Below are 64943 nucleotides of genomic sequence, written 5' to 3'. Positions count from 1 at the left end.
AGAAAACAATTTGTCCAGCTAAACTACATCACTGACAGTAACTGCATAGGGTAATTAAATATGATTCTGATATCAGAGAGATAAAATTTGATGTGCCCCATGGATCAATTCTGGGGTGGCTTTTGTTTCTTTGCTATCTCGTATGAATCATCCTCCGCATTACGTCTCTATGCCAATGATGCCAGTTTGAAAATATCCGGTCGCTCATCACAAGACATAGAAATTTGAAGTCTAAAAGAACTTGCTAGTTTGGATCAGCATTTGAACAATCACAACTTAAGTCAACCCAAATTTGGAAGTAAATGAAAAAAGTATTGAAATAGAATCAGTTGAGATTTTTAGGTCTTGTGGTCAATAACAAGCTAAAATGGGATTGTACAAAAAAATAACAGGATGTAACTTACGAGCCATTTATCAATTTTGTTATGTTAACACTCTTTGCCTACACATTGCATGCATAATTTCAATTCTATATAGTTGCCTTCATGTATATATTACAAAACCCTTAGAATGTACCATAATCCCCACGTAAGGTTTTTTTTTCAAATAGCTGCAATTCCCAAAGTAATAGAGATAGAAAAATAAAAGTTGTGACAAATTGTCCCACATAGCCCCAGCTATCAAAAGTATGTTTTAAAGCAGCCCCAAGCCTAACATCTTGGAGTTATTTGGAAATGTAATAACTGTTACAAAGTAGCACCGACCCTGGGGCTACTTTGTACACTCAAAAATTTATTTTTGTTAGGTATGAACACTGAATTTTTGTCCTAAACATAGTTTGATAGCCTATACAAATACGGACAATTTGTTCCAATAAAATATCTTCATAAATAAAAAAGTTATTAAGAAAATTAAAAAAATCCTTACAAAGTAGCCCCGTTTTACGGTAATGAAATTAACTTGGTTTGATGTAGCTGTAACTTTCAATAAAAAAACAAATTCCCAATAACAATTAATAACCAAAACTCAATATTTCATATTAATACTTCTATACCATCAGCAAAAATGTGTGCACTTACTGATTACTTTGAACTAACTAAGCTAAAGATAATTTTTTTAAACACAAATCACAACCATTGAGTTAAATATTCAGTTTGGCTTTAAACCTTCTAATGTGAGTTTACTAAATCTCGGTATATGCAGGCCCACAGGGGCGCCGAAGGTTTGGGGGCGCCCACCGGGTACCCCTCAACCACCGCCTGCCCGCACTAGGAAAAAATGGGGGCACTGCTTTTGGATTTGCTTGGGGCTTTAAACTGACCCTAAAAGCAGCCCTGGGTATATGGACCTAATATTTTAAGATACTTATTCAGTTAGTTTATTAGCTTATCAACTAAAAGTTCCTCAATTGTATCATACTCAGTAATTTGTAGAATTATAGATTTTGGAAATGAAACCATAAGGCTAGGGTCACACAACGAGGTTTTGCTTGGTGGTCGAGCCGCGAGTTCCAACAACTGACTCAATCAATGGTTGGGCACTCATGACATGCGAGCTAGGGGCCTGGCGGCCATGTTGCAATGCATCAAACTAAACTGCGTTGGAGGGATGACACAAGCAGTCTTATGAGACACACCAGATGTCACGGTTTGACTACATGGGGTGAGCTCTTCTTCTGCCATTTGTAGTGATTTATTAATTATAATAGAGTAAAGAGCATCTTACCTGTCACGCCAGATGCTCTTTGGCACTAATTGAATATCTCATGACTGTATTTTTCCTGATTATATGAGAACGGATAAATTCAAGTAGCTCGTCCATCAAAGCTATTGACATACACAGTAATTACCAAGAAAACTCCACACTACGGTTTTGCATGAGCTTGTAAAAAGCATGAAACACAAATGGTTTATCTGTTATGAAGGAAGACCCAGTGTTTTATGTTAATCTTTGGTTCCACGTCACCACACGCTTCTAACGCACAAGTTAACATCAGTTTGTTAAGCTACCATGACTACTGTGAGTGAAATGAACCTAGACGTAGGGTAGGAAACCCAAAAGGAAATGGTTCAATCGCGCGGTGATTACTAACACCACCAAACCACGATGTGTGGCCCCAGCCTTACAGGAGTTCCGTCACTCCAAAAACATTACTTTGTAGGAACATAAAGCAACCAAACAGCTGTAAAACAAAACGCAGTATTATTTATTTAGAAGTCTTCCTTTAAAATTGTTTAAAATTTGAATGTACATTTCCTTAAGAGTTGTCCAAGAGTGTTGTTCCAACGTGTTCGTCCTCAAATTGAGCCCTTAGCATTTATCAGATACCATCGCAAACCAAGTACCAAACAAAGCTTCAAACATTCCAAATGGGTATTTGTGATTTGGTTATTTGTAACAAGAACTTGGTTATTGTATGTTTAATTTATATTCACATTTTGATATTCAAATTTTAGAGCCTTCTGATAATGCTAAATTTGTTATGAAACGATTTTGAAGCCTTGCACACTTAAAATTAGTCATAGGCCCAGCATTATTAGTATATGCAGCATATTACCTCAGATAGAAAGGTTTGAGCAGCTTTTTGCGCTCCAACGTGCAAGAGATACTCATATACATATAGCGCCAATCTGTAACAACAACAAAAATCAATGATTATCAACATTCCCAGAGTACCATCTAAATTGGCCAGAAAGAAAAAGTTCTCTAAGGAACAACTATTTAAAAGTTGATCTTGGTAATGAGGCTTAATTCAAAGCACTATTCAAAAACTGTACTCTAAAGTTACTTTAGTGTTTATCACAAAGTAAAAATTACATTTAAAAATAAGAATAGCCAACTCCTTTCATATAGGACAGTATAGTTTAATTTCAAGTTGTTGGATTGATCACGGCAAATTAATAAACTATACTTTTTAGTCGCGTTTACACCAAAGTTGACAACCAAAAGTTGACAACCAAAAGTTTACAACCAAAACTTTACAACTAAAAGTTTACAACTAAATGTTGCTCCTCATTAATTTAGAGCAACTAGTGGAAAACTTGTTGCCAAATTATTGGCACGAAATGATCACTACAGTTATACACAGTAGTGTCAAGGATATCGTCGGACGAAGAAGACGCAATCTATGCCGCGGCTGCTTGTGTAATTATAGCCAGCCTCTATACAAGAGGTCTGCGAAGATATTGGGTGAGACCTTGTTGATGGCTAGGGATAGGTACAATGGCAGTGACATGCTGGATGATCTCCGAGAAGATGACGTCGATCCGTTGAATGGTGAGCTGAGGTGCAACGGGAGCGTAAAAAGCTTGCTGAGAATGACAAGTATTGATTTTGAATATTCAATTTCTATGATCGGACATAAAGTCAAGAAAAATGATACTAACTTCAGGAAAGTCATAAAGGCCTCACACGCGGGGTACGTGGAGGGGGGGGAATAGTTCTCCACTAGTTTTCCACAAGTTGCTTGCGCAAAGCGTGTAGCAGCTAGTCTCCCACTTTTTGTTGTAAACGTTCTTTGATCTTTACCGACTCTCCGCGGGAAACCAAAATTTAGTGGACAACTTTTCCCTCCACTAGTGGACAACAGAAAGTCATCGCATTTTGTAGAAAAAGTAACAAGTGTCCGCAACTAGTGGAAAACTTAGTGGAAGACTTTGGTGTAAACGCGGCTTTAAACACTATACTACTAGCCTATTTGCAGCTGGACATAAGGATTTCTTTTGAGATATTTTTAATAACCTGTAAGTTAATATTATTAACACTAAATTTTGTTAATCGGAAAAGATTTATAACTCATTTTGAACTCTGTGTAATTTTTTACAAATTTATCATCTGGTAATTTTTTAGATTTATGGTCGATTGGTAATTTTTTTGAGATTTTGAGAAGTAAAGCACACCTAGCCTTTAGCTACATAGATGCTATTAGTTAGGCCTACGTTATACCCATGCTGCCTATGGGTATAAAGGGTAGAAGCTTGAGTTAATAACACAGTTTTTATCTCATTCAATATGACTATTAATTTAATTGAGTATCTCTGATGTTATTTATAAAGTTACCATACAATTAAAATCTATCAAGACTTTACTCAGGCTTTTTAAGTGGTAAAAACATACAAAAAACATGTAAAAGTGAAGAGTAGAATCGTCCATAGTAAGTGTACGACATTTTCTGTTACCGTCAATTTAACTTTCGTTTACTCCAATATGCTATCATCATCGTTGTTCTCTATTACTGTGTCCACCTTATCTTCTTGGATGGCTTATTGCTAGGTTCTGCTTTATTTCTTTTCTTTTAGACTTTTAATTCCATTACTTTCTATTAGTGTGTTCAAAGTTCCATTTCTTTTAGCACAGATCTTTAAATTTTTTTAAATATGATGTATATTGGCATTAGAATATACTGTCTACAGTGCCCTTGCAGGAAGACTAAATGTGTACCACATTTTTACATCCAATTGCCTTTTTTTATCTCTTTACTATAGCATGCAGTAGTGTAGCCAGGAATAGGCATATGTACGGGGAGGGGGTTCATATTGCTATAGGCTTATATATGTATGTAGGGGGGAGCGAGCTTGCGTAGTGGTTAGAGCACGGGACTTCAGTCTCTGAGGTCCCGTGTTCGATCCTCGCCAAGTCAACAATGGATTTTATCGAAGTGATAATGCCGCAACCCCTAGGTCTAATACCCCCTGAATATAACAGGGGGTTTAATTTTTTCAGTACGTTCGGTATTGTATATTAATATTGTAGGCCTACTAGGTTTCAAAATTTAAGACCCCATATTTTCGTATTTGAGATCTTAAATTTCCTATTAAATTATTTTGTTACCTTACAATATCCTGTTTAGTGTTGGTAGATAACTACATGTTTCGTGGCGACTGCCACATCCTCAGGTTTATCCTCTTCTCAGATTCGTCATCAATTTAAAACATAAAACACAGAACACACGTAAAAAAACACATTACATTCATTTTGGTACCGTCACGATGTGTGCACGCGTTTGGTCGGGCCGGCGGCGACTTGAGCAACGGTACCAAAATAAACGTGTTTTTACGTGTGTTCTGTGTTTTATGCTTTAAATTGATGACGAATCTGAGAAGAGGATAAACCTGAGGATGTGGCAGTCGCCACGAAACATGTAGGTAGTTATCTACCAACACTAAACAAGATATTGTAAGGTAACAAAATAATTAAATTAATATAAAGCAATATCCAGAATAAACTTTAAATAATAATAATAACTTTTTAAAACTGATTTTAATAAGTGTAGATTCACGCACAGCAAGACAATTCAACAAAGAACACAGAGTCAACTGTTCAACCAGTGTTGCCAGGTCTGAGATAATTATCGTATTTGTAGGCCTACGATACTTTTGCTACTTCCCCATAAAAAATAATTTTGCAAAATTGTACGATAATTTTGATGTTGTGTAAGATTTTTTGTCATAAAGTACGATTATTTTTCGGTGTTAAGAAAATAATCTATTTCATATTGATAAATATACATTTAAAAAATGTTTCCCATTGTAATATATGGAAAAACAGTAACATCACTTTACTATAATATAATTGTACAATTACCTCGTCACAGCTCCGTAGTTTCCGTATATATTACGGCCGTTTCGGCATCAAAATGTCATCCTCAGATACATACATCCACCGGATTTGGCGTCGTCAAACTTGATACACACACGTAACACGATAACAAACATTTAAAACATAAAAAACGAAAGACAGGCCTGTCGCGCACATGATGAGTACGTGTACGGAAGCTGACTGGACAACTGCTAGTTCGTTCCAGCCGTTGCGGTATTATCTCTTGGACTTTGATCCCTTGGCTTGCTTTGTTTGATGATGTTATTGAAAATAGTGTGAGATTTAAATTGTAGTTGGTAATTTAGTATGGATTCATTGTTGTATTTTATTTTATGGGCTTTATAAATCTCATATTCCTCAAGGGTGTCTAGTCTATTTCCATTAATACAGGCGTGCAGAATTTCTAAGACATTGTCCAAATCAAGTAAGTCGTGATTATTGTCAACCAGGTGTTGTGCGAAAGTGGATTTTTGTTTGTCAGTTTTTCCGTTAGGGCGATGTTCTTTGTATCTAATGCTAAAGGAACGTCCTGTTTTTCCAATGTACGTACTCAGAAAACTAGCGCATTTTATTTTATATACACCTGATTGGTCAGCTTTATTTTTATTAATCTTAGGTTTTAACTTATTTATAACTTTATTGCTGGTTCTGAAAGCAAGTTTAATTCCATGCTTTTTCAACTCATTCTTTAGGCAGAAACTTGAATATATATTAAGCAAACAAATAGTTCTACATAATAATTACAGCCTAATCAACACCTATGATTTCATCAACAAAGCCAAAAATGTACAAGTAAACCCTCATGATTTACTAGTTTCATTCGACATAGTCAATCTCTTTACTAATGTCCCTGTCGACCAAACTCTAGACATAGTCAAAGACCACCTCAACAAAGATTCGAGTTTACTACCTGAAGCGATTACTGAATTACTAACTTTGTTAAAAGAAATACTCAGACAAAATTATTTCAAATTCAATGATAAATATTACAATCAACCAACTGGCCTAGCAATGGGCTCTCCTTTATCAAGTTTACTCGCCAACGTATATCTGAACCATATTGAAAATAAGTATATATTCTCTGACCTAAACAAACAGAAAAACAAGATAATGGAATATCACCGTTATGTTGATGATACCATTCTTATTTTCAAGGGTAACACAAGACAGCTCGACCTTTTGCACAAGTTCCTCAACAATATAGCGCCTAATTTGAAGTTTACTATGGAAACTGAGCAATCAAGTAAAATAAATTTCCTGGACATCACAATAGCAAAGATTGATAACAGATTAGATTTCAGAACCAGCAATAAAGTTATAAATAAGTTAAAACCTAAGATTAATAAAAATAAAGCTGACCAATCAGGTGTATATAAAATAAAATGCGCTAGTTGTCCGAGTACGTACATCGGAAAAACAGGACGTTCCTTTAGCATTAGATACAAAGAACATCGCCCTAACGGAAAAACTGACAAACAAAAATCCACTTTCGCACAACACCTGGTTGACAATAATCACGACTTACTTGATTTGGACAATGGCTTAGAAATTCTGCACGCCTGTATGAATGGAAATAGACTAGACACCCTTGAGGAATATGAGATTTATAAAGCCCATAAAATAAAATACAACAATGAATCCATACTAAATTACCAACTACAATTTAAATCTCACACTATTTTCAATAACATCATCAAACGAAGCAAGCCAAGGGATCAAAGTCCAAGAGATAATACCGCAACGGCTGGAACGAACTAGCAGTTGTCCAGTCAGCTTCCGTACACGTACTCATCATGTGCGCGACAGGCCTGTCTTTCGTTTTTTATGTTTTAAATGTTTGTTATCGTGTTACGTGTGTGTATCAAGTTTGACGACGCCAAATCCGGTGGATGTATGTATCTGAGGATGGCATTTTGATGCCGAAACGGCCGTAATATATATATAGGTGGGTGACAGAGACAAATAGAGTTAAATTTCGGTGATTTCATCATCGACTTGCTCGTTTTACATCATAATATCAAAAAAATTGTGTGTTCAATCATTTTGCCCCAAATACAATAATTTTGGACTGCTTGTACGATAATTTACGCCGGTCAATCTGGCAACACTGTGTTCAACTAAACCATTGAGTGTCGAGTGAGTGGGCCTGCTATAAAGTCAGAGCTAAACTCAATACTGACTCATTTAGCGACCACAGAATAAAAAAAATTTAAATTTAATTCTGTGGTCACTGGACTCACTTGACAGCAGTAAACAGATGTTTTGTGGGCAAATTGAGGTGGTGGGGGTAGTTAAAAATAGCTTAACCACTTCTATAGTTTGAAAATTGCCATACTGCACGCAGACTCAGCCTAACAGTCACCGATGGGATTCAATCTAAGTATCTCTTGAACATCAGCCGAGTACTCTATCCGCTACACTACGAACAACCAACGGCAGTACATCGTATGTGGTAATGGTGTTCCAGGCCTCCACAACCCGGTGACGTCACAGCCGGACGCCTAATACACGTTCGGTTACGAGACGTGTGTTCTTTGTTTTGTTAGATAATATATGTATCGATTGTTTAAACTTTGATATTTTCAATCGATAGTATGGTAGCTGCACCCTAATTGAAGAACAGAAGAGCAAGTTAACATGAATACAGTTTTTTTAGTAAAATTTTATTGAGGCCTACGGTACTTCAAAAGATCTTAACAATGAAAAAATACATCGGGTAACAAATAAGCGTTTTTCCTGTTTTGTTAAATTTTACATTTTCTCCTCTGCATGCTAACTTATAGGCTACAGTTTCATTTATTGTATTTTTGCATGGTGTGCTCTTTGGACTTTTTGTTTGCAAGGCAAGAGGAATGCATTGCATAGGTTATTTCTTTTTTTGTACAGTACTTAGTTTTAGTGTCTTGTCCAATATTTAGTCAATGACCGAACGGCTCAATAACTTAAATCTTAAATTTAAACGGCAATTCTGAGCAATTACTTGGTCAACCCCAATTTTTTTCATACGGTATTTTACTACAGTCATCAGGATGTTCTCAGAAAGCAAGAAACATATAATTCAAGCCCCGCAAGGCCATCGTACAGGTTGCCGAGCGATAAGAAGGTTCAAAGTCCAAGCGATAACAGTGGCTTGCGGGAGACGTGCGGAAGGCCAGTTGTGACAGCACGTTATGGCTATGGCTAGTGGTTCGTCCGATAATCCTTTTCTATGTGACGGATGTGAGAACACGATACTTAGTTTCACGGTTGTAAGTGAAGATCAGGAAAAGTTAACACGTTTCTTTACAAACACAGCGTTTTGCAACGTAGCAAAGTGTGTCCTTAATGTGGTGGGTCGATGGGGTTAAATGAAGAAAAACACACGTTTAACTGTTGGAATAGAATTATGTTTTTTTATTTTCACACATCTCTAAGGCCAATTGTGACAGTACCGTATGTTAGGTTAGGTTAATTAAACCTAACCTAACTTAACCTTGCAGGGCTTGAATTATATGTTTCTTGCTTTCGGAGAACATCCTGATGACCGTAGTAAAATATGAAAAAAATTTGGTTGACCAAGTAAGTTAAATGTTCAGAATTACCATTTAAAGAACTTACATGATCAGGCTAACTCGAGGAAGTAAGTTAAAATAAATTCTGGGGTCATGCTAAAACAACCATTTTAAATAATATAAAAAGTTAGGCTGGTATTAAGTTCACAAACTTTGACGTTAGGGAATTGTTTACAATCTCCTGGCACACAAAGGGGCCATGGTCCTTTTATATTGTCAGTGGGATCCTTTGAAAGCTATTTCCTATCAAACTTTGCATAAATATTTTCAAGTATTATAAGTGACTGCACTTCATCATTCCCAATTGAAAACGTGAAGTCCAGAACATTTATTCTAAAACACCGTTATGGGCTTCAATAAACTTGTTTATGGTGCAAGGGCACAATTGTTTTAAGCAGTTTTAAAAGGAATGTAATTATGAGATGAGACGTAAACAGATATTTAATATTACTAGCTTCTAACTTATTAGTTAGTTTAGACAAAATGTTGGTAAAAAGACTATTAACATGTAAGTAAACTAAACATAACCTTAACAAAACAAGAATGACGTGATTCATTTCCTTACTTTTCTCGAGCTTGAGCATCCGAAGGTACTGTTGTCGTTTTTCCTTTAGCGTACATATTTTGTAAAAAAGTGTATTTACTAATTAGATATTAAAATGGTAGAATTCGTTCAGTTTACACTGAAAATGCATATTGCATTAGATATAACTACAGAACGTTCAACAACTGACTGACATCGACATGCTATGCTTGCTTACATAAACGTAAGCGTGGAACACTCGACCGACCAAAACTAAAACGTCTGTTCTGAATCTGAAACCAAAACGTCCAAAACAAAAGAGGTACAGTATAGTAATGGGAATTGGAATGGGATTGGATATTAGCAATATTTAGGAATTTAGGATTTGAATTGGGAAAAGTATTAGAAAAATAGTCTGCTTGCTACGGTTACACGATGCTATGGTTAATAGATAAAACATAGGCTTAAGCCTACTCCTTTTAGAAGACTTTTAATCAGTATAGAACAGCTGAAGCCAACTTTATTGTTAGTTGTATTGCTGTACATGAAACAATTAAAGAAGTTTTGAATTTGAATTCTGTCCGGTGTAGCCTACTGTAGAGGTCGTGTTTTTGCCAACAATTTGTTTATTGTTATTTCAGTAATTTAATACCTTATTTGACCAAAATAAAACGATAATCATAAACAATAACTCCATTAATAGTTATATAACCAAACAGTAAAGCACAAATCATTAAATTAACCCCAAAATAATAGGAACAAAATATTGTGGACACTAGCGATCGGTGTCACCGGACATAAACTAGACACGAAAAACGAGCTATCATATCGTGATTGACAGGAAGCTGAACCCCCGTCAGGGCTATGTTAGGACCAGGTCCTTTCTTTTCCTTTTTAGCCGTAAATTAGTTGCGTATCATAGCGCATGCATAATCCCATGTATATTGTGTATAGTATTATATCCCACCTCCTTTCATATACTATACTCTGTGAAAAACTCGATGACATCAAAACAAAATATTGTAGATGATGATTGGATGAAAATGAAATTAACATTTTTAGTCAGTTTACTAGCTTTGCTCTTTTTCCCATTTGGTGTTTGTCAATGTCAAAGTCAGTCAGACTTGTAGACGAAGGCGACGGACTTTTGACACTTCACTGACACTGACGCCGAAGACTTGAGCCTTCACAAGACTGAATTTTTGTGTCATTTACTAGTCCTAACAACAACTGATGAACAACTAGTTAGCTACTTACTCTCTGTCTGTTAGGTGGACAGATATTAATTTAATAATAATAAAATTAAAAAGTGAAGTAACCGAGCTTAAAGTGAAGGCCTAGTTTATTTATAAATTTAGTGAAAGTGAACAGTGTTTAAAGTCCTTGAATCACGGAACTGTTGGTGAATACTGAATACAAAAAAGTTAAGTTCTAGTAGTCATTTTTTAATTGTATTTATTTTCATCATGGACTATATAAGTTAAATTAACCCAATCTAGAACGCAAAGTGTATTTTTTGCTACATTAATTTGAACTCTCAATAGTTCTGAGGACTATTACACACTTTAAAGGTATTGGATTGCCTGAATAAGTTACTGTACTTAACTAAGAGATGACTATGTCAAATCCCAACACTTTCAAAGGCCCTTATCTCAGACCATGGATGAGAGAATATGGTGCTGCAGCTCCAGCCTCAGGAACAGGATTTAAAGGAATCATCGCTGGTAAGGGTTAGGCCTAAATAAACTTATTTGTCTCGTAATAAGTCAAACCATTGATCTTTGTTCATATTTTTCCCCCAATAAAGTTTATGGCGTTAGGACCTTTGCTACATGGCCTTCACATCATTATCAAAACAAATGTTCCGTCTTGGCTAAGCTTCTAACCATTATGCTGATGCTCAGCTAGAGTGTAAGTTACTTTTGTAAAGAACATATGAAGTAGGTAGCCTACAAAGTTAGTTGCAGTAAGTTATCTCTCAACCCAACCAGACCAAATTACCTACTTCAAGCGGATCCTGTCCCTTAGGTGCAGTTCGGTCGCCAACTCTTCCCACGGTCACAGCGCCAGTGCAAACATCTCCCGCGAATACGGAAGCATTGTCTACATGTCCAACGCTCACGGCGCGATCGTCAACATCTCCCGCGATCAAGGCACCATCTTCAACATGTCCAACGTTTGCGGAGTGATCGCTAACTCATCCCGCAATAACAACTCCAGCACGAACGTGGTTTTTTTCATTTTCCGTGTTATCCGACCTTGCCGTGGCCGGTTTAGGTCAATCAAGATTCTACTGTAGATTGCTTGTTTATGGATATATTTTGTTCAAACTTGGAAAATTTATTTATCTTGTACTAAGCTATTGATATTTTACTAAAAAAAACACACTTTATTAGTTTCCTTGTTGCAGCAACCATAGGTACTCTCGTTATAAACCTAATGTTATTTAAATAGGCCTAGATTTAAATGAAAATCAATTCAGACAAATGGTAATTCGCTTAGTCGGCAGGTTTGCTGCGGCGGGAGTATTTACACATTACTTCATGCTAGGCCTAGATGGTTGAACATTATCACTTAGAAGATCGTTTTGTTGGTTATTGGTGGGATTTGAATCCAGGACCTCGGGGGACTTAAGTCTTGTCGTTGGCCACAATACCAGCTTGCTAGGCCCACTATAGAAGATGTTACAAAAAGAATACATTAGGCCTACAACTTTCTTAATACATCAAAGAATTTTTTTCTAATCAAAAGGACAGTAGTATTTCCGTCTTGGAAGTTTGTATAGCCTACATTTTAAATAGCCATACAGCCCTACAAGATTATATAGGCGTATACCAATTATGACACATCTTATCCATTATGATATGGTCTCAAGCAGAGGAGGAGGAAATAACAAGTGGTTACGCTACATTTCTGCAAGTCTGTGTAATTATTAGGAACTAAATGTCAACATGTTTAAACTATTTAGATTTGAATTGTAATTTGTTGTTTCAGGGGGTATTACAGGTGGTATTGAAATCTGCATTACCTTCCCTACAGAATATGTAAAAACACAGCTGCAGCTAGATGAGAAAGGAGGTGCCAAACGTTACTCGGGAATTGTTGACTGTATCAAGAAGACTGTACAAAGCCATGGGTTCTTTGGTCTATACCGAGGACTCAGTGTGCTGCTGTATGGCTCCATCCCCAAGTCTGCTGTCAGGTGCGTTATATTTTACATTTTTAAAATATTTTTGATTTTAAAGGTTTTATTACTTTGTAGTCTCAAATTTCCCTAAAAACTTTACTTGGCTCGTAATTTGTTCACTTCTTGTACAATTCCAGACCATTTGTTTTATATGGTTTTTACATTTGATATTTTGTTGTGCAAGGAGGTTAAAAACTATTTGGAAAACCATTTTTCATTATGGTGAATAACTCTTTTTTTATTGTAGTTTTTCGTTTGTAGGAATGTTTTTATATTTTTTTTTAACTTTAAGGGCTCATTAACCCTTTGAGTGCCAACGTCCGGGGAACCGGACGTTTTTAAAACGAGCCAAAAGTGCCGACGTCCGGCCGACCGGACGTTTTTGGGCCGAGCCAAAAGTGCCAACGTCCGGCTGACCGGACGTTTCGTAATGATCGAACAGTTGTCATAACAACCGAATGGATACTCGGATTCTTTTAGGCCTAACCCATATATTAACATTGAGTCGAAAGTTACTAGATGCGATACATCGATTTTCGTTGGTCGAAATATCGAAAATTCGATTTTTACGAAATTTTAACCTAAAAATCGCCAGATCGCGCTCGGCATTTTTAGCGCGACCTTCGGGAAAAATCATCGGCATTTTTTTAGCGTTACTTTTATTTCTCGCCTGGCACTCTAAGGGTTAATATTACCTGAGGCATGAGTACTGAGTAGTGCCTACTGCAGGTAAAAACAGTATCCAGGAAAGTAAAAGCTCTAGGTAACGCAGTAGTTTGTGTATTTGACAGGAAAAACTCAGTTTGATTCAGAAATATTATAGGCAAAAAAATTCTAACAACTAACTTACCGTACAAAGAAAAAAATATATACATAAGGTAGAACCCCGCTATTCCGAACTAACTATGAAATGTTTGTGATCACAGTTGACGTTTCGCCACTTTTTGTTGAGATATTGCTGGCTTTTTCGACGTTCGCGACATCATATTTTGATACCAGGAAATTTCAGGCAACACCATTAACATCGCCTACTTTTGTGTCAACATCAATATTCTTACTAAGCTCGCAATGTCATCGCTAGAATCTTCAACATTTTCAAGCTTTTCCGAAAATCGCTAGCTTTGATGACGTTCGTAGTGAAATAATTAGCTTCGTACTAACCTCTTCAAAATTAATTATTTTCCAAACTTAAGTTCGGAATAGGCCTAGATAGACTATTGAAATAGTGGAGTCCAGAATATCGGTATTCTACTGTATAGCATTTCTTGAGGTGAGCACTTTGTTAAATTTGTCTAATAATCAATGATTTTTAGATTTAAACTTTATTGAAAACTTAGTGTGACAAGTTTATAATAGATTTGAGTTATTAGTACTGCCAGGTTCCCCATAGGTTTGATAAAAAATAATACATTTGACCCTCAACTAGACCCATTATCTCCGTTGTCTTTTCACTCCCTACTCATTAAGCATTGTCAAGTAGTACAATTACTTACTCACACAGTAATACAAGTACAGCCCCTCTTGGCTGGACTTATGATCTGGCGATGTTATGTGCGTAAATAACTATAGGCCAATACATAATTTTCAAAGACTTATCAAAATGGTTCTATTGTGGTACCCTTAATGCATATATGTTAAGTCAAGCATGTATGTTATCTTATGCATAGGGTTCACAGAAAATAGGCACTTAAGGAATAAAGCTCAAGTGAGACACTACATTAGGCTACTTGAAAATTTAAGCTGAATTGGTGGCCAGCCATTAACACTACTTTTACCGATGTTTAACTCTCGACATAAGCCTACTACCGGGTTTTCCATATCTAGTTTTCAGTCTCTGTTGACTCTTAATGAATGTAAGTTTTACCCATCTAGGGAAACATTTTTAATAGTAAATGTTTAACCTTTCGCACTCGAATGGCCAGCACTACGGCTGTTTCTGCGTCAGCTCGTCATTCTCCACGCAGCGTCATGTTTCTCAGGTTGTACGGCCAAGACTGCTGGCCACTGTGGTTTCTCTGTTAGATTGCCCACCATTCTGGGAACCATGCTTCACCAGCTAGTATAAATAATTTATGTTTTTGTTTAATTATAGTAAGGGCTAAGGTTTTACTCATTTAAACCAAATATAAATTCAATAAGTCTAATATTATTATATTTTATTGAAAGCTAATGAAATGAGAAATACAATCAAAAATTTATGTTAGCTGTTTATAATCACTCATAAAAAATTATTGAATTTTAAAAGTTAACAAAATACTGTTGCAATGAAAATGATGTACAATTGTCTTTCCCTATGAACCTAAACCTTGAACTAGTTAATTTTTTATACTATCAGATTTATCCAAAAACCCTGCCTAACAGGGAAATCAGTAGTGGCCAGTATAGCTGGCCGTACGACCTGAGAGGCACTGCGCTGCGTAAACAATGACAAGCTAAGAACGTATCCATGTCTAGAAGGGTTGGCCATTCGAGTTGAGGGGAACTTTCCTTAAATGGCTTTGAGACCGCTAAGGGTTAATATAATGTAAAATAATGCATTCAATAATAGGCCTAATATTTTTACAATGCAAGGATATTTAAAACATGTATTCAGAACAAAATATCAGGTTCACATACTAATGAATAACTTTAATGAATTATAATTACATACAAATTACATACGTACCGTAGGCTATCATAAAATTAAAATGGTTCAGTTTGTAAACTTTGCACTTACAGCATTAATCAATTTGATCTGTTGTGGATATTTTCTTCTACCGTACAATTCAAACAAAGCAGAAAGCATGTTACTTGATTTAACAATTTGTTTAACATGGTACTAATGTACAACTTATGTAAAGGGAACTAACAGACCTGATTTCTTATGGCATAGAATTCTGCTCAACACTATATTAGCTATGAGTGTATATAAATACCATTTACTCTTTTCATAACTGTAATATAACTGTGTTTGTGGATATCATAATAATAAGCCCACAAATGATTGCTTCAATAATATGTTTACCTGATAGACCTTTTACTGTTTGACAATTATGATGTTAATATTTTACTTCTATTGAACTTTATCACGATTTCCATTGTTAATTGTAATGACATTAAATCCAAAAATCAGTGTTAAAATTGTCAGTTTTAACAAGTGATAAGTTAGGATGTTCAAATTGATTCAAGGCTGTTGTCTAGGCTTACAGATAAGATGCCAAGCTATCAGTGAAAAGGTCGTAGACTCTGGACATAGTTATCTTATGTACCCTTGACAAGTGTATTAAATAATATAACTACAAATTTAGTCATAAATTTAAATAACTAATTACTTGTTTACCATGAGTTTGCTAAATACATAATACACACCAATCAATCCTAGAAAGATCCATTCCCGTTGATTGACTGTAATACTTGAATGTTTTATATTTAAAAATAAGTATTATCCACTTTTCTGAATAAAAGAGGAAGATAATGTATTTCAACTCTCTTTAATTGTCTTGATTTTGTGTTCAATGTAGTCTTAAATAGATTAATTATACGTTAAAAGTGTCAATGGGTGATATACTTGTAGAGCTCCCAGTCAAGTTTAATTATCATCCACAACTTACCATTTTAAGTTCCATTGTGATGTTATGAAAGTGTACATAATGCACTTGACATAAACTCTCAAACCTATTCCAGCCATTTAGTTGCATATTCAAGTTTTTACTGTTACAAGTGTTGAACTACAGTATTCACATACAATGAGGTTACTAACCTGTTGTCAATCAGTCCTATATTGTCGTAGATTAGTTTCGGGGTTAAAACCCCATTTTCAAATCTTCTCTTCTATCGTCATATGTCAAACATATTCTCTTGCACTAGCCGTCGTCAAAATTACTTCACAAAAAACACATACAGAAACATTTAAAGTTACAAAATCATGTACATGAGTGCGAGGCCGGCCAAGGACAAACAAGACTAAGACAAACCAGCAATCCATCTAAAACGGCAGCCATTAGGCCTATTTTCACACCAGTTGAATGGTACAGTCATCTCCCAAAGACAAAAATTTTACTTTCAAATACTTGTGTCAACTACTGTAATTAAAAGTTGTATCCCACTGAGCAATATGTGTAGTAGTTACCTTACAACAACTGATAATCAAATATGAACTGTATATACACTTCTCTTAAGTCAACTCCCAGTAAGGCCAAGGAGCGAGAATTGCTGTTGTATCAGGCACCACGAAGTCTAAGCACAGTTGTCGAACATTTTCTACAAATCTATGTAAATGTCAACCAACTACTTCACCTATACAACATAGTTCTAGGTATAACTATCATTTGTAGATTTGGTGCGTTTGAAGCCCTCAAGACTAGATCGATGGATGAGCGAGGTAATCTGTCTCCGCAGATGAGGGTATTGTGTGGGCTGGGAGCTGGAATCTGCGAGGCTGTGTTTGCCGTAACCCCCATGGAAACAGTTAAGGTCAAGTTTATCAATGACCAGCGTTCTGCAAATCCTCGATTCAAAGGCTTCTTCCATGGTGTTAGCCTGATAGTGAAAGAACAAGGTAAAACTATATACTTTAGGATTATATACTTTTTTCTGAAACTAAGTATATAAGTGATTAATGGACGTTGAATTTTAGTATTAGTTGTATGAATTACAATTATTTATATTAATTTATACAGGGTGTCCATAAAAAACGTTTCAGGACTTTGGGAAATGGATCCCCATACTAAAGGGAAGAAAAAAGTTTATGGGAAGGTATGTCCGAAAATGCATATTTACCCAGATATCCGCCATTTTGTTTTTTATACAAAAATATTTTTATCTGTGAAGTTTTTTATTCGATGATTATGAAACTTGGTAAACATGTTACCATACACAAGACCTATTATAGAAAAAATAATAAAGTTGTTCCGATTGTTAATTTCAAAATGGCGGCCGTTTGAATTTTTCTAACTTAAATAACTCGAAAACGGCTAATTCTATGAAAAAATGCCAAGAATACTTTTTTTTAGCATTTTTAATTGCCTATCAAACAATACCAAGATCAAAAAGATCGGACAAAAGATAACTGAAATATTACATTTTCTGTAAAAATAAGGCAAAAATTGAGGGGTTCCCCGACTATCATTAACTATGATATTTCAGTTATCTTTTGTCCGATCTTTTTGATCTTGGTATTGTTTGATAGGCAATTAAAAATGCTAAAAAAAAGTATCCTAGACATTTTTCATAGAATTAGCCGTTTTCGAGTTATTTAAGTTAGAAAAATTCAAACGGCCGCCATTTTGAAATTTACAATCGGAACAACTTTATTATTTTTTCTATAATAGGTCTTGTGTATGGTAACATGTTTACCAAGTTTCATAATCATCGAATCAAAAACTTCACAGATAAAAATATTTTTGTATAAAAAACAAAATGGCGGATATCTGGGTAAATATTTATTTTCGGACATACCTTCCCATAAACTTTTTTCTTCCTTCTAGTATGGGGATCCATTTCCCAAAGTCCTGAAACGTTTTTTATGGACACCCTGTATAATATACAGTAGTAAATTTTCTGTTCAAAGACAATGATAGAAATTAACTTTTCCTTTATAAATTTACTTAAAATTCCCTAAATTTTATTATTTTTTTAAATATTTTCCAAAACATGAATGTTTCAAAAGGTTCAGACTTTACATCCAGTGTGATGTAGTTGTAGTTTTAGACTGGTTTCAATGGGTAGCACAACAGTAGCACTTAAAATCTACTTTTTACTTTTTCCCTCCTTACATATATGGGGTATTCATGTTTTTATTTTATAGTAATTTTCCTATAATAACCCATAAAATAATGGAAAAATCATAAAAATGAAATCTTCACAAAAAATGCTCAAACCAATTTGATCAAAATTAATGTGTTAAGGTCCTTATAATTCTAAACAAAATAGTTAGTTTGTTTCTCTGTCCCCATTGCTGAAAAATCGTGTTTCAAAAGTTATTACAACTTTTGTGATTCCCCCTGTAAAATTTCATAGTCCTACATAGTTGCTCCCACCGCTTATTCATTATAAGGTTTTTTTACATTAACATACCCTACTATGCTAAGGATTTAATATAAAATGGCTTTAATTGATTAGGCAGCAAAAGTCTGTTTTTTTAGGGTGTTTCAATTTTCTTTGGGGTAACTTACAACTTAAATAGTAAATGTATTCAAATTAATTCAAATAACCTCAATATGAATTGGTCTAGCTTGGCAATGATAACTGCTGTAATTTGTCCATCACTGTTTAGTGTTCCTCAATGAAATTGTCTGTTAAAGAGCATGATGCCATGGAAATTTGTCACTAAGTTTTCTAATACATTCGTTAAATAATATTTTTATTTCAATATAAAATCAGTGAAACTTAAATCCATCCTAACCTTCGATTCAAAATGTATGTTAAATTATTCTATAATGTTTACAGAATCGGTTACGCCATTGAGAAGTGAGCAGATAAATAAAATAAAAATTTTGCAAGTCCATTACATGATTTACAGGTTTGCTAGTAAACTGTGACAATTGTTTTGATATGAAACTAACACATGCACTCCTTTAATCGTTTTGATTTTCACAAACCTTACCCAAGTGCTCTCAAGACAAGCACCTAAACAAACAATATTAATCAAACAGCTATTTATAGGCCTACTGGATGATCAAATTGCAACAGAAATTTTCAAAGACTTACTTTCCTGCTTTTATATTTGATAGTTGGGTGTGTTGCTAGCCTATTGGTTAGTATCTCAGATTATTGTGCGAAAAAGACAAGGTTTAATTCACTACATATCCGCAAAAATTTGATAAGTTTAGTTTGCATAATCTTCTCTCAAGACCCTTTAATATTCTCTTTAGAAAAACTCCACTGGCAGAAACTGGAAAAAGCTGTTTCCTATTTAACTTTCAAGTATGTCAAGTATTTAACTTTTATTTCATTTTAGTGAACTTTCCCTAAAGGTGAGAAGCTATTACTGTATATGGCACGGAAAGACCTAGTTCCTTATCTTGTGATCAAATAAAAAAGTAAATTACTTTTTATTTGATCCCAAGAGGCCAAAAACATTAACTTATTCATTAACATTTTTATATATTCAATTAAATTCAAACCTTTTATTTAATACAACATCGTGCTAAATATTACAAATCCTGATGTGCACAAGGAAACATTTAGGTACATTTGGGTGAAAAAACCTATTAGGGACAGTTATAATTTATAACACTTTTTTACTGTTTTTCTTTTATGGAATTGTAATTGATGTAGAAAAAAGACTTTGTGGTAGTACATGATTAACTCTAAGTTATATAAGATTTATAGATGTATTAAATTTATTGTATGACCGGCACTACTACCTTCACATCAGTTATAAAAGTAGCGCCGGTCGCTTGTTTACTTGACCGACGCTAAGTCATGATGACAAACTATTATTTACTAGACAACCCAAATTTCCAGGATCACCATATTGGTTCCTATGAAACCTGTCCACCAGCATATTTTATCGAAGCAATATCAACATTTGACTGTTAATCATTGTGGCTTTACTTTTCCTGACCGATGCTACAGTATAAAAACATGAAACACCTGTTTATTAAAGTATTTTATAAATAATTACTTAACGGTAAATATTTAAATTTTGAAATCACGTACAATGGACCTCACTGACATCCCATTCACAACTGACAAGGAACTGGCGCTCTACCTGCCATGTAACGGGTAGAAACTTAAATTACAAATCTGGCAACCGGCACTACTTAACAGTGTGAAGACTAAGTTTTAAAGCGTTATATATCATTTTACAGATTATCTATGGTGTAATACTCATGTTTAGACGTTAGGATACGTTGTTTCGATAAATAAGATACCCAGTTGAAAAGTGTATTCTGCCTAGTTTACAATTAAAAACAACTTGGCATAATATATATATATAACTTAATTTAACTATAATAGCCTCAACTTATAAACATGGGAGTTTATGTTTAGCGAGACCTTAAGGACTGACTTAAGGTATGCGCAATTAAGTGTACATAATTGTTTTATTTTGGACATAATAATTTTGGCCGTATAGCCTTTAACAAAATGTGATTTATTCAGTATAGCTTTTTTTTGCTTTTTTCATAACAGATTCCCTTTTTGGCGGTTTGTAAATTCAACTATTATCGTATGAACAACATTTTGTTTATTAGATGGTATGGTATTCTATGAACAACTTGAACACCAAAATTTAAAACTATTGGTTCATCAATAGCAATTGCTAATTTTATTAACAATTTCAAGGATGTTTTCTTCTTCCATCTCTGGAACACCATTAATTTGAATATTATCCAGCTTACTTTATTGCTCCAAGTTTTCACACTGCTTCTTAATTAATGATACCTCTTTCTCAAATTTATCACATTTATCTTTTAAGTACGTTATTTTCACTAATAACTTCTTTCATTGTAACTGACATTTCTTATATGTCTAAACATATATATATATGTTCTATACATTTCTCTATATATGTTTATACATCTATATTAATATGTGTGTGTCTGTGTCTCTTTGTGTGTGTGTCCATAAAACAGATAACTCGAGTATTTTTCTAATTTTGATCCAATTTTTATGATATTTTGCATTAATGTGTAGGGCTGGATACACTTGAATCAATTGACGAACTAGCAATATCGAGTCATGATAAGGGGGTTTCACATTAAAAAAAATGTTTCTCTAATTTTACCCATAAAACATTAAAATGCCAAATTAAATATTAAATATATACAGCTCAAAAAAACAAATAATTTTGTGTTGCAGCCTTGTTGTAGTATTAAAGGTTACGGGGTAAAATCCAAACAAATGTACATTTAGGCTTAATATTCCCATGTTATTCTTATAGAGATAAAGAAAATTGCTTTGTTAGCTCTAGCTGACAAATCAAATCCTATGATCCTAGCTGTAGATCCTAGCTGACAAATGAGATCCTATCGTTAAATTGTGGAGTTATCGCCCTATAAATTAAGATACATGAAAATATTTTCAATTTTTAAATAGAAGAAATAGAGTTCCAGAAATTTATTATACACAACATATGACATGTGAAGGTTTTACATGGAAGAACCATTTCACAAATGGTGAAAATGTGTTACAAAGATAACATACTTTTATCTCAGGTGATAGAGATAATTTACTGTTTCATTTAGGTACCATTCATCTTGTATACTTTTGTACTCAAACTACTGTTCATCTTATGGAAACAAATTAATATCAACTAAAACACTCATAAAAATTGAAACTTTGGTGTGCTATAATTAATTCACTTTTTCATATTTTTTACAAAAATTTTCTTATTGTTTTGTTAATTCTTCTGCCATGAAGCAAATGTTCAACTATTTTTGCTTGGTCGGTATCAAAGCCTCTACTATTAGCCAATGACCAACCTTGACTCTTACTAACCCCAACCTTCTAATGATAACAAGTTCAAATGTATAATCGTGTTACTCAAGGTCTGGTACATCACTTATATTTAGATATTCCTCAAGTTTATTACTGCACAGGTGTCAAAATCAGATTTTTAATTGCACGAGTCAAGTTTTGATGATCATTTTCCCATGATGTAAATTTGTTCAGTTACAATCCTAATTTTAAGATAAATAATTTTGGCTTTTATGCTTTTTTTTATAAAGTAAAGCAAGATCACATTTTAAGCTATAAAACGGACCATATCAGTTTTAGTTTTCCACTGCAGTTACTAACAAGTAATGGCATGTAATTACACTGAGAATCGATTTAGCTCTGTATAAATATCTAAATAACAAAAATTATCCAATCTCTTACTCATTTTGATTTGAATAAAAATCAACACAAGAAGTATTTACCATTTACTGAATTTATGAATTATTTAACCAAACATTAAAATTTTCTTACCTTTAAGAAATCTTGGTTGGTTTCCCTATTACTTTGAAAAAGTTAGTTACAAATGGAAATTTGTCTAAAAAAAAGAGTAAGGATAGTTTACTTTCATTAGATTTAAAATAATGAGACATGTGACTTAACTTATGGGATTACTAAAGTAAATTAACTTTACAGCATAAAGTTCAGTGCATCACCTAAAAATAGCTCAAGGCCAGTTGTTGTGATTGGGAAACCGTTTAACCTTTAAATAAATTAAACATAAATTAATAAGTTTCATACCACATTTTGTTTTTTGCCCGTATGAACTAATTGACAATAATGGCATGAAATATTATAAATTATTTGTTGAGTACATGCTCTTCGAGTGTATACTTTGGCAGTGGCCTGGTGGATGCTGAAGGATTAGGCGACCCGCACACTCTCACGTGTCAGGGTCCAGCCTTTTTACCTGGCTTGACTCAGCCCTCTAGTACGCTCTAAAGATTTTTTAATTTGGTTCTGGAAGTTTATGGTTTTGTGATTTTTTAAAATCTCCTAATTAAGACATTAAAAATGAGTCTAAACACGATACAATTATATTGTGTTAAAAAGAATTACTGTTAATCTTAAAACTTCAATAACTGTGAACGTTTTATTTCGGACATAATAATTCAATTTGATGTATTACACTAACATTTTTATTTATTTTATATGATGGTATTAGGTTTGTTTTAGCGAATTTCCCTACAGGGAATCAGCTATTACCGTAGGTGGCACGGTAAGACCTGGGATATTGGAAGTGTTTTTTTTAGGGTTATTGGTTACAGAAAAAATATTTTTTTTAATATGCATGTTATTTTTATGGAAGATAAGTAATCTGTTGTAGTTTGCTTGTTCTTTTTTATGATGATTCAATTAATTATTTTGTACATACTGTACACGTATTATACTGTACATATTGATGTTTTGTTTTGTACAGGATATTAATTTTATTATTTATTTGTATAAGTAAAATTTTAGTAATTTTTTTAAAATTGTATCTTTTTAATTTTCTCATAACAGTAAATAGTGTCAGCACTTCTCTACCGTACAAAATGTATAACTTTGCTGAATATTTTCAACTCAACTGCAAGATAGTTTCAGTTTTTCCCTCCTAAAACCTTTATAATTATATCGTGTTTGTACTCTATTTCCTGCAAATTTTCATTTACATCGATATTTATACATGATACTGATACACTTCATAAACAAGAAATATTAAAATGTACAATATTTGGATACAGAGGCATTATATGAGTCATGCGCCACCGACCGACGATATGGCAGGTTCCTTTGTGCCTGTGCTGGTGAGTGCACGTGTGTTGGCGAAAGGTCGCGTAATCCTTTAGCGTCCACGAAGCCCCTGCCAAAGTATAAGTATTCAATCATTTTGGACAAAAAGGCACTTCATCAGTGCTTGCCTTTATTTTCTAACTATTTTGGCATTTAAAAATATTTTAATAGCCAATAGATGTTATTAATTCACCAAATATTATGTAGACATAAGTAATTTTAGTCCAAATTTTAAATAACTGGAACTAATTGAAGTTTAATTAAACTGGCTTGAGTAGGATGATAAATTAACTACAGTTGATTATTGATAATTCACTTGTTTTAAACCTTGGTAATTTTATTAGTTTTTCATTTATCATTTGATGATTTATCATTTGATGATTTTGTTATACATTGTAACCCTTGGTTGGAATATATAATTGATAGAATAGAAGAAATACCTTATCCAACCACAGTTGCTGGTATAACAACTAGTTTCATTGCTTAGAACATCGTCAGGTCATTGTATGCAACCACATCATCAATGTATTAATACATTGTGGCATGTCAAAAGATTCTTTAAAACACTGTCAGAATCACAATAGTAAAAACTAGTCATGTTGATCAAATTATTAAAATTGAATAAAAAGTGATAAAACTGGTTAAAACTGTAAAGGCTGGCCAGCACTGTCTTATCACTGTCACTGACTGAACTGTCATAACTGAACTGTATATATAAATTTGAACGAAGAGTGTTTTTGGCATCTGGAGTCATCAAAATGAAAAAGTAAATCGGTGCCGGGCCTAGGTCTTACTGTGCCACCCACAGCTTAGTATGGGTAATAGCTACTTCCCTACAAGGAAATTTGCTAAAAAAGCAAAGAGGAAATTGAATTTTAAACAGTTGCACAGTCAGTGAGTGGTCCATGCAACTATGTTCTTTTTAAACAAAAATAGGCTACAACTGGACCATAGATGGGATGATTACTTCAGTATCCATAAGTTAATGAGGATAAATTCCTTCAAATAATTTGGAAATCTTATTCAATCTGGCGAGGTAGTCAAATATTTGTTATTTGTTTATTTCAACTAAACTATGTTTATCCGTCAGGATTCCGAGGAGTCTATCAAGGACTGTCAGCCACCATCATGAAGCAAGGCAGTAACCAAGCCATCAGATTCTTTGTGATGGAGACATGCAAAGACAAATACAGAGGTGGGGACCCAACCAAACCTGTGCCCAAGATGGTTGTTGGAGCCTTTGGAGCTGTCGCGGGAGCAGCATCGGTCTTTGGAAACACTCCCATTGACGTTGTCAAAACAAGAATGCAGGGTCTGGAGGCATCTAAGTACAGTAGTACCTGGGACTGCTTTGTTAAGATATGGAAGAATGAGGGACCTAAAGCGTAAGTGTATAACCATCCAAACATGTATAAGAGTATATTAGAGCTCTTTTTCGGCCTCAGGTTTTCCTGCAGCTGTTTCATGAAATTCAATGTAAACTGTGTTTCTGATGGGTAAAGATAGTTGACTCAAGAACTACTCATGGTGCATCTATTTTAATCGTTATTTTAAATTACTATCAAGCTTGTAAATAAAGAATTGTATTATTTATTTTAAAACATTTTTATCACTCGACTTCATTTTTGTGTTAGGAAATTTAAATCCTCACACTTATTTCATTGAATTATTATTATTTGCTCAATCTGTAATTTATCAGATTTTAAGCTGGGGCTGGCGATTGCAGCTAATAATGGTTCCAAATTGCAATGTGCACTTTTAAGTTGATGTGCGTCCCAGGTTTATGACTTACCTGAGAAATAATAAGCTTATGATCAATAATGTTGATGTAATTTGCAGGTTCTACAAAGGAACAGTCCCACGGTTATCCAGAGTATGCTTGGATGTCGCTATTACTTTCATGATCTACGATTCATTCATGGATCTCTTCAAAAAAGTTTGGCCGTGAGGAGTCAGTCGTTTTTAGTATTTACGGTGTAGTTACTTGTTGAACTGTGTTTGTTGTACTTTATGTTGTTCTATCGTTATGTTAATATTTCAGAGATTTTATTTATGAAGGGATTTTAACAAGATTTTTTTGGTGATTGTATCAGAAAACTTTCGTTCCTGTCCAAAGCCAATAGTTTTTATCGGTGTTTGTGTTTTTAAAAATTCACTAACAGCTGTGATTTCTCCTAACAATTTAATAAGGCAAAGGATACGTATGACTGCCATCTCTCAGTGTGTCATTAAATAGGTGTAAGTTATTTTTATACATGTCAACGACTTAAGGTATTAGTGAAAATAGATATAAGATACAGACTGCGGGAGAAAAGGGTTCAATCAAGAGAAACTTTATCAATTTCATAAAATTTAATTCTATAAATTAAGTATATTATTCTATATTTTGACCAATCGAAGTATAAGAGTTAATAAAACTAAACCAGTGTGTGGCACAACTTCATTTCAATCTTTTGTGCTTAGTTTTATTGTTACCTAGCTTTTATGATATTTTTTTCATAAGCCATACTAACATTCCTTCTGTAAAATAGGTTTAAATTCTTTTGCATTTATTTTTTTATCAAAAATCATTGTTACCTATATATTTATTTATAAGCTTTGTTTCATACTTGTAAATTTGTGTACGTTTTGTTGTTGAAAATTTTTTGCATGAGTGGCATTACTATTTTTTTTAGTTTTGAAATAACAGGGTAATTGAACAAAATATAACATTCCATTTATAATTGTATCAACAGTATTTTAAGATTTGAAATGATCATATAAATTAATTAGGAAATCAATGAATGATCTTGCATTTATTTTTATTTTTTTATGTTATGGTTTAATATTACTGATTGGAGTTGTGCATGATTATTCATGTTTTTTAGGTTTTGTGGAATACAACAAAATGTAATAATTTTTTAACATTGTATGTTTGAGATGATATATTACATTATTGTAAAACAACACAGAAACACTGAAACTACTCGGGGTTGAAAAAGATCTGTCATATTTAATATTTGTATGCATAAAAATCAGTTTTTTGTTTGTCTTTGATGGCAATTTTCTTCCAAATATTTATTTTAATCTCGACATCTTGGGTTATCTTAATCTCTTTTCTAACAGTGTCAATTCAAAGTTGCTCACTTAATTCTATCTCTGTTTAACATATCTGCCAAACGGGTTTTTTTCATGCCATTCAACGAATTAGAAGCTTAAAAACAACTCTATTAGCCATTAGGTTTTATTTCAACTAGAGCTTATTAAACAAAGTAATTTTTCATGAAACACTAACAAACTGTACCACATGTGCCTAGAGTTCCTAAATTATTCTACTTTTCATACTGTATTTTCAACCGTGCGTGTGGGTGCAAATCACTCCTACATGAAGTGTAGTGTTTGAAGTCGAATGAGTGTTTAAGCATCACATCAATATTAATAATAAATTGGGAGACTGATTGTGCCTTACAATTGTATTCTCCAGATCAATTTTCTTTCATTAAAATTCCTAAGGAGGCAAATTTAAAAATTTTTCTTAAAGAAAAAAAGACTGATTTTAAGCATATATTTTTAAATTGTATTGTAATTATTTATATGTTTAGTAAGTCAATGCCATGTCAAATCAAAACAAGCAATATTGTTTTAAAAGTGAAGCTAAATTTCCATCACCTGTCAAATAATATACAAATGTTTTACTAATATAAGCTGTATCTTGTTTTAGTTCTTGACAACTAATTCGCATATTCAATTTTTTATGTTTGTGATTCTTATTTTATTGTAATGGTTATTAGGTGCACAAATGTATTAATTTTAAACTTTCAAATTTGTCTAAACTTATGGTTACTTAAGTAGGCTAATTGACAGTAGATGTTCAATATACTGTAAGCCATATAGGAATTATCATGGGTGTGTATAATTAAAAATGTTTTGTTGATTGGAACTTTGGAAAATCTAATTAAACTCCTCCACCAATGGTGGTTTCCAAAGTAAAATTCCAATATAATTTATATTGACTTCCTTAAGAATTTTCCGGATAAATGGAAACAGATGCACATTTTCCCCGTAGTTTTCAGTTCTAATGAGTTGAAGATTTTATTGGTGGAGTAAGGAATTCATGTTAATACAGTACAACTTCGTTAAGTTGGACTAGCTCGCACTGTAGCTTATCCTACATACCAAAAATTAGTTTTAGCAAAAAAAGAGCAGAAATTAAAAATATACAATAGTTTAAAATATTAGCAAATCACAAAAACCAATGACAATGACTCATCATGTAGGTGTGTAGTACTATAGTCAGGAAGCATCAGATGTATAGTCATGGTTAACAAACTTGGTTCAGCAAAAATGGCGGAAACTCGATCACAGCCTAATTATACGCTCATATGAAGCAATGACACTATTCTTATTCATTTATGTAGTTACATTTGCCCAAACATGTCTTGGTTATTTGGAGATTGGCCATGGTGGTGAGGGACGTAACGAGGTTGTACTAATGAAGTTGGTCAAATATATCTTTTTATGTTTTCAATCCTATTGTTTTTGACGATTGTGTTTTGACATTTAGGCCATCTTCAGCTCCTTGCCACACTAGGTTTAATAATTGAATCTTGGCTGTAGTGGTGTAGCAGCTGTGTTGGTTAGTCGTAAAAGGCACATTTTGACACGAAACATACAAAGATGACACAGACGATTATTATGACAGTGTCGCCGCAGTAACTTCCTCTCCGGCTCATATGTGCACACTTAATCGTCCTTAATGTCCTCCGCAAACAATAATTTTGGAAATATAAGTAAAATATATTTTATAATTCAGTTTGGTTACAAACCTTCAATTGTGAAGTGGTCAGTTGACCAACCAATCAACTGTGGTTGCATTGCATTATTTTGTTTATTTTACATGTCCAGCAGGCAGCAATACAAAAAGTGATTGGAGATTTGTACACAGTAAGCTTTAACTTCTCAATGATTTTGATATTCCATTGGTTGGGTTAAATAGTTTCTCAGTGTCTATTTCAAAATCACACTTCGGCCCAACATTTGCTGAGTGCTGAGAATAAACATAACACAGAGATACCATTTGTTCTTTGTAATTCTTTTTCAATGTTTCATACAAACTATTATCGTCTGCCGCTTTGTCATTAGAAGAATCTTGATGGAGGTGAATATGATTGAAAAGTACACATTTGTGCACTGTTACAAGTAATAAAAAGAAATTAAAAATATAATAGATACAAAAGTTTTACAGTAATAAGACTGGGATATTTCCCAACAGTCGTTAAAACATGTTCCTATTTATTTGAGTACTAGATACAACTAGAGCTGTACCCATTTAACTTGCACTGGTTGCCCTAATTAACATCAACTCATCACACAAACAATCAACATTTTATTATTTTACAGTACTGTGATATGGTAAATCACTTTATGTCTTTTGGCATAGCCACCTCTAATACACAAGGCCGCGATGTTCGAACTGGCAACACCGCACTCACCCGCAGCCTGGGTCCGGCACACACCTTAGGCTATAAACATCAATGAGTGTATTTCTGCTCTGTATCAATGAAGGAAAGTATGTAAATGACATTATTAGTGGATTTTAGGGTATGGTAAAATACACAAATTAGAATCTAGCTTGTTTATTTACAGTAGTGAAAAAAATGCAACATATACCACAATATGTCTAAAACTAAAAATACAAACATAATGTTTTTTTTTTTTTTTTTTGCTGCATTTATCATATTGTAAGTACGATGAATTTGGAAATGTATGGACATTACATATTCCCTTTGTTAATTTGATAATCTATCTATCTCTATATATAAATGCGAAATTCTGATGCACAGGTGATTACGTTTGCGAGTGGCTTATTAGAGCAATCCTTCAACCGATGGAATAGTTTTGTCAGACGGATTTACTGCAGAAATTTTGGAAGCATTTTTGATATTGTTATTTCATTGTGTTTCACCCACTATTTCAATTGTGCAAAAATAGTCTGGAGGTAACGTAAATTAATGAGTCCATTCATTATTGTTCAGTATTTCGTATAAGTCTCTGATGTAATATTATTTGTCAGGCAACTCAGCACTGCTTTATTTCAATTTTCTATCGTTATCCCTTCCACAGAGATAGAGAGAGGTCCCGTTATTCTATAACATTACATGCTTAAAGGGGTCTAAGTATTCCCTAATTGGTGAACTAAAATATAGCAATAAATTTATTGGTCGAGACGGTCATATGTGACCACTGGACGTGTCCATTCCCGAAACCCACAAGCATCAGTCTTTCGGAAAAGCTCCTTGATGTAACACTCCTGTTCATCAAGTCTCTAAAAGAAACACTCCATTAAGAGAATATACCTGCACCTGGTAAACTTACAGTACAGTTACTTTACGGATATTTTTGTTTTTCAAGCCCTTAAAAATTGATTGGAAACCAGTTGGGAAATTTTATTTTTTACAGTCAAAAATGGGGAAACCTCCATTTATCCCATAAAACCCCCTATTTACACTTGTTCCCAAAGTCTGATCATGACGCCATTGCCATTTAAGTTTATTCCCCGCCCTACACATTAGCAATATGTCATCAAAATCGGACAAGACGTATGCTATATATAGCCTATAGAGATAAACCTATAATTTTTTCATATAAATATATTTATATTCAAACAAATAGTGTTTTTGGCCTCATTAGGGACATAAAAGTGAAAAAAAGCTCTAGGTCCTACCGTGCCACCTACGGTAATAGCTAATTCCCTACAAGGAAATTCGCTTAAAACTAAACCGAATACCTTAAACCATATGGAACACGGTGAAACTGTCCAAAAAACAAAACAGCTATCCTTAATCTTTAACTATATATACAACAAGGTCAAATTGCATAATGGTGTTTATTTATTCTATGATGATACTTAGGACTACATCAAATCCAGGCTTCAGATTTTGCCATAGAGAAGTCTATTTGCAACTATAACAGGTTACGTACCTTGACGTCCACAATTCCTTAGTCGGTGTCTGTTGACTATAGTTTCGACTACTACGTAGTCATTATCAAAACAGAACGTTAAAATAATTACATTCATTATTTTATTACATTATTTTAACGTTCTGTTTTGATAATGACTACGTAGTAGTCGAAACTATAGTCAACAGACACCGACTAAGGAATTGTGGACGTCAAGGTACGTAACCTGTTATAATTGATTACCAATTCCGGAAGGCTTCAACATGAATCTATTTGCAACGTGTTCAATCATAGACTAACCAACACGAGGAAGTATGTTTTATCTATGGTTCAAGACAATAATCAGACATAAATTAAAATCTAGCTCAATGCTCATGGCTTCTACAACATTTCCATATAACGCTGAAGAAGTGTATATTAAGGATCATAATGTCTAAAATCAGGCGTCTTCAATCCTAGCAGGATAAAACTACGAAAGGGGATTGCGGTCTCCAAGTGTAAATGCTAAACTTTGATTGATCATAGAGAGATACATTGAACTCGCTCTCAAACTTACCATAATGTAACACACATCTATGCAGGCATTGATTATATATATTCCCAAGGGAGAAATGTATATTTAATGACACAGATTTCAGATTTACTATTGTAATGAAAAATCTACTTGCACTTTTCAAAATCAATTATATCTATCAGTAGTAAATAATATTTGTTAATGCGATACGGTGTATATATACACTACATACATTATAGCTCTTTACATTTTTTATGTTGGCTGCATTGGAATTAGGTTTATCCGGTAGATTGTCTTGTTTTCTACCGCTACTCCCGTTCAAATTTCCGTATTTGTTTCGAGTTGCGTTTGTTTCTGGTAAGTTTTAAGATACGTATTTAAATTTAATACTAAGTTTATATTTGAAAATAGTAAACTTAAAATGTTTATTGCGATTAGCTTTTCAATTTGATATATTAAAATATTTACCTGTACAAAGGCCAATTATTGTTTATGTTGAGCCTATTTATTAAAATATGTCTATAATAAGTCATAGCCTATCTGCCAATCTTACCTTTTGTCAATTCAAGTCTTACCTTTTATTAATTTCTGATAGGCTAGGTACTGGAAAATTATGTATAGGCTAGTAAATAGTTCTCTTACTTTATACATAATGTATATTTACATAGGCTATCTTAAAATTAATTAATAGGCCTACCCAATCTCAACCATGCTAATAAAATGGCTGCCCTAGTATAGGCCTACTTAATGTTAGCCTATAAAACCAAATAAAAATTATTTTTTATTTTATTTGACATTTCAACAGACAACTCCATTTTTACAGTTTTGAACCATATGAATGAATTCAAGACACTGACGAACATGCGTAAATGTATAAACAAAAATGTGTGAAGTATAGATGGCAATAAAATGACAAATTAATTTTAGTGCTTGCAGTTGATGATAAATTGTATAAGCTATAATGGGTAGACTTCCGTATCTGTTGGCACAAATGACCAAATTAAAATAGGCCTATCGATTATTCAATTGTTTCATTCGATACATCGTTTGGTTAACCAAACGTTCTACCAATACGGAACGTTCTACGTTGGTAGAACGTTCCAGGTTCTAGGTTAACCTTACCTAACTAACCAAAAGATATATTGAATAATCGATATATCGATTGATATTTTCATTAGGTTGTTTGTGCCAACAGATACGGAAGTCTACCGGCTATAATAAATAACAAAACCAATACCTACCTGAAGAAATTTATAAACTACCGATTTCTAATATAATCTGAGTACCGTAGTTAAAAATATAATGTAGACTAAAAGCATTTTGTAAAATAAAAAATTAAAGAATCGGGCAAAATAGGCTCTTGGGGAAAATAGGTTATGTTGGCCATTAAACAAGAGATTTATGGATTTTAAGGCTTACCATTGGACGTGCATTAATGCATCATAATTTATTGCATATCTACTCAAACGTACACTTACACATGTATGTTCACTTACAGTTGACTGGAGTAATTTAAACAAGTAATAATTGTTAATAATAATGATAATTCGGTTAACTTATAGTAGTAAAATATCCACTTTTAAGGTAATATTTGTAAGAACACAATCCATGGTATTTAAAAAAAATTAGTTTGAAAGTATTCTGTTTAAATGAAAAATAGTTATTTTCTTTTTCCTTTTTGTAACATATCAGAGTCTGGCAAACTTATTTTGCAATCTTTCATTAGATATCCCAGTAGTTATTCATGAAATCATCGGAGGTGTATACAGAACATTCAACTCCATAAGGTGTTAGACTGTATTTGAAATTTGAATTGCTTCTTTGTTTCTTCTTATTTTTTAAATTCCCTGGACCTTGTAACAGGGGGGGGGGGTTGGTACTAATTTTACACCTGTTTTTGAGCAAAACTCAAAAGTCCCTGTCATTACTTAAAATTAAAAGTTATAGCGATTTTTGAAATAGGAACACACCCTTCTTTGTAACAAGATTTAGATTTTTGGATAATCTAAAACAATTGACATTAAGACTTACACATAAATTTTAACCTTCTTATCTATTTCAGGTGATTTTAACCATGTCCAACCACACAAACATTGCAAGATGTAAGAGCCCAGCAGGTCATGTAAGGCACCAACCAAGAGCTGCTGGGAACACCGGAGACCAGGTATCACCGAGAAGAACATCTGTCAGACTTCCACTTACCCGTCGCGATCTGTTGAAGCCGGGCAGTAGATTCTGGCTAGGAATAGATAACCTACGCCAGTCTAAGCGCCTGACAGCAAAACCTCCTATATATCCAAAAAATCACCCATCCACAGTAGAACCCAAAGTGGTTGATAACAAAAGTAGGTTAAAAATAGGGTTACTCATTTGTAAACCCTACTTCTAGTTATATCACAGCTCAGGGGCTAAAAATTGGATTTTAAAATATTAAAGGTTATGTCTTACATTGTTTATTAGCAAAATTTGATTGATTGAGAACATGGTTTTGGGCGTCTGAGCGTCACTGGACATAAGGCACCTGATAAATTGCTGCTTTTACCTAGTGTGAAATAGGGCAATGTCTGCCCGTCACCATGGTTCCAAGGGTGTTTTCCCTTAACTTACCTATTTTTTACTTAAATAGCATCTGACTTCAATAGCAAATTATCTGCAATCTTCTCAGACTGGCATTAAAACTTTCTAATGGTATTAGGCAATCAGCTTAATCTCAGGTGGAAAAGTTGATTTATTATTTCCAGTACAGTTGGTCCAGTGTAGTAATTGTTTGTTTCTAAAAAAATGGACGAGAAAGTTCAGCAGAAAATTATGAACTATTTTAAGGCTTGGTAAAATTCAAAGCCAACATTTTTTTCTGAGTCATATTTACCTCTATCTTTATTCAACAATGCAGTAAAGTATGTTATCTCAATACATGGTATTTTCATGAGATCAGTTTCACATCACTGCCCAGAAATAAATATTAATATAAATATTCAGATTATTTATTGTCTTTGAGAGTCAACTAGACTTACAAACCAATTATGGCCAAACCTTTTTTTAATATTTATATTAAGAACAAGATTATAATCCTTTATTTATATGACTGAAATATTGGCCAAACTCCATACAGTGTAATAGCAAAATTAAAATCTGTAAAAAACCTATATACAGTGTACTTGTTTTACTCTTTGAACTTATTCCGACTTTCAACTATCTGTACGCAAGTTTGACAACAAAACCTGCTGAACACTATACCTGACAGCCTGGGAGTCAATTTTATAACTACGGTTGGGTTTCTCGGTCTGGCCTATTGTGCAACTCAAGAGGAGTTTACTTGTCTGTGGCCAGAAGCAAACCTAAACAGTGAGGACCGAAGTTGATGATGGGGCGGGTTGCACCTCAAATCAGCCATTTAGCAATTTGTTGCTTGTGTGTGTCACCAGCTAGTTTGAAAATCATTAGGATGTTATGTCCGTAAGATGAGGGAAAACACAGTGGAAATGGATATAACTAAATCACTGAATAGAGTTCAAAGAGTTAAAATACTTTTTCCTACAGTTACCTAACAATGTACATGTTCTCTCACTGATTTGAGAAAGCAAAGTGGCCAATTCGCTCACCAGTGAGACAATGTTAACATTGTCTCACTCTAATTACTTTGTCTCACTCCAGATTTGCAACGTGAAGGCATGAAATAGTGAGCGCGTAACATGCAGGCAACGTCGTATGCGCGCGAAATACGTTGGCAGCACTGGCTGTAAATCAGCTGGTCAGCTGTTGTACTGTTGTATTTGTCACTTCACATTAAATGTTATATTAAAAGTTCACTTCTGTGTAAAAAATAGGTTATGTTTCTTCACAAATGTTTTTGTTTTATGGTAACTGTAGGAAAAGTATAATGTGCAACTTGAGTTCAAAGTACAATTGCCTCACTCGAGAAACCATTCCTCACTCGCCTACGGCTCGTGAGTAAGGATTTCTCTCGAGTGAGTCAATTGCTCACTTTTCTCACTAGTTGCACAAATAACTATTAACTTCTTAAATTTTAATTGGATCTTCTTTCTGTTGATTAGCTGAGGATCAGCCCCTCTACACAACAAGCAATGAGGATAACAATCAAACAGGCCTCATTGAAACAATAAACAGGGGCACTAGTGAAGCATTAGTCAGAAGAATCTTTGCTAGAAGTCAAGTTTATCATCGTAATTTTTCTAGGCTCAATAAAAGATTGAGGCGAGGACCAAGGGCACCCCAGTCACTCAGAAAAGTGCCCCAGACAATTTGGCCTGTAAAGAAGCTGAGAACTCCGACCAATCGCCCATCATCAGCGAACCTTGAAGCCAACAATTCTTTCAAAAATTAGTTTTGTATTTTTGTTTTATCAAAGTTGTTTGTTTTTAAGTAAATGTAGTTTGTTGTTTTAAATAATTGTTAAACAAAAACATTGTACAGCATGAAAAAGTGTGTGAGAAAAGTGTGATAATTTTTGGGAAAATAATATATAATTAATATAAATTAAGTGAAAAGTTCTGTGACAGGTAATATTTTTCACAAATAACTGATGACTATAAATAATTGTAACTTGCAATTGAAGGTTTAATAAATATCTTGTTATAAATCAATCTTTCAGTACCTTGAACCCAATTTATTTATGACCAAAAACAAGCTGCATAGTAAACATACCCTACTGGCATTCAGTCATAAGAAGATAGAGGGTTGCTTGAGCATTGAGAGAAGGGAATATGATGAAGAGGGATATTTCATAGATTTGGTACAAACGGAAACCTATGGCTAAATTGACATCTATTGCTCAAACTTAAGATTTTAATGTCACAGTAATATAGAGTTTACACTCTTTTATTTCTGAAGATGGCTTTAAAATATGTATATTTTGACATATTTTGGTGAGTCGGTTGCTCAGTCCGTAGCGTCACGGATTTCGGGTCCATGGCAGCGATTCCGTGGGTTCGGATCCTGGTCACTGCCGCAAACATTTTATCAGTACAGTTCACCTTCGTACTGTACCGGCTCCCCCTTGCTTTGCTGGATACGTTCAACAACTCTTATCATGGGTAAGCAGTCGGAGTTACTATGGTTTTTAAGGGGAAAATCACAATTTGCAATAACTTTTGAACCATAATTTTTACAGCAGTTAGGGTTTTACTTAGTGACTTAAAAATGTTCAGTAACAGTAACTACTGAGCCACAACATTTAATGCTGTTAAAATGTTAACTCTTTCAAACTAGATGAGTTTTTAAATAACTAACGGCCTTAAATTTAATATTTGCCAACAGAAATGATGGTGTTTTCAACATCATTGTATGTATTGGCAGAAATTGTAATATAAGGATTAGTTTTAAGAAGTGACGCATGTTCAATGTACTTACGCTACAAAACAATGAATAAAGAATGTTTTGACTTTGACTTTGAAACAGAAATCTCAGAAAGTAATGAATTAAGGAAGAAAAAATCATGTACAAAATACATTGTTTACAATTTATTCATAAAAAAAACTTAAACAAAGGAACCTTGAGAATGTAACTTTCTCCTCCAGTTGCAAGTAAAATATTATAATAACAAAGTCTCCTCATGAAGAAAAACTAATATTTTATAACTATAGTACATTGGTAAAAAAAGGCTTGGATTTCTACCTTAGGCCTGAAGTATTTGACTCCTGTAATTCTCATATTCGTTAGCATAACTGCTAGCTGCTGACATTTTCATACATAATTTTAATGATTCTATGTAAATACAATGTTTTTTATCAGTAGTAACCTGAGTAGCAGTGACATGATCATTATTTATTACGTATACCAACTGAGCCCACGCCTTCACTCCACTTTACACAACGAAGTAATCCTCCTAATTGAGCAGATCTTAATGATATCAGAATTTTACAGCCCAGACACCAGCATATAGTTGTCGAAGGCTTACAATTAGGAACGGGTGATTATTTTGTCAAAAACATTCCTGGTTTTTCTATTAACTTATCATTACTAAAAGTGGCAACTACTTGAAAAATAGTTTAAAGATTCTGAGATATTAACAATCACTGCACAAGGTGTCCAAAAAAACTGAACAATTTGAGGCAGAAAAAAATCTATTAGGAGTACATAGATATTTGTTGAAAATGACATATGATAGAGGAACTCATAGTTTTTTTTAACATGATTTACATGTATCAGCTGATCCATTGTTGTCTTTTGAACCTTTAAACATCAAAACATAACCTACAGTAAGGCAGGCGTTATGAACGTGCAAGCGAAAGCTCAGTGTGTTGAATGGTACATTGAAACATAATCTGATATTTTAGAGCAAAGAAGATTTAGAAAACACGATGGTCGACATCCTTCATCAAGGAACACCATCCAAGAATGATGAGTTTATTTTGACTGGAAGCATAAAACACTTGAAAGTTAATGGTAGGCCTAAGCTCCCAGATGAAGTTGTAGAACATGTGCATCAAGGATTCCTTCTTAGTCCTCAAAAATCTGTCCGCATCGCAGCATGTGAATTAAATTTGTTAAAATCGAGTGTTCACCGAGTGAGTACTAAAGAAAAACCTTAATATGAAAGCTTATATTGTTTATTTTACAACAAATTACCCCAGATGACAAACTGAAATGTAAAGAAGACTTTGCAGCTACTGTGCTTGATCGTATGTTTGTTGATGACTTTTAAAAAAAGATAGTGTTTTCCGACGAAACCACATTCCATGTTCGTGGAAAAGTTAATAAAGATAATATTCGAATATGGGGCATTGAAAAGCCATATGAATTTCGAGAAGAGAACATATTCGAGAAAGCCCCAAGTTGAATGGCAACATTTATCTAGACATGCTAGAAAACAGACCTACAGCCCAATGTGTTTTTACAACAAGATGGAGCCCCACCACATTGGAAGTTTTTTGTCAGAGAGTCACTTGACAACTCCTTCCCTTTACAATGGATTGGGTGTGACGGACAGTCTGATACGCTGGCCTCCACGGTCCCCCGACCTAACATCCTGTGACTTTTTTGTCTGGGGCTTTGTCAAAGACCAAGTTTACAAGTCGTATCCAATGTTCGAGAATTCAGATTGAGAATCAATGCAGCCTTCAGCAACATCACAGATGAAATGAGACATAGAGTGTGGTCAAAGATAGATAACCATATTGACTATATTTTTGCCAACAATGGGAATAATGTTGAAGTTGAAGTACATTAACAAACATTATATTAATGATATCTTAAGAATAAGTGTGTCACTTTTTATTTTAAAACATTTCCATATGTGTGTAATTAAAATAATTACAATCCAACAAAGTTGTTCAGTTTCCTTTGGGACACGGTGTATTTGTAGAGCATAGGAGTACTATTAGCCTATACAAAACACAAACAGGAGAACAGATTTGTAAATAATATTTATGAACAACTAAAATGTATGAGCATAGTTTGAAAAAAAATAATCAAAGGGTAAAAAATGGTAAACCTCACTGTTTATTTTTAAATTGTTTCTAAGACTTCTTTATGAAATCTAACTACAACACTAATCAATGAAACTATAAATAAAATTTACATTAACAGCTGATATGGTTTTTAGACAATAGGACATTGTTTCTTTAGGGTCATGAACTGTTATTAGTTTGCTCGGTCCTAATATCTTCTCATTTAATTATTGTCTTTTCTTTAGAATTGGAAAAATATATATATTCAAAATTTAGATGGTCTATTAATGACTTTTCATCGGTGACATATTTACACAACATTTTGACAAATAGCCATGTTATAAAGGAATTGGGCGCATCTTCACGATGTGATGTCGATAATCTTCGCCTTCTTCAGGAACTCCTACTTTTAATCCATCTTCACTGAAACATTAACAAAATGAAATGAGTATCTACTTTCAATAATAAATTCACAGAGCATTCTTTAAAGTTTAAAACTTTTGTTTTCCATCAACAATAAAAGGGCCTTTTACAATAAAATTGCGTAATAAATATCACCGTAATTATGGGTGATGTTGAACTACGTATGTCGTTCTCAGAATTCATGGATTACCTGAATTAATTGGTTGTGCTGTGCATGTGGCTTCGTCAAGGGTAGTCTACAAACTGTGCAGTTTACAAATTGTCCAAAATTAATAATTATGCTGGTTTATAAAGTAAATATGATTGTCTGACTATACTAAATATGCAATTTAAGAAATTTAATGTGAACGCATAAAATAAAATACTTTCAGCAAACAAAAGCTCAAACCCATCCTATTTTAAATTCTAGGTATGCTTTGACTTTATGAGAAATGTATCTCTTGTTCCTTAACCAGGGTTTCCACAACAATTTCTAAATTGATTTTACTACAATATACTTTTTTACTATAACTTCTAATACAACATTTGATTTTAAAATTTTGCCTGCAATATCCACAAAGCGACACTTGCACTCTTTTTTTATTATTTGAATAACGAATATAGCTAACAAATAGAGTTACAATAATAGTAAAATGGTCTCATGTTTATTGATATTAACGAATAATGAAGTAACTTACAATGTATGGAACATATAAAATTAACAGTCAATCCTATGCTCACATACTGGATTATCTGTGGAACTAAAGAAAAGAATATGGCTACTGTATTTGTGTAATAAGAGCGCTATTTGTGTATATCTGTTACAATGCACTCAGCATAGCAACGCTGGTGGCGCTGCCTACGAATTGACAGGCAAAGCTCTCTCAAAGTACTTACCGCTTTTTACCATGCGGTTGGCATTCTGGGTTATAGTAGTATGTTCTCTGTGCCTAGACGTATTACCGGATGTTGGTCTTTTATAGAAACGCTAACAGTAAAATTCATCTGATTTAGAGAGCGGGAATCAATAAAGCGGAAATGAGCTATTTTGTGTACTTTTTACAGGTGTGGCAATGTGATCATTTCCATGTAGTGGTAGGAAAAATATTGACCATCCTACCACCAAAAAATACGTCCTACCAGAAAAATATTCACTGTGTAAATGTTCTTAACAAACCTTTTTTTACCCTTCATCATAAATTATTATCAAAAAGATTACTTTGATTGAGAACATTTACAAATTATTTGAAATTGTGGTTATAAAGTTGCCATAAGATTAAACTAATTTAACTGTAAGAGTAATGTTAACATTGCTTAATTTTAAATTATAAACAATCAAGACAGCATTTTGGAGTCAAACATTCATAGCTTTTTCAAACACATTACTATGTTTTGTATATTTTTCAATAACTTTTATCGTTATAGGCCTAGGACACTTTCCCTGACTTTCAGCCTTTTTTCATACACCTTTGAGATCTTATACCTATTTCTCTATCCTTACCTGACCTTCCTTAACATTCTAGGTTTGTGTAAACCCAGTGTTAATATACAGTGTTAGCAAAACGGGAGTGATGGAGACCAGGTCAAGTCCCTTCAAACGCATGCACCCACACAGCACAGAAAACATACTACTATAACCCAGAATGCTAACAGCATGATAAAAAGCATAAAGCACTCGGATAGAGCTTTGACTGTCAACTCGTAGGCAGCGCCACCAGCGTTGCTATGCTGGTGGCACTGCCTAAAAATTTACAGGCAAAGCTCTTTCTGAGTACTTAACGCTTTTTACCATGCGGTGAGCATTCTGGGTTGTAGTAGTATGTTTTCTGTGCCCACAGGTCTCCATCGGCACTCCTGTTTTGCTAACACTATAGTGCTCAATTAAAATATACTTTAAACCAACTTATTTTAAAGTTTTATTCACATGAAGAATTTTTACCTGTTTACTTCCAACTCCAGATAACATGGATCAGGTAGTCCTTCCAGTTGCAACTGAAAAAAACATTTTTTTTTTATATTTGGGTTGCAACAAGCTATACATCAAGATAGCCTCAACCTCAAACAGATTTAATAATGAAGCTCTTTTATGGTACAAATTGTGTAATTCACCCTGTTTAGGATAGGCCCTGGCTATTTAGTATTTAGAACATTACATTTCAAGGCTTGGATGTAGGTGTTTACGGTATAAACAAGATAGTATTAGACTTTCCGAAGCATAGGATTTCATGTGAATACTGTAAACACCTTCCTACATGAGTCGCATATTATATTTTTCACAACAATACCAAGAGCAAAAACAGTTAAGTGGTCTAAGGGCAGGGGACAGCACCGTAAAATAAGGGTATCCAGTGTCGCTCAAATCTAGTGGCTGAGTTGACCTGTCTATTATTTATGAAGAGGAAATCCAGTTTTAACCATACATGTTTTGGCCTTTTCTGATAATTTACTTTGTGACTTATGTTACAAGTAAGCACTTGTCAACCAAACAAATCAAACAAATTATAAATCTTTCTTTGTGATTGACAAAGTGGTCCGTGACCATTAAATATTTAAATTGTATGTGTGTATATACAAATGTGTTTCTTACTAAGCAGACTCCCCCCCCCCTATAGAAGTAAGCTTGCTCTCCCTACAACAAATCAAATAAGTTATAAATATTACTTAACTAAGAATGTATACCAACCTGTCCTCTCAAAATGGTCTGATCAGTTTCAAACTGTGAGAATGTGAGGGTGACCAGTTCCTCAGGAGAAGATACTCTCATGGTCTTGTGGATGGGGAGAAAAAGTCCACTCTCCAGTTCATGGCGATCAGATTGCGCCCCTTCAACCTGCATCAACCATCCAATTTGTATACAAGTTCTGGTAAGTGACTTGACATTTTTATTATTTTTGTTTTTGTTAACTACCGGTACCGCCCACTTACAATTTAGCCTAAGCCACACTGATTATGATTTTCTTTGTGTACGGTTATCTATTGGTGATGATAGGTTTATGTTGTTTCAGATAAACTGATTATTACAGGTAATATGTGTTTTTCACTAATAACTTATGGGAAATGTAAACAATCCTTGAAACAAAAGTGAAATTAGCTACTATTTTTATTTTTTCATAAACAATTATCATGACTAGTCAATAGTCATGTTTTAACACATGTCTTGTATGTTGCCAATAACAGTAGGCCTATAAGGTTTTGGTAAATTTGCTTATTACACAGGGTGCTTTTATTATTTATATACAGGGTGGAAAAAAGTCCTGGGACAGTGGAATATAACAAAAATAATCAAGATAGAGCTACAAAGTTACTGGGCAAAAAAACCATTTAAACACATTATTCAGTGAACCACTACTTCCTCAGGGGGACTAGGGGTCAGAAGAAAATCTTAAATTTAAGCATAGGTTGATATGTACATCCAATTAAAGGCCTTAGCTAGTAGAATCGTGTAGAATACATTGCCGCAAATTTGAACTGAAACGGAAAACCAAGTCAAAAATGGCAATAGTCCAACAATTTCTTGAATGTACCATTTTAAAACTTTGGACAGCTGCCACTTTTTACTCAGTGTTTTTTTTTTTTTCAGCTGAAATTTGTGAGTGTGATGTGACCACTCATGGTACATTCCACCGGGCCATACCTCACCAACACGACGTGGCGCGGAGCAACAATGGGAAAAAATTAAAATATCATAACATTCATATACACGGCCTCACAAAAATTTTCATAACTTTGTTGTTTTTTAACTGATCTTTACAAGTTAAAAACCGTTGGATTTTTCATTAAATTTCCTAAAAACGCTTATTCTTAATATTTTTTAAATCATCACTTAATTCCAAGATATTTACAGGGTATATTTCCATTTTAAAATTCAATACCAATTCCAGACTTTTCAAGACTAATTCCAGATTTTTCAAGACTAGTTTTTTTCAACAATTAGTCGACCAATTAGTCGAAACAATGTGTCGATACCAAAATTGATCAATTCTCGCCCTCGGTTCTTGATACCAATTTTTATAGGTTTACAAAATTTTTTAAATAATTTGGTCATACTAAACCAACCCCTGTATTGATATCAAAAGAAAATGCAGCAATGAAAAATTTTAATTGGCCAATTTATGTTGGAACCCTTCTCAACACAGTAAATAAAAAATAACTACCATATCAAAGGTAAATGAAGATCTAACGACAAAAATCATATTTTATTATAACTAGAAGTGTGCCAGCCTGATATTTTCAATCAAGCCAAACTAGAGGTAATAGGAGACATCACGGTCGACTTCTGAGATTACTGTGAAATCCGGAATATATTCCCCAGTCACGGAAACATCATCACTATCTGTCTTGAACGCTGCAAAATCCTGAATATCAACAGAATCGCCATAATTGTCTCCCACAGTCCCAGAAACATTATACGACTCAAAATCACAAATATCTCCCAAGGTCATGTGGACAATATTGATATGAAACTGATTTGTCAGCTGTTCTAGTATTTAAGATGCCTTTTGCAGTTCAGTTCAGAATACAATTTGTCTTTGCTCTATTGCTACCAGCTTGTGTGTAAACAACAGGGTTGTTATAAACAATAACAATGACACAAAAAATGTCAGCATTTTCAAAAATACAGTGCCAAAAGTTCCAATTTTGAAACTTTTGAATCCCGAAACTCGCCTATCGAATCTCGAAACCGAAACTTTGTCAAAGTTTTGATGGTTTTAAGATTTGGTTTTGACACATCACTAGTCTTAACCGATAGCAGCAAAATTATGATCATCTTCCATGGTCGTGTAGTCATCATCATCGACTCCCGCGGTCACGGAAACGTCACCGTTGTCTTGCGCGATCGTGGAAAATCCACGAAAATCCAAAATGGGATGATTTTTACTAGAATAATCATACTAACGGACATGGATTTGAACGTACAGGTTTGGCCTCAGTGGACATCAAAACACAAAAGTAAATTGGTCCCGAGTCTAGGTAACAGACATGAAACCTATAGTAATAGCTTATTCCCTAAATAGGAAATTTGTAATACAAAAGAGAGGCATGATCCACACTTATGAGGCTGTAATTTTAAAGGACTGGAGTGTGAGGAAAACCTTTATTGTGATAGCAAATTCCAGAACGGGAATTTCAAGTTGATCTGGAAGGAAGTTGTCGCCCATATTGTTGTCAGCTATGTAGCCTGCTTGGCGAGCAGCACCACAGGCCAACACCTCGTCATAGTTTACACCAGTCAGCAGCGGTACAATTTTGGTTTTAGATTCTTGAAATATTTCTGATATGTACTTTCTCAGTTTAGGCATTTTCATTGGCCCACCACAAAGTAAGACCTGAAAGAAGAAAGTGAGAGACAGGTAGTTAAAGAGGGTCACAATGATTTTAAATATAGTCAATAGTTTTCTTCAATCGTCCATATTGGGGACTAGAACAAACTTTAAACACTACATTTCAAAGTCAAAGGGACACAGTTAACTTTATGATAATAGTTGCAGTAGGTTTAGTTTTTGTCAATCAATCAATTTATTTATCATACACAAAATTTATACATACACGTGATACAATATGTGCAAAAACCATACAAGGGTTGTCTGCACCAACATGTTATGAAAATATGTTTTTTAATTAATATAAAGTGCAATCAGCAATCAACACAGTTCTTTGAGTGTCCTGCACATTTTTTCTGAGAATTATACCATGTGTAATTTCAATTATAAACAAAGCACTGATGGTTGATTTTAAATCTAAAGGAAAAACAAATAAATATAAAATATCAACAAACAAATAATAAAAACAGCAACACAGGCTGACCTATGGTCCTCCTGACCAAATCCAAGCCCTAGCAGAACCCAGACCAAATTGGTTCCTGGTTCAGCAAATCTCGCTGTTATTTGCGTTTGTTATTTTGTCATTGTTCATTGAAAGGGAGATTTTCACTCAACCACCTACCCTACTCTATACCTGGATCAGAGTGACTTTTATTGGTGTAGTGCACCAAAATTAAGACTTGGTTAGCAGCATAGCGCTTTGATTATAACTAACACCTCCAATCGCATGTCACCAGGTGGCTGAGCTCTCGGGCAACGAAATCCTATGACATAGGAATTGAATTTCAAAGCTCGTTCAACGCTTTGGTAAATGTCTCTATTTGTTTGGGGGCTGTGTGGAAATGTAGAATATTAGTTTCTCTTTCAATTGTTTATAAGATAAATATTTATTCTTATATAATCTCAACATGGTGTGCCTAAATCCCGCCAAATTTAAAGTGTAAGCATTGAACATTAAATGACAATATAACCTAGTTAGTAGTTATGCGGTAGTAATTTTTCATAGAGCCTTACAACTGAATAAAATGTGTTGTAAGAATTTTAGTCTATCAACATAAGAAATCAAAGTAATAATTACCATTGTAACATCATCAGGAGTCAAATTCTGCCTGGAGAGGACCGAATGCAGTGGTTTGGCAAATTCAACAAGGAACGGGTTCAATAAGGATTCAAAACGAGCGCGGGACATTTGGTGACTAAAATCTACTCCTTCACATAAACTCTCAACAAAGCAATTGGCAGATTCTATAGATGATAGAACATGAAGGCAATTTTCTGCTGCTAGTGTCAATTTTGTCAGAGACCTGTGACTCTCTTTTGGATCCAACTTGTATTTCCTGCAAAAATGAAATAAACATGTTAAGAACACACTCAAAATTGGGTTTGTCTTAATGATTATTACTACTACAGTAGACTTTTGGTGATATGGATTGGTCTAGTCTGGACTACGGCAAATCAATGACAATTTTGAAAAAAATTGCGATATTTTGCAAAAAATCTGTAGTTTTACGTTTTATCGTCAACAGTTTTACCGAATATCCCATAGAGTCCCATATAGTTTAGTGAGTTGGTGGCTCAGTCGGTAGCGTCGCGGACTTCGGGCCCAAGGCAGCGATGTCGTGGGTTCGGATCCTGGTCACTGCCGATAACATTTTATCAGTACAGTTCACCTTTGTACTGTACCGGCTCACTCCTTGCTTTGCTGTAAACGATCCACGCACGGGCGCTTAGTCTATGTGGACGGGCAAATGCAAGGTTGAAAGAGGCCGCCAACCTCTTTTTTCAAATAAGAAAGAAAGAAAAGATAGAGGGAATAAGCTATTAACATACACCTTATGGTAAGACCTGGACCAAAGAGAGATTTACTTTTTAGTTTTTATGTACCCAGATTTAAAAAACACCATCCCTTCAAATTCATTTGTATATACAGAGTAGAAAAGTCCCAGGTCAGTAAAATATTTCAAAATATAATCAAGATAGAGCTACAGAACTTGGTACAAAGCCACTGCGAATTAAAATCATTTTATCACATTATTCAGTGATACGCTACCTTCTTAAATGTAAGCATCGGTTGATACGCAATAAAATTAACACTCTCAACAAAGAGTGAGAATATTGTAAAATGTTGTAGTTTGCTTGTTTATGGATATATTTTGATCAAACTTGGTTAATTTATTTATTTTATAATAAGTCATTAATATTTTACTAAAAAACACACTTTTTTACCCTCCCTGTAGCAGCAAGCCTATGTACTCATAAAACCTAATGTTAATTAAATACAGTACATTTAATTGAAAATCAATTCAAGCAACTGGAAATTCGCTTAGTTGGCAGGTTTGCTGTGGCGGGGGTATTTAATGATTAATTAAATGGTTAAATGGTTAATTAACATAGAACTAGGCCTAAACTCAAGAACTTGTTTGTCACCTCCCACCACTGAGGACAATATTTTAAAAGTAGTGGGTTTAAATGTACAGTGTATTAGGACTAAGTTAAATGTGCTATCTCTATTTATTAACAAAGTTAGGCCTGACATTTTTTGTATCTCTGAGCATTGGCTGAACATTGACGAGAGTTTATTTTACTCAAAGCTAGAATATATGACGCTTGCTTCAATTTTTTGCAGAAGTAACGTAGGACATGGAGGTAGTGCAATTTACGTTTCGGAACATCTGACTAAATCCATTAAAACTATAGATTTGAATAGATTCTGTGTAGAACTATGCCTAGAGGTGTGCGGCATCAGTATTCCCGAGTTATCCCTAACTATTTTATCAGTTTACCGTTCCCCTGATGGGAACTTGGAAGTTTTTTTTGAGTCTCTTGAGAACTGTCTTGTGTATCTGTCACAAACTGACTACAAAACTATACTGTGTGGTGACTTTAACATCCACCTGGAAGAACAATCAGAGGAAGAGCGTGTCTTCACTGATCTGCTGTTGAGCTGCGGACTTTTTATTGGGAACCGTCTGCCAACTAGGGGGACTGCCTGCCTGGACACCATGGCTACCAGTCTGAACGTGTGGGACTACAGCATTGAGGTAGTGGATGCCATGGTAGCGGACCACGATGCCGTTGTCTCTAGGGTAAACTCCGGTCCAACCTCGGTGAGTCCAAATCCAGTTTCTTGGCATAGAAATTATATCTTTAGTCATAGAAAGGTAAAAGATATAGATTTCCATAGATTTAGGACAGCTCTTGAGCTAACTGATTGGGTTAACTTTGTACAGTATTGTGAATTCCTACAGCCTCATGAAGCATTCTCTGCATTTCTTGAAATATTTGATAGAATTTTTAATGAAATTTTCCCCACTGTAAATTACACCAAAAGTGTAGAAAACAAAGCTAAGCCTAGGAGGATTGCGTCTCATAAAGCATGGTATACAGATGACCTGCATAGGATTAAAATGTATGTGGTTCTGTACAGGGACTTGATGAATTCAGCATCATCTAATGAGGAGTTTGCTCATTGGGAAACAATATATTTAAGAATAAATCGATATTACCGTAACATGGTTGACAAAGCTAAAAGAAATTTCAATGCAAGGTCTATTGAGATGGCTCACAACCCCCAGAAGGCTGCCTGGGCACTAATTAACCAACATAGAAATTCTGCTAAGCCTAAGTCTAATGCTAGCCCTGATGAGTTTAACAAATTCTTTATTCAGAACATTAATGAGATTGTTGACAATATTAACCTCACTTCTCAAACTCTTGATAGCTCATCCTTATTAAGAGCTGGAAATCGGTCGAGACAAATACCTACTATGTCAACCTGGAGGCTGGTTACTCCGGAAAAAATCTGCCAAATAGTTAAGGGCTACAAAAACTCTCATAGTCCTGATGTTTATGGTGTGTCCTGCCACCTACTCAAGTCAGTTATTGATGTGATCTTTTTTCCTTTGGCCTGGCTCATAAATTCATGCTTAAGTAAGGGAGTATTCCCGGACGAGTTAAAGATATCTAGGGCAGTGCCAATTTTTAAGAAAGGTGACCCCCAACTTTTGACCAACTACAGGCCTGTAGCCTTGGTTCCAGCCTTTGGTAAAATCATGGAGTCAATTCTCAACGAACAACTGGTGACTCACTTTGAAGGGAACGATATAATACTAAGTGCCCAACATGGTTTCCGCAAGGGGCGATCAACTGTATCGGCTGTGCGATCATTAGTTGGTCAGGTTATGGAGGCCTTTGAGGCTGGCGACTCTCTGGGACTGGTGTTGTGTGATCTAAGCAAAGCCTTCGACTGCGTTTCTCACGAGATACTTGTTAGTAAACTCAAACATTATGGAATAACGGGGATTGCTCTTAACACCTTGCAATCGTATCTGAGAAACAGGAAGCAGGTAGTGGAAGTTGAGGGTGCTCGATCAGAAGAGCTTAGTTTGCGACATGGGGTTCCTCAAGGGTCTGTGCTTGGTCCCCTTCTCATCGTCATTCTTGTCAATGATTTAGATCTTCAGGGCCGCTCACTTTTATATGCGGATGACACTACCCTGCTGGCAAGGGGAAAGGACATAGATCAAATACGTCTGGACTCAGACAGATTACTTGACGAGGCCAAGAATTGGTTTGTGAGCAACAAGTTGCAGCTCAACGATGATAAGACTCAGCGACTCATTTGCACTCTGAAGACGACTGATGCTGGGAACCCCTTGAAGCTCCTTGGCTTCTGGATTGATCCGAAGATGTCGTGGGGTGAACACGCAACTCAGGTCTGCCATAGGCTTTCTAGAGTCCTCTTTTTGCTAAGGAAATTGAAAAAATCTGTTTGAGCATTCTCAAATTAGGTCTAAACTTAAATTTATTTTAAATAAAATAATACTTGTTTTGTCATTTAAATAATAGATATTTAAATGTTTTGTGTGAAAATAAATAACTGCACTTTTTGGTTCAATTTAGAATAATATTTTAAGTGAGTTCATAAAATAAAATTGTATTAAGTTAAGCCAGACAGAGAGAGAGAGAGAGAGATAGGCAGACAATGCAGAGGAATGTGCTGCGTATCCTGCTTATCAGTTCCAGCCGACATGATATAGACTGAACAGTGGTTTTTCCTGTACACTGCTCCAACTCACGCAGTTACTATGCAGTCTTCATGTGAATCAAACATTATGAGGGTCTCTGAATCCCTCTAATTATTTTACCATGGGTCTCAGTATCCCATATTAAATCATCAATTATTGACTCTATTGTTTCTACAGAAGTTTTATTTAACCGTGAGGAACATTCACCAGAAGTTTGTGTGCACACAGTGTTATATTTTATTTTCTCAAGAAGTGTTAATCTCCATTACTTGGTATTAACGAACATTCGATAATTTCTTCTCCTCGAGGTCGTGAGTACATCTCTACACATCATTCCTCTCTGTCTATTTCAATTTGGACTTAAATATCTCAGCAAGAGAATAGTTTTGATTTTAATATTTTTATTGTAAAGGGTTAATTTAATTTTATATCATTATAATATTTTCTTAACTCAAATGGATTTATTATTTTTCCAATAGTAACTCACTGTTTAGACAGATCAGTAAACTTGCTTTCTACTATATTGACAAATATCTATTGAACCAGCAATTATTCAGTTTGATAGCAAAGTCAGGAATTTAATTTTTTAATTCCCCTTTGTTCAAACATATTGGTCCTTCGAGCCGGATTAACTTAGTCATTTGTTAATAAATAAAAAATTGTAAATTAAAATATCCTTTTAAAGAAACATATTTAAGGTCATTTTTAAATTGTCAAAGTAAGGTTAATTGTATTTGAAGGTTATTGTAGATTACAGTTGAGAATTTGTTTGTTTAAAGATAGTTATCATATAAAATATTTGGTATTCATTTTGTCTTAGATTAAATTAGATATTTAATCGTAAAACGCTCATACATTTCTCCAGAATTGGATTTGTGGTTTATTGATAATTTTAAGAGTTATTAGGGTTGTTTTGAGAATTTAATCTGAAAATATTTTCTTATGCCAAATAGTTTCTTAACACAAATAAATATTGCTGATTTATATTCTACAATCTTGTTCTATGTGCTACTGTAATATTATATAGGCTACAAGCATTATTGAATAATTTTGCAAATCATGATGTGAATTTTTTTATCTACTTTCATTCTGAATTAGTGGTATTCTTTGTTGATTTTTTTTACTATCTTGAAGTATATAGTACTTGTCATGTTCATACTTTTGTAAAGATTGCTCAAACATTTGTGCCTTTGATTATTTAAATTTTCTCTTGGTATTCAATTTCTGAGGGGAAAATGGATGCAGAAGATTTTAAGCGTAAGGTTTCTGCCTTGAAGCGAAAATTATCAGATAGTGCTAAGGAAGTCCAAACTATTAATGAGAAGGGTAGAGCAGCTCTCAAAGATCCTGCTCAAGTGAACTTATTCAAGGGTATGTTTAAGGTGTTAGAGAAATATTTTTCCAAATTTGAAACTCTTTGGGATGAACTTATTGACCTACATGAAGATGAAGGAAAAGTCTCAGAATTTCCTGTCGAAGCAGATCTGACTATCCAAACTAAGGCCAAACGTTATTACTACGAGGCACACACAAGCTATGAGGCACTTATGGCTCTTGTTCAGACAACATCACCTCCCTCACGCCAAAGCATTAATCCTAATGAATCAGTTATATCATCTGAAAACAGATCAAATAAAATTTTACCTCGGATCAATCTGCCCCACTTCAACGGACAAATTACAAACTGGCCTAAATTCCGTGATGCATTCTTATCAATTATTCATAATGATGCTTTGTTGACTAAAATGGAGAAATTCCATTACCTGGTTTCCTCACTTGTAGGCACAGCTTCTGCAGTTATAAGTAACTTGCCATTAATAGAAGACAATTATGACTTGGCATGGAAGGCATTGAACGACACGTTTAATAATAAACGTATGCTAGCCTCTAACTATTTAAATCAGCTCATCCAGTTTAAGCCACAGCAAGGCAAACCTACCATTGATTCTCTACAGAACTTTGTATCACAAGTTTCAGACAATATTGCAGCATTTAAACTGCTAAAAATTCCAAATGAAGCAGATTTTGTATTGTTTCATATTGCTGTTCGATTATTAGATTCTGCGACCAGAGAACAGTTTGAACTTCAACACAAAGATAAAGATTTTCCTGTCTTTGATGATCTTACAAAATTTCTACGGGAACGATGCCTAGCATTACAGCTCGCCCTTGGAAATTCTCATCAATCCTCACATGACAATAACTCTGCGAAGCCTAGTGGCGCTATTAAAGGATATAATACTAGATCTTCTAGCCGTGGTATGCGAGCTACACTCTTGGCTAACTCACCAGGAAATAACATGCAATCGAAAGATAACAATAAAGGTTTCACATGCTTTCTATGCAACAGTGGTAGTCATACACTCTGGAGATGTAAAGATTTTATGAATGCAACAGTTGATGAGCGACACAAGATGTTAAAAAATTGGCATGGATGTAAAAATTGCTTGTATGCCAACCACACTATAGGAAAGTGTAACTCAAAGTGGACTTGTAAATTTTGCAAGAAGAGACACCACTCGTTACTACATATTCCAACCTCAGCTGATGAAGAACTGAAAGATAATGCTACTAGTGCACCAACTTCGTCTTTGACCGCAACTCTTCCTCAACATAGCAACATATTGCTAGGTACTGTAGTTGCTGAGATAAAAGATGCTTCCGGAAGATTTCAACCCATACGTCTAGTGATAGACTCAGGAAGTCAACATTCCTTCATAACTCACAAATGCCTCACCAAACTTGGTTTATCGACAACTCCATATCCAAAGAAGATATCGGCTATTGGCCAGACCATATTTGATGGTGCAAAAGGCAAAGCACTTTGTCATCTGAAGCCAAAAAATCAGGAATCCCCTATCCTCAAAACAGAAGCTGTTGTGATCAACAATATTACTTCATACCTACCCAACTTCACTATGCCTTCTAACTTATGGTCGGAATATACCAAATTTGAACTAGCAGACCCTAAGTTTTGGGAACCTGGACCTATTGAGTTTTTATTGGGCTCTGACTTGTTTCCAGATGTTTGGCTTGGATCTTCGATTACTCTTCATGAAAACCAACCCAAGCTGTTTGCATCAGTCTTTGGCTACATTGCTATTGGGAGAGTTCTTGACTGTCAATCATCCACTAATATGAATGCTTCTTTCTTCACCCTTGCTTATGATAAAGATGATATTCATAATCAGCTGCAACGATTTTGGGAACTCGAGGAACCTGCTTCTATCCCAGTCAAAGAAAACCCAGAAGATTTAGCTTGTGAAAAGCATTTTACAGAGACTCACTACAGACTTGAGAGCGGCCAGTACGTTGTTCGCCTACCGTTTAAAAGTGAGCCAAAGCATCTTGGTGACTCTGAAAGAAATTCTCTGAAAAGACTATACAGTCTAGAAACAAAACTGACAAAGAATTCTCTACTTAAGTCTGAATACTGCAATTTCATGAAAGAATACCTTGAACTGGAACACATGAGCCCCACATCATCTACTTCAAAATATGTGATCCCACACCATTCTGTCACTAAAGAAGATCGCTCACAGATTAAGCTCAGAGTAGTATTTGATGCTTCTTCCCTTACTGACTCTAACACGTCTCTAAACAACCATCTTATGATAGGCCCAAAGTTACAGCAAGACATAAAAGGTATCTTGACAAGATTTAGGATGTATCCAGTAGTTTTTGTGGCTGATATAATAAAAATGTACAGGCAGATTTTAGTTCATCCCTCTGATAGGGTATATCAACACATTTTCTGGAGATTTGATCCTTCTGAAGCTATTCAGAAATATGAACTGAATACAGTAACGTATGGTACTACCTCTGCACCTTTTTTAGCCTTGAGAGTCATGAAACAGCTAGCAACCGATGAAGGGACTGACTATCCACATGCAGCAAAGGCTATTCTTCAAGACATGTATGTCGACGATCTTGTCACTGGTGCTTCTACTGTTGATGAAGCCTTGAAACTCAAGGATGAAGTAATCAATCTTTTACACAAAGGTCATTTTGGTCTAAGTAAATGGGCCAGTAACTCTCAGGAAATTTTAAATGCAATCAATCCTTCAAAACATATCAAACAGATCAACCTCTCATCTAGTGAAGATTCAAATGTCAAGATCCTAGGACTTCAATGGAACCCTTCAAGCGACACGTTTGCATACCAGATTGAACAATTTACCCCTGTGTTTACTAAAAGGGCCATCCTATCAGCTGTTGCAAAGATTTTTGATCCTCTAGGATTCGTTTCTCCTGTGATAATGATTGCAAAGAGCATAATACAAAGCCTATGGAAATTGAAGCTGGGCTGGGATTCGGAAATCCCAACTAACTTGAAGACTCTATGGAATGACTTGACTACTCAGCTAGAGAACCTGCAACATCTTAGTATTCCAAGATTTGTAACATCTGACAAACCATACAAATTGCAAATAGTAGGATTTGCTGATGCTTCAGAAAAAGGATATTGTGCTGCACTGTATCTGAGAGTTATTAGTGACAAAATAATTACAAACCTTCTAACAGCCAAAACTAAGTTAGCCCCAATCAAGACACTGTCTATCCCACGCTTAGAGTTGTGTGGAGCCTACCTGCTTGCAACAATATTCCACTCTGTTATGGAAACCCTCAGCCAATTTGCCAGTAATCAGTTTCAGAAGCCTATTTTCTTCACTGATTCTTCAATTGTCTTAGGATGGCTGAATACACCAACTTACAAGCTTAAAGTTTTTGTAGCAAACAGAGTTGCACATATCTCAGAACATACTCCTGTTTCATCGTGGAGACATATTAAATCAGAGGAAAATCCAAGTGACCATGGTTCTAGAGGACTTTTACCAGATAAACTAACTAACTGTGATCTATGGTGGCATGGCCCTAAGTGGATGAATATGCCTGAAGATAAATGGCCAGAGTCTACAGTACAGTTCCAGCAGCAGCCCCTACCTGAAGTGAAAGCTGAACCACAAGTGCTTGTCTCAAATAGTACTGAGCCAGAGCTTATCAAGATGATGGAAAACTATTCTTCATACTACAAACTTCTACGTGTAATATCTTGGATCAGAAGATTTATCTACAATTGTCAAGCTAAACTACACAGTACTAGTCGTCTTAAAGGACCCCTTCAGCCTAAGGAAATTCAAGAGTCCTTACTATCCTGCATCAAGAAAATTCAATCACACTTTTTCTCTATTGATGGCGACAGAAGATGTGCAACTGCTGTCCTCAATAAGTTTCATAAACTTACCCCTTTCTTTGACAAACTGGGGATACTCAGGGTGGGCGGCAGGCTAAATAATGCAGCTATCCCAGAAGATCAAAGACACCCAATCCTTCTGCCAAAGTGTCATTTCACCTTATTGTTGGTAGATTATTACCATAAAATCTACCTACACCCAGGACCCAACTTGCTTCAAGCTCTGATTCAATTACGATTTTGGATACCATCACTGAGAAATATTGTCCGTCAGCGAACCTTCAAATGTCTAAGGTGCTTCAAGCTAAAGGCTGAAACCTTTTCCCCGATGATGGCTGATCTTCCTTCGCAACGAGTGAATGTAAGCCGAGCATTTTTACATGTTGGTGTTGACTTTGCTGGACCTTTGACTATGAGAGAGTCGTTAAGAAGAAAAGCAACCACTGCCAAGACTTACATCTGTGTTTTTGTCTGCATGGCTACTAAAGCTTTACATTTAGAGCTGGTAACCGCACTCTCAACAGATGCCTTTATGGCTGCTTTCAGACGTTTTATTTCTAGAAGAGGTCTTCCTGAACAAGTGTATTCCGACTGTGGAACCAACTTCAGAGGAGCAGCTAATCGTCTTCGAGAGTTAGGATTATGGTACTCCAATCAGACTACACAAGAAGAAATTCTACAGCAAACTACTAAACTGGAAGTAAAATGGAATTTCAATCCTCCCTATTCCCCACACTTTGGTGGACTGTGGGAGTCGGCAGTTAAATCAACAAAGACACATTTGAGGAAGATAGCTGGAGAAACTGCTTTGACTTATGAAGAGTGGTCAACCTTGCTCACCCAAGTAGAAGCAGTTCTGAATTCAAGACCACTCTGTCCTTTGTCAGCTAGTCCAGAAGAAACTAATTTTCTTTCTCCAGGACACTTTCTTGTTGGATGTCCTCTTGTTGCTCCTCCCGAACCTTCTCTTCTTGATCTTCGAGAAAACGTCCTTACAAGATGGCAACTAGTCCACAAGATGGTTCAACATTTTTGGAAGAGGTGGCGAGTGGAATACTTGAACATCCTGCAAGCGAGAGGAAAATGGACAAGATCTTCTACAAACCCTAAAATCGGAGACTTGGTTCTTCTTAAGGATCAAAATGTACCTATCTTGCAGTGGCCTCTTGGAAGAATCATCAAGACTCACCCAGGCAGTGATGGAATTGTTCGAGTGATGACTGTCAAGACCAGTGACTCTGAATTCCAACGTCCAGCTGTGAAATTGGTACCTCTTCTTTCAATCAATTCTGACCCTTTTAAGTAAGATGCTAGAAATTTCCTTTGAAATTTCGGTGGGCGGTATGTTTGAGCATTCTCAAATTAGGTCTAAACTTAAATTTATTTTAAATAAAATAATACTTGTTTTGTCATTTAAATAATAGATATTTAAATGTTTTGTGTGAAAATAAATAACTGCACTTTTTGGTTCAATTTAGAATAATATTTTAAGTGAGTTCATAAAATAAAATTGTATTAAGTTAAGCCAGACAGAGAGAGAGAGAGAGAGATAGGCAGACAATGCAGAGGAATGTGCTGCGTATCCTGCTTATCAGTTCCAGCCGACATGATATAGACTGAACAGTGGTTTTTCCTGTACACTGCTCCAACTCACGCAGTTACTATGCAGTCTTCATGTGAATCAAACATTATGAGGGTCTCTGAATCCCTCTAATTATTTTACCATGGGTCTCAGTATCCCATATTAAATCATCAATTATTGACTCTATTGTTTCTACAGAAGTTTTATTTAACCGTGAGGAACATTCACCAGAAGTTTGTGTGCACACAGTGTTATATTTTATTTTCTCAAGAAGTGTTAATCTCCATTACTTGGTATTAACGAACATTCGATAATTTCTTCTCCTCGAGGTCGTGAGTACATCTCTACACATCATTCCTCTCTGTCTATTTCAATTTGGACTTAAATATCTCAGCAAGAGAATAGTTTTGATTTTAATATTTTTATTGTAAAGGGTTAATTTAATTTTATATCATTATAATATTTTCTTAACTCAAATGGATTTATTATTTTTCCAATAGTAACTCACTGTTTAGACAGATCAGTAAACTTGCTTTCTACTATATTGACAAATATCTATTGAACCAGCAATTATTCAGTTTGATAGCAAAGTCAGGAATTTAATTTTTTAATTCCCCTTTGTTCAAACAAAATCAGTGCCAGTGGATTTTTTGGTATCGGCCTATTTCGCCCTGTTCCACAGTCATATCTCATATGGGTTGTTATTATGGGGACACTGTCCAAAGAGTCAGAAGATTCTGCGGCTCCAGAAGAAAGCAGTGAGGCTTTTGACTTCATCTGGCCGTCGAGACCACAGTAAGCCTCTGTTCTCCTCTCTTAACATTCTTACCATCTTTAGTCAATATGTACTTGACTCCGTCTGCTACGTTAAGGAGAAAATTGGTGACTTTATACAGCGTGGTGCAGTACATCAGCACAACACTAGAGGAGCTATCGATCTGGATGTGCCAAGATGCAGACTGGCTAAGTCACTGAACAGCTTCCCAGTTATGGCAGTGAGACTTTTCAATAGACTCCCAATTGAAGTAAAGCAGGCGAACAATGCCCAGTTTAAAAGATTGGTAAGGGAGAGACTCCTGGTGGACCCCCTATTTGACATAGACGAATTTATGAGGGAACCTTGGAGAGGAGCCATCCGCAATCCAAGATAGCCTAGACATGAATTGACACAGCCTATCCAGATCATCTGGTCATCGGCGACGCAGTGGTAATTAAGAGGTAATTAAGGTAAATGTTTCAAAGATACTGGCATTTTTTGTAAATAAATAAGACAATGAAAATGGGTTGAATACTGAACGATCTTCTTAAATTCACATGGTTTATGGATAAACTCTATTCCCGCACACTTGACCATAAAAGACAACTAAGGGAATCGGAGTAATTAATGGACATAGAATTTTAGCGATGATTAAGTTCCCCGCTTCCATACAATACCTGTTAGTATTTCAGAACACATAGCTTTGTTTTAGTTTTAAATTTCGCAGGCCTATCATTTTCCCCCAAATTTTTTTTTTTTTTTATCATTGAGGTTCAGATTAGCAAGACTCTAGTGTAGTTAATAAATTTTAGTTAGTTTCATCCTCTCCATGAAATACATTGAAATATTTGAAAACTTTACTAAAATCACTGCACAACACTAACACTGACAACATTGCAAATTTAACTCAATCAGACGTATAACATCAAATGTATCAACACATTTTATAAAAGCCTACAACTATAAGGAGTTCTAATATTTCAACCACAAATTTTAATCCAATTACCTGTAAAATTCCTGTGCCAAGTAATTGGTAAGAGTATTTATGAGGAGTTTACCCCCCACGTCTTCAGTGTACTCTGTATCCTGAATGTTCAAAAATCCTCGGTCTACTTGTATCAATGTTACGTCACAACTTCTGCCTCCTACTCTGTACACCAATACTTTCCTGTCAAACAGAGAATAATTAAAAATCTACAAAATAACTCTTTCACAATAATATTTAATATGTCGAATGTTTAGGGCTAGATAAACTTGATTAGATTAGGTTCAGGAACGAAAAGGATTGGATAATGAGAAAGGGGTTTTATAATTTTTTTTAATAGGTTTTTTTTTAAATTTGCAAACATAAAGCTTGAAAATTCGTATTTTTTATTACAGTCAATGTGTAGCCTAGAACTTAGTTAGGCAAATACCTACTATTAACATTTGACAAAAACAAAACACCTTTTCCCTTCTCTGTAGCAGAAAACCTAGTAAATACTCAGCAAACTTATTTAGATAGGGAATAAATCTGACATTTTTAAGCAAATACTTTGGTAAAAATCTAATCAGGTAAATGGAAATTTGCTTAGTCTGCAAGATTAGGGGGATATTTTTACACACTTACCGCTGAAAATGCTTATAATTATGGTTTAAATATGCTACATGCACATAATGAAATAATCACAAATTCTGTAATAGTCGATGAATCGGGATGCGGTGAACACGCAATGAAAATGGGGGAATCGCCCTACGCGCATAAAAAATACCAACTCACGGTAGCTGTTCTCACACTGAAGCAATGAAATACAAGTCGGGTAGCGGCACAGATTAGCGCCTTGCATGGTCAGTGTGTTAATAAAAAAAACTACCAACAGCTGGTCCATATAAATGGGATGTCTATTTCAGCACTTACTTTGTTATGCAATCTGAGAGCAAGTCGTATCCCAGAATGGCCGCTGCTGGTTCACAGATTATATGCATTACATCCCATCCTACTGCCTCCGCTGCAGATCGCAGCTTGAACCTGCCTTCATCAGACATGAGTCGAGGCACTAACAGAACACATGAGGCTTCACTCTCCGCTCCTGGGACTGCACTTCTAGCAATCTCTAAAAAATACACACAGAACATATGGATTTAACTCTTTGCAGTTTTTTTAACTAGAAGCAAATTGGTTCTATTTTAAACAAGAGAACAATTTTATCAAGCGTAAAAAATACACTTTGTGTACAAGTTGCACATAAAATTTTTCCTACAGTGTAGCACTGTAGGCCTGGCAGACCAAACCTCAAATAAAATTGTTACACCCGCTCGAGGCACTCAAAGAATTGGTATTTCAACACTATACAACACGTTTTTAGGTTAGGTTTAATCCAAACATTGAACAAAATGGGAAACGCTGCACCAGCTGTTCTTAGTTGTAATATCTTTAAATGTTCCCAACTTATTTTCAACCGTACACATATAATGTGAGTAATGAAAGTATGCTGTTTTGTGTTGTTTGGTTGGAATAATGGAGTCCGGCAAAAAAAAAAAAAAAAGGGTGCAACAAAAGTAAAAAGAGTGCTGCAAATAGCAACTTTCTGTGCTATAATCAGAGCAACTACTTTGTCAGGTGACTGCAGAAAAAATTATTTAAAATGCAATCACCTATGACCTATCTTTACAGGTGTATCCAGGTTCTCAGCTGGAATTAGAGAGTATAAATTCCTCCTAGGGAGGAGACATTAACCTTACAAGCGCAAAACAGATGTGCAGTATCAGGCCGCCGTTGTGACTTAAACGTTTGACACCAGTCTTCAGTGCTACCGACTACAATGTTTAAGGCTCAACAGAAGGCACAGAGTGATCTGTGGTTTGCAGGGTGTAGAACGATTGTTAAATTAAATTAAATTTATTCACCTGGTAAAAAGCAAAGTTATGACAAAAGTCAAGATTATCCGACAATCCTACATCAGAACCCCAAAAAATCAATTGCCCGACAAAGTCTTCAGTTAATCATACCTAATTCCACACTTCATGTGGCTATTCGTTAAATATTGAGACTTGGTGCCTACAAAATTCAGTTGTAAAAGACTAACTGTTACCAGTTACCAGATTAACTACTGATCGCCCAAAGCATACAGACTGCCAGTTTTATGCTCATATGAGATTTATGACAATCCGAATTGCATTAGATTTTTCTGAATGTTATCAAAGTATGAAAAAAAACCTTTTCACTTCAATTTGACGTCTAAATTGTTTAATAATGTTTTTCAGATCCGCATTATTTACAGCATTATTTATTACAGGGTATCGTACCCTGTATTAAATAATGCTGTAATCACAACTGAAAATGTATAGTCTTAAGCAACTTCATGCTATTTTAAACTACTGTATTTGAATACTTTTAATGTAATAATAATTTACATAGTAACCCTCAAATATTTCCTTCAAAGAATGTAAATAGTATATAACAGAAAATAAAGCTGATTTTTAATTCAATTTGAAAATATGGAAGAACTTACCATATAAGGTACGAAAAATTGATCTGGCAATATCTGTTGGAGTCATATATTCTGTTCGATCTTCCAGAGGTAATTCGTAGCATAGTTCATCCTCTCGGAGCACAGTGGCCACTCTCCGATGGCCATTTTCTAGTTCAGGGGTGTTTGTATCCAGCATGCGTTTGTTGCACACGACAGTGGTATTCCAGCGTGAGATCATTAATGATTTGCATGCTGTTCCAACAACCTGTACCAATCAAAAAAGTTGTTCTAATATATTTGAATAAAAATTTAAATCTTGGTATCCAGTCCTAACTCATTAAAAACAACTAATAGTAAGTTAGCTTACTTTAGATTAAAGAATTTAGAAAATTTTATGTTAAGACATACAGTAGGACCTTGATATTTCAAATCTAAAGGGGTATGGTTAAATATTCAAGTTATAATTTTTTTTGACTAAAAGAGGTTCAAGTTATCAAGATGTTATAGCTAAAAAATCTAGATAGGCCTACTGAAGGTGTTCAATACTGTCAATGATGTTACATCACAACTTTCGTAACTCTATTTTAACATTCAAACTCCATTTATTTATATCTACTGAATAAAAATCCTTCAGAAGATTTTCCTCTATAAATTTTAAATACTAAAAGTACTCCCTGTTTTGTAATGAACTAAAAAACGAGTACCGGTAGGCCTATTTCAAACTTTAGAAAAAAAAAACTTTCAGTATGATGGAGTTTTCCATGCATTATCTTGGAGGACCTTACAACTTTTGTTGACAACATAATTACTTTCCCTGTCCGGAAATCAGACTTTGCTTTTCCACAAATTAGCTACCGATATGGCTTTGTCATTCGCTTGTAAAATATCATCTAATGTGCAAGACTGGTCTAGGCGTGGACAGATCAGCAGATGGCCAGGATCCTGAACAGCACCACACGCACACAAGATGTTTGACAACCAACAAACTAATATAATATTATCAGTTTTACAAACAACTGGAAAGTTTACTTACATTTTCATTTTCAGTGACCGTAACGATAGCAGGTGTAACTCTTTCCCCGGCATGGTTTGCTATAACTTCAATTTGGAACTTGGAGTCATCTTTCTGTAAAAAATTAAATAAAGAAGGCTATAGTCTAACAAACTTCCATTATTAGTTTTGACTAAAGAAGAAGATATTCCAATTGGGACTGGGTATTTGTGTGATTTTTATTGTGATCACGCCTTATAGTTCTAGATGCAATGAGCACAGCCAATATAAGCTACTAACATACCAGGTTAGAATAAAATATGTTGCTCAAGGTCAAATAGGGTGGGGAAGAAGTTAGAGGAAATTTATTTAAAGAACACTTTAGTGAACTGGTCTGTTTGTGTAAACAAGCCATTAGACTTGGTTTTGGTTTCAGAACTGTTTTGAAAAAATAAAATATTGTTCAGCATATGACCCACAAATAGGCAAAAAGATATTAACTGTTGGGAGAATGTTGGTATATTATGCAAGGGTGATTTATCCTATTTTTTAAAGCTAACTCGGCTATTGCAAGTAGGCCTCTACAAACTGCAGGCCATGAAATGCTACTAAGTTATTTCGCTTAAGTTACTTTTGGAAACACAAAATTTACGGGTCTTGTGAATTTTTATTGATAAAGCCTAAGAATGTTGAGGAAAAAAATTGAAGTAGGCTATTATGTTAAGACCTTCCATTCATAAACAATCTTAGATGTCGATTTTTGACATCCTGATAAACTGGCACAATGAGATATGTTATACACCTAGCCGAAAGTCTGATAGTTAGTGTGCCTACATTTACTATAAGTAGCTTTTGGATGGTTATATTCAAGCCCTCATGTTGTGGTCGGTGTGTAGGTTATACAATTGAAGACCTCAAATGGTGTATGGACCCTTATTTGTATTTTTTAGGCTTCTCATATTTAAGAAACTGTCATAGGCCTAACTTTAACAACCAAATTAAAAATATAGCTTTGGCAACAAATTAACAACCGAGTAGAGCCTGTGTAGTCTCAGCCCCGTACAAGAGCCTGTGTAGTCTCAGTCCCGTACAAGAGCCTGTGTAGTCTCAGCCCCGTACAAGAGCCTGTGTAGTCTCAGCCCCGTACAAGAGCCTGTGTAGTCTCAGCCCCGTACAAACCCTTAAATGTCATAGACATAGACATAAACTTATTTTATTTACACAAAACTTTCTTTTTAAAGTATATTCATACATAACTTAAGAACAGGCGTTTCGTCATAGTGATGATTTTTTAATTAAATAACTTAATATGGTAAGTTAGTTAAAATAATTCAAATAAACTCATTTAGGATATCAATGAATTTTTAACTACACTAAAGGGTTCTCCAAATAGCATGTTATCCCAGTGTATAGTACTCTTTATTAATTATTTTATCTTACTGACTGATCTTAATGATCTTTACATCTTGACTAAAATGGAGTTGCTGGGATTCGTCATCGGCCCTAAGATTACCTGAAGTGGCCATGAGGACAGCGTCTGTAAGGTCTACACGTCTCCTATGAACTCCCTCTTTGAGGAAATGCTACAATGTGTGACAGTAAAACTCAAATTTTTAAGACGTATTAAGGTCGATTCACACACATCAGTCCTGTCACAGTTCCGTTACAGTCCAGTTGCAGTCCAGTCACAGTTGCATCCGCAATTTCTCAGTCAATTGTCCGTCAGTTGGTTTCAGTCAGTCTTCCGTCTCTAATATTTACAGTAATTTACAGTCAAAAAATTTACATTTTAAACCTATGTTCTATTAAATTATCATTGTCTATCTTGTTGATTGTTACAAACAGTACTCAAAATACAAACGCAACCATTTAAATAACAATAACACTATTTTCTAACCTCAAACAGTTCCGTCAGGCGTCCAAACAATCAAAAAATATCGGTGAAAAGAAATCTGAAATTGACTGACGGATGCCGGCAGAGAGACTGACGGGACTGCTACGGATGAGTGTAGATAGCGCAATAGAAAATCCATCAAAGAATATTTTTGTTAACTGTGACGTGCCTGAAGTGACTTTACTGTGACGTGCCGTAACTGATGTGTGTGAATCGACCTTAAACCCTCTGTTTTCCAAAAATCTCTTTAAGCCTGGCTTCTCGATTGGCCACTGTATTCATTCAATGAAGTTAGGCCTAGCCTACTTTGATGCCTTGGGTCCACAATAGGCTCAACACTATCTTGCCCAAAAAACTTGTAGTAAATAGTGTATCTTTATTTTTGAACTAGGCCTAGTCTATTTAGATATTTTGGTCATCAATGTCACGGGAGGTGTTAGGTAGGCTAGGCTATCAAGGTAAGAAACAACTTACCTTGCACATAGCCAAGCATGCTCCAGAATTCCCCACGTGTATTCCAAATACCGGGTTCATTTTTCAATAAAGATGGGAACAGTAGAAAGATATTTTATCACGGAAGTAAGGAGTTACCAAAAATTATTATTTTATAGAAACTATGTTTGAAAAGAAAAGAACGTGACTTAACTTGACACTGGTTGATTTAAAAAAACGAGGTTAGAGGTTATGTTATGTCTGCTGTCTGCTAGTCTGCCTCCCAGTCCCACTCCACTCCCATCAAGAAGTCTCGAGTCAAATCCAATCCTATCCCAATCCCAATCCCTCCTTGCTAGTACTAGCCATCGCCACTAGGTGCGCTTTCGCTTTGACGTTCGCAACAGTTCGTCTAATTACCGCTAGGTGTCTCCCGAGTTGAATTTCCAGCTTTAACCCACCGTCGTTTAATTTATTTATATGTTACACTCAATCACCGAATTCGGACAATGTCCGAAATTTCTTCCCACTCCGCGATGTGGATAGTGTGAAATACCCACGTCGCGGAGTGAGCATTTTATTTCGGACATTGGCTGAAACGAAATGCCCAGACCGCGTTGTTGGTAAACTGATTTACTCAAACGCCGAAGACAAAAACTTCTTCGGCGATTGAGTAAATTCAAAATACACACAACGCGATGTGAGCAAAAGTGATTGCCCAGGTCGGGAAGTGGGTATTTCTAGTTTGCGCAAACGCCGACTAGTAGTTTATAAACTACCGTATACATAAAAATCTACATGAAATCTACAATCACCAGATAAAATAAATACAATTTATGTTTGTGATTATAATTATTTAATGTATAAATAGCATTTTATAAAATACAAGAAATCATAAAATTACCGAATAGGAACAAATAAAAAAAGGTCCATTACACATACATTGAAATTATGTTTTTCCGCTTTACAAAAATACTAGTAGCCTCAGAAAACGCCAATTATCACACAGTAACAAGAAGTTACATATTTCTTTTATT

The 64943-nt window shown here is 34.8% G+C and overlaps 2 protein-coding genes across 2 annotated transcripts; one reads left to right on the top strand and one right to left on the bottom strand.

Moving 5' to 3' along the window:
* The first annotated feature begins 10740 nt into the window (after positions 1-10740).
* Positions 10741-27911, top strand: LOC128998347 (putative tricarboxylate transport protein, mitochondrial). The gene is made up of 5 exons (XM_054424451.1): positions 10741-11336; positions 12607-12814; positions 17113-17336; positions 25083-25377; positions 25832-27911. Exons 1-5 carry the CDS (start codon positions 11225-11227, stop codon positions 25938-25940), a joined length of 948 nt encoding a protein of 315 aa, XP_054280426.1. The 5' UTR covers positions 10741-11224; the 3' UTR covers positions 25941-27911.
* Positions 27912-36910: 8999 nt separating this feature from the next.
* LOC128998012 (heat shock 70 kDa protein 14-like) lies at positions 36911-64172 on the bottom strand. The gene is made up of 10 exons (XM_054423932.1): positions 63949-64172; positions 61623-61715; positions 60629-60854; positions 59035-59230; positions 58144-58305; positions 45656-45914; positions 44350-44583; positions 41940-42086; positions 41196-41248; positions 36911-39277 (listed from the first exon to the last, which is right to left on the bottom strand). Exons 1-10 carry the CDS (start codon positions 64006-64008, stop codon positions 39193-39195), a joined length of 1515 nt encoding a protein of 504 aa, XP_054279907.1. The 5' UTR covers positions 64009-64172; the 3' UTR covers positions 36911-39192.
* Positions 64173-64943: the final 771 nt, after the last annotated feature.

Source organism: Macrosteles quadrilineatus, unplaced genomic scaffold (genome assembly GCF_028750875.1).
Source record: "Macrosteles quadrilineatus isolate MER2022 unplaced genomic scaffold, UCM_ALF_1.0 Scaffold_7__1_contigs__length_78375512, whole genome shotgun sequence".
Classification (NCBI taxonomy): domain Eukaryota; kingdom Metazoa; phylum Arthropoda; class Insecta; order Hemiptera; family Cicadellidae; genus Macrosteles; species Macrosteles quadrilineatus.
The sequence above is the reverse complement of the archived record's forward strand: the minus strand, read 5'-3'. Positions and strand labels throughout refer to the sequence as shown.

What these genes read in the sequence shown, in the direction of transcription:
- LOC128998347 (XM_054424451.1), top strand. Translation starts at nt 11,225, where the DNA reads ATGACTATGTCAAATCCCAACACTTTCAAAGGCCCTTATCTCAGACCA. An exon ending in ATCCCCAAGTCTGCTGTCAG is followed by an intron (nt 12,815 to 17,112) that starts GTGCGTTATATT and finishes TATCATTTGTAG; the next exon opens with ATTTGGTGCGTTTGAAGCCC. An exon ending in CCTGATAGTGAAAGAACAAG is followed by an intron (nt 17,337 to 25,082) that starts GTAAAACTATAT and finishes TTTATCCGTCAG; the next exon opens with GATTCCGAGGAGTCTATCAA.
- LOC128998012 (XM_054423932.1), bottom strand. Translation starts at nt 64,008, where the DNA reads ATGAACCCGGTATTTGGAATACACGTGGGGAATTCTGGAGCATGCTTG. An exon ending in CTCTCAGATTGCATAACAAA is followed by an intron (nt 58,306 to 59,034) that starts GTAAGTGCTGAA and finishes TCTGTTTGACAG; the next exon opens with GAAAGTATTGGTGTACAGAG. An exon ending in AATTTGCTATCACAATAAAG is followed by an intron (nt 42,087 to 44,349) that starts GTTTTCCTCACA and finishes TGGTTGATGCAG; the next exon opens with GTTGAAGGGGCGCAATCTGA.